Source organism: Panthera onca, chromosome B3 (genome assembly GCF_046562875.1).
Source record: "Panthera onca isolate mPanOnc1 chromosome B3, mPanOnc1 haplotype 2, whole genome shotgun sequence".
Lineage (NCBI taxonomy): Eukaryota > Metazoa > Chordata > Mammalia > Carnivora > Felidae > Panthera > Panthera onca.
Window position 1 is genome coordinate 23146390 of NC_138344.1, and position 72089 is coordinate 23218478.

The 72089-nt window shown below is 39.0% G+C and overlaps 1 protein-coding gene across 1 annotated transcript; it reads right to left on the minus strand.

Annotated features, from left to right (window-relative positions):
* Positions 1-19799: 19799 nt before the first annotated feature.
* On the minus strand, positions 19800-59831 carry LOC145715554 (uncharacterized). The gene is made up of 5 exons (XM_081795844.1): positions 59510-59831; positions 57771-57880; positions 56962-57182; positions 20525-20634; positions 19800-19936 (listed from the first exon to the last, which is right to left on the minus strand). The coding sequence occupies exons 1-5, from the start codon at positions 59715-59717 to the stop codon at positions 19836-19838; spliced, it is 750 nt and encodes a 249-aa protein (XP_081651970.1). The 5' UTR covers positions 59718-59831; the 3' UTR covers positions 19800-19835.
* Between the last annotated feature and the right edge of the window lie 12258 nt (positions 59832-72089).

Here is a 72089-nt window from a genome sequence, read left to right on the forward strand (position 1 = left end):
TGTGGATACCGTTCTTTTTGTTGTCTGATTGCTGTGGCTAGAACTTCCACTACTATATTAAATAACAGTAGTGAAGGTGGTCATCCATGTTTTGTTCCTGACCACAGATAAAAAGCTCTTAGTATTTTTTTCCTGTTGAGGGTAATATTAGCTGTAGGTTTTTCATATATTATCTTTAGGATGTTGAGATATGTTCTCTCTATCCCCACTTTGTTGAGAGTTTTTATTATGAATTGATGTTATACATTGTGAAATAATTTTTCTGTATATATTAGAGGATCATATTATTCTTATCCTTTCTTTTATTAATGCGTTGTATCAGGTTGATTGATTTGTGGATATTGAGCCCACTTAATCATGCTGAATGATTCTTTTAATGTGCTGTTAAATTTGATTTGCTAGTATTTTATTGAGAATTTCTCCATTCATGTTCATCCAGGCATTGGCCAATAGTTACTTTTTTTAAGTGGCGTCTTTGTCTGCTTTTGAAATCAGGGTACCACTAGCCTCATAGAATATTTTAGAAGTTTCTTCCATTGATATTTTGGGGGATACTTTGAGAAGTACAGACATTACTTCATCTTTAAATGTTTGGTATAATTTGTCTACGAAGCCATTTGCCCTGCACTTTTGTTTTTTGGGAGATTTTTGATTACTGATTTAGTTTCTATGCTGATTATCAGTCTGTTCAAGTTTTCTATTTCTTCTTGTTACAGTGTTGGAAGTTTATGTTTCTGCAAATTTACCCATTTCTTCCAGAATGTGGAATTTGCTGGCATACAGTTTTTCATAATATACTCATAATGTTTTTGTACTTCTGGGGCATTGTTATTTCTCCTGTCTCATTTGTGATTTCATTTATTTTGGTCCTTTCTCTGTTCTCTGATAAGCCTGGCTAAAGGTTTATCAATTTTATTATATTATAAATTTTATATATTTTATTATAGAACCAGCTCCTGGATTCATTGATCTCTTATATTTTTTTAATTCTATATATTTTATTTCTGCTATAATCTTTATTATGTCCCTTCTTCTCCTGGCTTTGTTGTTCTTTTTCTAGCTACTATATGTATAACATTAAGTTGTTTATTTGAGATTTTTTTTTACTTTTTTTTTTTAATTTAGGTTTAAATTAGTTCACATATAGTGTAGTATTGTTTTCAGGACTAGAATTTAGTGATTCATCACTTACATATAACACCCAGTACTCATCCCAACAAGTGCTCTCCTTAATGCTCATCATCCATTTAGCCCATCTTCCCACCCACCTCCCCTCCAGCACTCCCTCTTACGGTTTGCCTCCCTCTCTGTTTTTTTTTTTTCTTTTCCTTCCCTTGTTTATCTATTTTGTTTCTTAAATTCCACATATTTGTGAAATCATATGATATTTGTCTTTCTCTGACTGACTTATTTCGTTTTGCATAACACACTGTAGTCCCATCTATGTTGTTGCAAATGGCAAGATTTCATTCTTTTTATTGCTGAGTAATATTACATTGTGTGTGTGTGTGTGTGTGTGTGTGTGTGTGTGTGTGTATCTTATCAATTCATCAGTTGATGGACATTTGGGCTCTTTCCATAACTTGGCTATTGTTGATAGTACAATAAATCAGTGATATAGAAGATAAAATTATGGAAAATAATGCAGCTGAGAAAAGAGGGAAACAAAGGCAAAGTGTCATGATACAAAACTTAGAGAACTTGATGACTTATTAAAGAGGAATAACATTCATATTATAGGAGTCACATAAGATTTAGAGAGAAAATAGGGGCAGGTTTATGTGAACAAATTATAGCTGAAAACTTCACTACCCAAGGAAGGTTGCAGACATCAGAATCCAAGAAACACAGAGAACTCCCATTAAATTCAGCAAAAATCAACCATCATCAGGGCATAGCATAGTCAAATTCACAAAATACACAGAGAAGGTAAGAATCATGAAAGCAGCAAGGGAAAAAAAAGTCATTAACCTACAAGGAAAGATAGAACAGGTTAACAGAAGATTTGTCCACAGAAACTTGGGAGGCCAGAAAAGAGTAGCAGGATATATTCAACATGCTGAATGGGAAAAATATGCAGCCAAGAATTTTTTATCCAGCAAAGCTGTCATTCAGAATAGAAGGAGAGATAGTTTTTTAGACAAACAAAAACTAAAGGAGTACATGACCACTAAACCAGCCCTGTAAGAAATTTTAAGGGGGACTCTTTGAGTGGAAAAACCAAACCAAACCAACACAAAACAAAACAAAGAGACCACAAGTGACAAAGACTAGAAAGGACCAGAGAACATAACCAGAACAACTATGGCACTAAATTAATATCTTTCAATAAAAACTCTGAATGTAAACGGACTAAGTGTTCCAGTCAAAGGACATAGGGTATAAGAAATGGTGAAAGAAATAAGATCCATCTCTATACTGCCTACAAGAGACTAATTTTAGACCTAAAGACACCTGCAGATTGAAAGTGAGGGGATGGAGAACAATATGCCATGTTAATGGATGTTAAAAGATAGTCCAGAGTAGCTGTACTTACATAAGACAAACTAGATTTTAAACCAAAGACTATAATAAGAGATTAAGAAGGGCATTATATCATCATTAAGGGGTCTGTCCACCTAGAAGTTCTAACAATTATAAATATTTATGTCCCCAACTTGGAAAAACCCAAACATGCAAGTAAATTAATTAAAAACATAAAGAAACTGGGGCACCTGAGTGGCTCAGTTGGTTGAGCATCATAATCTTTGGCTCAGGTCATAATCTTGCAGCTTGTGGGCTCAAGTCTCACGTCAGGCTCTGTGCTGACAGCTCAGAGCCTGGAACCTGCTTCAGATTCTGTGTCTCCCTGCCTCTCTGTTCCTCACCTGCTCAGGCTCTGTCTCTCTCTCAAATATAAAATAAAACATAAAAACTTAAAAAAAACATAAACTAATTCATAATAATACCATAATAGTAGGGAACTTTAACACCCCACTTACAACAATAGATAGAGCATCTAGGCAGAAAATCAACAAGGAAATAATGGGTTTGACTGCCACACTGGACCAGATGGACTTAACAGATATATTCAGAACATACAATCCTAAATAAACATTTCTTCTTGAGCACACATGGAACATTCTCCAGAATAGATCACATACTGGGTAACAAATCAGAAGTACAAAAAATCAAGATCATACCATGTGTATGTTCAGCAACACTATGAAAGTTGAATTTTTAAAATTTTTTAATGTTTTATCTATTTTTGAGACAAAGAGAGATAGAGCATGAGTGGGGGAGGGGCAGAGAGAGAAGAGACACAGAATCCTTAGCAGACTCCAGGCTCTGGGCTGCAGCACAGAGCCTGACGTGGGGCTCAAATCCATGAACCGTGAGATCAAGACCTGAGCCAAATTTGGACGCTTAACTGACTGAACCACCCAGGCACCCCAACACTATGAAATTTGAAATCAACCACAAGAATAAAATTGGAAATACCACCAATACTTGCAGACTAAAGAACATCCTACTAAGGAAAGTATGGGTTAAACAAGAAATTGAAGAGGAAATTAAAAATTACATGGAAGCCAATGAAAATGAAAACATATATTAAAAAAATCTTTGGGATGCAGCATAGGCAGTCATAAGAGGAAAGTATAACACAATCCAGTCCTTCCTAAATCCTTCCTAAAGAAGGAAAAAATGTCACAAATATTTGAGATTTGTCTTGCTTCCAAGGTAGCCCTGTATTCCTATATACTTTATCCTCTTAAGACCAATTTTGCTGGATCCCAAAGGTTTGATTGCCATGTTTTCATTTTTATTTTTCCATGTATTTTTGTATTTCTTCTTTAATTTCTTGGTCAACCCATTGATTCTTCAGTAGAATATTATTTAACATCCATATGTTTGTGGTCTTTCCAAATTTTTTTTGTGGTTGACCTCAAATTTCATAGGGTTGTGGTCACAAAATATGCATTGTATGATCTCATTTTTTTGTACTAATTGAGGTCTGACTTTTGACCTATTCTGTGATATATTTTGAAGAATGTCCCATGTGCAGTTGAAAGGAATTTGTATTCTGCTGCTTAGGGTGAAATGTTTTGAACATATCTTTTGAGTTCATCTGATCCAGTGTGTCATTCAAAGGCATTGTTTCTTTGCTGATTTTCTGCTTAGATGAACTGTCCATTGTTGTAAATGGAGTGTTAAATTCCCTACTGAAAGAGCAGACCTATGCCGGCCGACTCCATCTTGTTCTGTGTCCTCCACCTTGAGTGACTATGTCCTCGACTTGCCCCCTTTCTGGGAAAATCGCAGAAACCTCAGACCATGCCTCCTCCCCTTGAGTAACCTCCCGCTCACCCGTTCAAACTTCCCGATCAAAACACACCCAGCAACCTGCGTATCAGGACTCCAACCCTTCCCCAGCCAATCGGCTGAGGCCACGACCCTTCCCCAGCCAATCGGCTGAGGCCACAGCCATTACCTCACCAACTGCCCCTAGACCCCTATAAAACCTCTGTGCTTTTGAAACTTGCTCTCTCTCCTCGGCATCTCACCGATGCATCGGTGCAGGTAGGTGATTGAGCTCGAGTTAGCTCGAATAAAGGCTCTTTGCTTTTGCATTGGACTCGGCTCCCTGGTGGTCTTTGGGGATCACGAATTCTGGGCATAACACCTACTATTATTGTATTATTATTATTAATGAGTTTCTTTATGTTTTTGATTAATTATTTTATACATTTGTGAGTTTCAAGTTGGAGGCATAAATATTTACAATTGTTAGACTTTCTTGTTGGGTAATCCACTTATTATGTACAGTGTCCTTCTTCATCTCTTATTACAGTCTTTGGTTTAAAATCTAGTTTGTCTGATGTAAATTTTGCTACTCTGGCTTCATTTTTGACATCCATTTGCATGATATATGTTTTTCCATCACCTCACATTTATTTATTTATTTATTTATTTATTTATTTATTTATTTGGAATTTATTGTCATATTGGTTTCCATACAACACCCAGTGCTCATCCCAACAGGTGACCTCCTCAATGCCCATCACCCACTTTCTCCTCCCTCCCACCCTCCATCAATCTTCAGTTTATTATCAGTCTTTAAGAGTCTTATAGTTTGCTTCCCTCCCTCTCTAACTTTTTTTCCCCTTCCCCTCCCCCATGGTCTTCTATCAAGTTTCTCAGGATCCACATAAGAGTGAAAACATATAGTATCTGTCTTTCTTTGTATGACTTATTTCATTTAGCATAACACTCTCCAGTAATCATCACCTCACTTTTAATATGCAGGTGTCTTTAGCTCTAAAATGAGTCTTTTGTAGGCATGATAGAGATGGATCTTGTTTTTTCTTTCCTTAATCCATTCTGACACCTTATGTCTTTTTACTGGAGCATTTAGTACATTTAAAGTCAGAATAATTATTGATAGGTGTGTATTTAGTGCTATTTTATTTTTTTTGTTGTTGTTCTTTTCTTGGAGACTTTTTCTGCTCCTTTCTAGCCTTTGTTACTTTTGTTCTTTCCTTCCTACTCAGAGTCTCCTTTAGTATTTCCTGCAAGTCTTGTTTAGTGATCACAAATTCCCTTATTTTTTGTTTGTTTAGGAAACTCTTTATCTCTCCTTCTATTCTGATTGATAGCCTTGATGGATAGAGTATTCTTAGCTGCATGTTTTTCCCATTCAGCATGTTAAATATATCATGCCACTCCTTTCTGGCTTGCTAAGATTCTGTGGAGATATCTTCAGCTAGTCTTATGGGTCTTCACTTGTAAGTTAATGACTTATTTTGTTTTGCTGCCTTTAGGATTTTTTCTATTTTGCAAATTTAAATACAATATGTTTTGGTGTTACCCTGCTTTTGTTGATTTTGATGGGAGTTCTCAGTGTCTCCTGGGTTTGGATGTCTGTTTCTTTCCCCACATTAAGCAAGTATTCAGCTATTATTTCTTCAAATATGCCTTCTGTTGTTCCCCCCCCCTTTTTTTTTGTTTTTGTTTTTCTTCTGGGACTCCTATTATATGAATGTTATTACATTTGATGGAGTCACTGAGTTCCCTAAGTCTATTTTCATGATCCATAATTCTTCTTTCTCTTTTGTTCAGCTCTATTATTTTCGATAATTTTCTCTTCTATATGGCTTATTTGTTTCTCTGTTTCTTCTATCCCTGTGGCCATTAACTCCATTGGTTTTGAATTTCAGTTATTGCATTGTTCATTTCTGCCTGATGATTTTTTTAACTCTTTATTCTCTGTGGTAGGGTCTCCCTGATGTCTTCCATGCTTTTCTCAAGCCCAGCGAGTATCCTTATTATTTCTGTTTCAATTCTCAGGCATATTACTTATATCTATTTTGATTAGTTCTCTGGCTGTGACCTTTTCTTCTTTATTTGGGGGTGAATTCCTTCACCTTTGCATTTTGTCTAGGTCTCTCTTTCTTCTATTTGTTAGAAAAGCCTGATATATTTCCTACTCCTGAGAGTAATAGCCTTATGAATAGGTTGTATACTGTCCATGGCCTTGTGCTTCAGGGAGTGTCTGTGTTGTGTGATGCATGCACTCGTTGCTGTTTTGGCCACTCTGTCCCTCAGGTCTGTCATATGTGGAGGCTCTTCTTGCTTGCCCTGTGAAGTGTTTGGACTTTGGCAAGAATGTGGTAAGTCTTAACTAGGAGAACTCTGATATGCTTGTTAACTGAGATATCATGCTATTTTCTCTAGAACTGAAGCCTTGCAGAACTCAATGGTCAGTAGATGTGCGTGTGGAGTTTCTGCTGGCCTTCAGAAGAATAGGCCCACTGGTCTGGCCTTTAGGCACACTTGCCCATGAAAAACAGTACCAGCAGAGTACAGGGGGGCAGGACTTGGTGTAAACAGGTTAGGCAACCAGTTTTGATGCCATGCTGCTTACTGAATTTGGTTTAAGCAGAGCGGCAAGGGAGGGAAATGGCATGCAGCAAATGCAATCCTAAGGGGAAAATACACTGAAATCCAGGCCTATCTAAAGAAACAGAAAAATCCCACTTCTCCAAAGAAGACATCCAGATGGCCAACTGACACATGAAAAAATGCTCAATATCACTCATCATCAGGGAAATACAAATCAAAACCACAATGAGATACCACCTGACACCTGTCAGAATGGCTAACATTAACAACTCAGGCAACAACAGATGTTGGTGAGGATGCGGAGAAAGAGGATCTCTTTTGCATCGTTGGTGAAAATGCAAGCTGGTGCAGCCACTCTGGAAAACAGTATGGAGGTTTCTCAAAGAACTAAAAATAGAACTACCCTATGACCCAGCAATTGCACTACTAGGCATTTATCCAAGGGATACAGGTGTGCTGTTTCAAAGGGACACATGCACCTCCATGTTTATAGCAGCACTATCAACAATAGCCAAAGTATGGAAAGAACCCAAAAGTCCATTGATGGATTAATGGATAAAGAAAATGTGATACACACACACACACACACACACACACACACACACAATGGATTATTACTCAGCAATCAAAAAGAATGAAATCTTGCCATTTGCGACTACATGGATGGAACTGGAGGGTATTATGCTAAGTGAAATTAGTCAGAGAAAGACAAATATCATATGACTTCACTCATATGAGGACTTTAAGAGACAAAACAGATGAACATAAGTGAAGGTTTAGGAAACAAAAATAAATAAAAACAAGGAGGGGTACAAAACAAAAGAGACACATAAATATGGAGAACAAACTGAGGGTTGCTGGAGGGGTTGTGGGAGGGGGAATGGGCTAAATGGGTAAGGGGCATTAAGGAATCTACTGAAATCATTGCTTCACTATATACTAATTTGGATCTAAATTTTAAAAAATAAAAAATAAAGTTAAATTATAAAAAAAAAAAAAAACTAGACCGAGAAAAAAAGAGAGAAAGAAAGAAAGAAAGAAAAATCCCAAACACAAAACCTAACCTCACACCTAAATGAACTAGAAGCAGAACAGAAAATAAACCCCCAGGCTAGCAGAAGAAGAGAAATAATAAAGATTAGAGCAGTTATAAACAATATAGAATTTAAAAAAAAAAAAACAGATCAATGAATCTAAGAGCTCATTTTTTTTATAAAAAATAAACAAAATTGATAAACCCCTAGTCAGACTTCTCAGAGACAGAGAGAGACAGAGAGACAGAGAGAGGACCCAAATAGATAAAATCATGAGTGAAAAAGGACAGATCACAACCAACACCACAGGAATACAAAGAATTATTAGAGAATGCTATCATAAATTATATGCCAACAAACTGGAAAACCTGGAAGAAATTAACAAATTCCTCAACACCCACACACTACCAAAACTCACATGGGAAGAAATAGAAAATTTTAATAAACCCATTACCACCTAAGAAATTGAATCAGTTACCCAAAATCTCCAAACAAATAAGAGTCCTGGGCCAGATGACTTCCCAGGGGAACTCTACCAGTCATTTAAAGCAGAGTTAATACCTATCTTTCTCAAGCTGTTGCAAAAAATATAAATGGAAGGAAGGCTTTCAGACTCATTCCTTGATTCCCAAACCAGACAGCAATCCCACAGAAGAGGATAATTATAGACCAATACCCCTGATGAACATGAATGCAAAAATTCTCAACTAGATACTAGCAAATCGAATTCAATCGTATATTGAAAGAATTTTTCACCATGATCAAGTGGGATTCATTCCTGAGGTACAGGTTCAATATTTGCAAATCAATCAATGTGATATATCACATTAATTGAAGAAAGGATAAGAACCATATGATCCTGTCAATAGATGCAGAAAAAACATTTTACAAAATCCAGCACCCATTCTTAATAAAAACCCTCAAAAAAGTCGGGATAGAATGAACGTACCTTAACATCATAAAAGCCATATATGAAAAGCCCACGGTTAACATCATCCTCAATGAGGAAAGACTGAGATCTTTCCTCCTGAGATCAGAAACATGATGGGGACATCCACTCTCACCACTGTTGTTTAACATAGTGTTGGAAGTCCTAGCCTCAGAAATCAGACAACAAAATGAAAGCATCCAAATTGGAAAGAAGTCAAACTTTCCCTTTTTGCAGGTAACATGATTCTCTACATGAAAACCCAAATGGCTACACCAAAAAGCTGCTAGAACTGACACGTGAAATCAGCAAAGTTGCAGGATACAAAATCAATGCACAGAAATAAGTTACATTTCTATACACCAAGAATGATGAAACAAAAACAGAAATCAAGAAATTGATCCCATTGACAATTGCACCAAGAACCATAAAATACATATGAGTAAACCTAACCAAAGATGTAAAAGGTTTGTATACTAAAAACTATAGAAAAATTACAAAAGGAACTGAAGTAGACACATAGAAATGGGAAAAAAATCCATACTCATGGATTGGAAGAATGGATATTGTTAAAATGTCAATGCTATCCAAAGCACATTCAATTCAATCACAATCAAAATTGCACTGACATTCTTCTCAAAGCTAGAACAATCTTAAAATTTGTATGAAACCATAAAAGACCCCGAATAGCTAAAGTAATTTGAGAAAGAAAAAACAAAGCAGATCACAATCCTGGACTTTAGCCTCTACTACAAAGCTGTAATCATCAAGACAGTATGTTATTGGCACAAAAACAGACACGTAGACCAATGGAATAGAATAGAGAACCAGAATTGGACCCACAGTTGTATGGCCAACTAATCTTTGACAAAGCAAGAAAGAGTATCCAATGGAAAAAAAGACAGCCTCTTTAGCAAATGATGTTGGGAGAACTGGAAAGCAACATGCAGAAGAATGAAACTGGACCACATTATTACCCCACACACAAAAATAAACTCAAAATTAAAGACCTAATTGTGAGACAGGAAACCATTAAAATCCTGGAGGAGAAAACACGCAACAACCTCTTTGACATTAGATGCAGTCATTTCTGGCTCAACACGTCTCTGAAGGCAAGGTAATTAAAAGAAAAAAAAATGAACTGTTGGGACCTAATCAAGATAAAAACCTTCTGCACTGCAAAGGAAACAATCAATAAAACTAAAAGGCAACTGAAAGAATAGAAGAAGATATTTGCAAGTGACATATCGGATAAAGGGTTAGTATCCAAAATCTATAAAACACTTACCAAATTCAACACCTGAAAAACAAATATTCCAATGAATAAATGAGCAGAAGACATTAATAGACACTTTTCCAAAGAATACATTATGAAGACCAACAGACACATGAAAATGTGCTCAACATCACTCACCATCAGAAAAATACAAATCAAAACTACATTGAGATACCACCTCACACCAGAGTGGCTAAAATTAAAAAAATCAGGCAACAACAGATGCTGGAGAGGATGTGGATAAATGGGAACCCTCTTGCACTGTTGTTGAGAATGCAAACTTGTGCAGCTGCTCTTTAAAACACTGTGGAGGTTCCTCAAAAAATTAAAAATAGAATTACCCAATGACCCAGCAATAGCCCTACTAGGAATTTATCCAAAGAATACAGGAGTGCTGAATCATAGGGACACATGTACCCCAATGTTTATAGCAGCGCTTTCAACAAGAGCCAAATTATGGAAAGAGCCTAAATGTCCATCAACTGATGAATGGTAAAGAAGATGTGGTTTATAAATACAATGGATTACTACTTGGCAATGAGAAATAATGAAATCCTGCCATTTGTAACAATGTGGATGGAACTGGAGGGTATTATGCTAAGTGAAATAAGTTAGTCAAAGAAAGGTATCATATTTTTTCACTCTATGTGAAATGTGAGAAACTTAACAGAAGACCGTGGGGGAAGAGAAGGGGAAAAATAGTTTCAAACAGAGAGGAAGACAAACAATAAGAGACTCTTAAATGCAGAGAACAGACTGAGGGTTGATGAGGGTGGGACAGGGGCGAGGGAATAATGAGTGAAGGACATTGTTGGGATGAGCACTGGGTGTAGTATGTAAACGAATAATCATGGGAACCTACCCCCAAAACCAAGAGCACACTGCAAACACTGTATGTTAGCCAAATTGACAATACGTTATATTTTTAAAAAAGAAAAAAATTGTGTGTCTGCATTCTATGTGATGATGGCAACTCTAAAGATACACAATTTTATTGAAAATGTTGCCCAAAATTAGAAACAGCCCAGATACCTGTAGATAGAAGAATGGATAAACCAACTGTAGTATATTTAGACAGTGGAAACTTTCTTAACAATAGAAAGGGACAAAGTACTTATACATAACACAATATGGCTGCATCTTGAAAGCCTCATTCTTACTAAAAGAATCTAGACATACAAGAGCACAGATTATATGGTTCCCATTTATATGAAGTTCTAAAACAGGCAAAACCAATCTATGGCCAAAGACCACCAGAACAGTGGTTGCCTCTGGAGGGGATTTGGGGCAGGGGCCAGCAAGGAAATGATATCAGGGAACTTTCTGGGTGATTGTAATGTTCTGTATCATTTTGTTAAATTAATTAATTTATTTACTTATTAATTTACATCCAAGTTAGTTAGGATATAGTGCAACAATGATTTCAGGGGTAGATTCCTTAATGCCCTTTATCAGTTTAGCCCATCCCCCTTCCCACAACCCCTCCAGCAACCCTCTGTTTGTTCTCTATATTTAAGAGTTTGCCCCAGTCCCTGTTTTCATATTATTTTTGTTTCCCTTCCCTTATGTTAATCTGTTTTCTATCTTAAATTCCTCATATGAGTGAAGTCATATGATATTTGTCTTTCTCTGACTAATTCGCTTAGCGTAATACCCTCTAGTTCCATCCACATGGTTACAAATCGCAAGATTTAATTTGTTTTTTGTTTGCTGAGTAATCCTCCATTGTGTGTGTGTGTTTGTGTGTGTGTGTGTGTGTGTGTGTGCGTACGTGTGTATACCACCTTTATCCATTCATCTGTTGATGGACATCCAGGATCTTTCCATACTTTGGCTATTTTGATAATGCAGCTGTAAACATTGGGGTGCATGTACCCCTTTGAAATAGCACAGCTGTATACCTTGGATAACTACTTAGTAGTGCAATTGCTGGGTTGAAGGGAGTTCTGTTTTTAATTTTTTGAGGAACCTCCAAACTGTTTTCCAGAGCAGCTGCACCAGTTCACATTCCCACAAGCAGTGCAAAAGAGATCCTCTTCTCTGCCTCCGCACCAACATCTGTTGTTGCCTGAGTTGTTAATGTTAGCCATTCTGATGGGTGTGAGGTGGTTAAAGATATTCCTTCTTATATTTGATGATGACAACTCTAAAGGTATGCCTTATTTATTTTGCCAACAATTTTTATTTTTTTATTTTTATTTTTTTTAATTTTTTAACGTTTTATTTATTTTTGAGACAGAGAGAGACAGAGCATGAACGGGGGAGGGGCAGAGAGAGAGGGAGACACAGAATCGGAAGCAGGCTCCAGGCTCTGAGCCATCTGCCCAGAGCCCGACGCGGGGCTCGAACTCACAGACTTTGAGATCGTGACCTGAGCTGAAGTCGGACGCTTAACCGACTGAGCCACCCAGGCGCCCCTTGCCAACAATTTTTAAATCCAGTTTTATTTACCAAAGATTATGCCAGGCCATAGGAACTTAAGAAAAATTGGATTTGTGTTAAAATTTCATATAGATTTAGGATACTTACTTAATTAATTTTTTGATATGAAATTTATTGTCAAGTTGTTTTCCATACAGCACCCAGTGCTCATCCCAACAGGTGCCCTCCTCAATACCCATCACCGACCCTCCCCTCCCTCTCACCCTCTATCAACCCTCAGATTGTTCTCAGTTTTTAAGAGTGTCTTATGGTTTGGCTCCCTCCCTAACTTTTTTTTTCCTTCCCTTCCCCCATGGTCTTCTGTTAAGTTTCTCAGCATCCACATAAGAGTGAAAACATATGGTATCTGTCTTTTTCTGTATGACTTATTTCACTTAGTATAACACTCTCCAGTTCCATCCACTTTGCTACAAAAGGCCATATTTCATTCTTTCTCATTGCCACGTAGTACTCCATTGTATATATAAGCCACAATTTCTTTATTCATTCATCAGTTGATGAACATTTAGGCTGTTTTCATAATTTGGCTCTTGTTGAAAGTGCTGCTATAAACATTGGGGTACAAATGCCCCCATGCACCAGCACTCCTGTATCCATTGGGTAAATTCCTAGCAGTGCTATTGCTGGGTCATAGGGTATATCTCTTTTTAATTTTTTGAGGAACCTCCACACTGTTTTCCAGAGTGGCTGCACCAGCAAAAATGAACTATTGGGACCTCATGAAGATAAAAAGCTTCTGCACTGAAAAGGAAACAATCAACAAAACTAAAAGGCAACCAGTGGAATGGGAAAAGATATTTGCAAATGACATATAGGACAAAGGACTAGTATCCAAAATCTATAAGGAACTCACCAAACTCCACACCTGAAAAACAAATAATCCAGTGAAGAAATGGGCAGAAAACATGAATAGACACTTCTCTAAAGAAGACATCCAGATGGCCAACAGGCACATGAAAAGATGCTCAACGTCACTCCTCATCAGGGAAATACAAATCAAAACCACACTCAGATACCACCTTATGCCAGTCAGAGTGGCTAAAATGAACAAATCAGGAGACTATAGATGCTGGAGAGGATGTGGAGAAACAGGAACCCTCTTGCACTGTTGGAGTGATACTTAATTTAAAGAAATGATTTATCTCTAAGTTTATGTGAATAGAACTTCTTTATAGGGTTTATAAATTAATTTGGTAATATCATCCATAGGTAGGAATATGTCACCTAGGCATAAACATATGCATTCATGTGTACATAAATGTATATAAACATACAGACATTCCAACAGAGATCTTACAGCTTTTATTTTAAAATATGAGGTGAGGGGTGTCCGGATGGTTCAGTGGATTAAGCATCAAACTTTTGATTTTGGCTCAGGTCATGATATCACACTTGGTTAGTTCACGCCCCTCGTAGGGGTCTACTCTGGAAGCATGGAGCCTGCTTGGAATTCTCTCTCCCCCTCTCCCTAGCCCTCCCCCATTCATATGCTCATGCACGTTTTCTCTCTCTCAAAATAAAAAAAAATAAATTAAAAAAAGACTAAAAATAAATAAATAAATAAATAAATAAATAAATAAATAAAATTTGGGATCAATAAAACATAGTAATACAGTTGACCCTGCTTGCACTTTATATTTTTATCTAAATTGTTCTGACATGACACAAAGTGTGGTTACCTGTTTATCAATATTTATGGAGAAGCCCTTTAAAACGTTCTTTTGCCCTGACAAAAAATCCTATACAGTTTCTGGATTCAACTTAATCAGTGCCTGAAAGGATATTTAGCTGCTCTCTGGGTGTCTCCAAAATGTATCATAGACAAAACATCCAGTTCTCTTCCAAATAGCATTTTGTTCTTTTTTTCAGCCTCAGATGATTGCTTTTGGGGATCCATAACCCCTTGAGAGCCCTCAAGGAATGGCAGTAGGCTTAAAGCTCAAGTGAATAGGGGCTAACATGAGAAGGGAAAACTCTGGCAAGCTGAACAGAGAGAGATGTTGTGGTAAGGGTTATAAAGAGGACATATCAAAGGATTCAAGAACAATTGGAGTAAGATTCAAAGCAGTAAAAGGAGAAAGCAGAAAAAAAACTGATGTGAAGGGAGAAGTTTTAGAAAAGCTAGTTTGAATAGACATTAAATTTCTCCTACAGTTGATTAAAGTTCCAAATTATCCTTAGTAAAATCATAATAACAGCATGGAATCAGAATTAGTGAGGAATATTTTCAGTGAGAGTTCAAGAAAGAGGCTTTCAATACACTGACAAGCTACTAGGTTCTTAACTATGAATATCTTTACATGTAAGGAAAGAGAAATTTGGGACTTTTAACTTAGTTTCTTTTAGCCTGGCACTTAAACCTGTTTCTTACACAGGTGCTTGCTGTGTACTCTTATCCAGAGTTTAACAAAGAAACCTAGCATTCTGTACTGCCTCTCTTTGGGACCCTAACATATCTTCTAATTAGAACCCAAAGTTTTAGTAGCAAACTTTATCCATACCAGCTTTAAGAATATTTCTGAAGCAATTGTTTAGGAGTCAGTCACTAATGGATCTCAAATAGGAGTGAAGATAAATGTTTCAAAAGTGCACACTCAGGGTCCTGGGGGATGGTCTGGAGGTCCAAAAATGTACCTGACCTTATCTGAGTCTCATATCATCATCATCATCATCATCATCATCATCATCAAAACAGATCCAGACATTAGTTAAAGTAAGAAAAACATACATTATCCAGGACTATGACAATAGAGGGAGAGAAACCTCTTTACAGAATTGGGCTCAATTATAAATACATCAGGAGCAAGTGGTAGTTTTTAGCCAGGAAGCCTGGTGGGTGTCTGTAAATGAAAAATTACTAAAAGGAAACATCAAGGCTAAAGGAGTAGTTGACTAATCTACCCACAAGAGTCTTGATGAATACAGGGAAGGCTTATTTTACACACCCTGATAGATGGTGGAGGATAAGGAACTTGTTCAGACAATGACAATGCTCAGATATGGAGGAAGAAAGACTTTTGCTAAACTGACTTAGCTAAGGATTTTACAGTGGATAGGTGGGCCTATGGGAAGGCTTAGGAGCCTAATGTCTGGTGAATAAAAGAATCTGCATTATTAGCAAATGAAAATAAAACAACTGATCCACAGTGGAAGTGAGAAAGAATATGTCTAGAATACAGAACATCACTTAGACATTCTCTTAGTATTAACTGATATGCCCCGATTTGAGAGACCCCCCGAAAACAATCCACCAGAGTCCAGAGTCAAAGCCAAGCGGCAAGGGTCATTTATTGCGGGTTCGAACCTGGTCCTCCGCACACTCGTTGCTGGTGATGCTAAGAGGCCCCGAGCGAGGATCTTACAGCTTCTTTTATAGACAGGCACAAACAAGTTAGGGAATTTTTTGCGGTTACAGAGCTGTTATTGGTTGACATTTAAATTTGAACACTCAGCAGAACTTGATTGGTTCCCGCCTTTTTTCAAACCACTCAGGAAACTTGATTCGTTCCCGCCTTTAGGTCAGACCACAACTGGGCACGCCCTGGCTGGTCGCGGGAACAGCGGGGAGGGGAGGGAGGGGGAGGTCTTTTCTTTGCAGTTGTGAGTACACCTGGTAATTTTTCTCTTAGTCTCTCATTCCCCCCTCTCTTTGGTGCCTTAAGAGCCAATCTTGGATCTTATGTGTCTGACTCAAATGTTTCGGTAATGATGGGTTGGTATTGGGTCCTAAGGACCATCAGTTGGATTGTGTTAACTCAGTCTTTGATAAAGGCAACTAGTTTAATAATATAAGGCCCGAAGGTGAGGAGGAGAAGGAGGATTAAAAGGGGCCCAGCTAGAGCAGAAAGCAGGGTAGCTAGGCATGGGGACTGATTGAACCAAGACTCAAACCAGCCTTGTTGTTGTTCTTGTTCACGCCTCCATTTGGCCAGGCCTTCTCTAACTTTAGCCATGGACTCTGGGACTACTCTGGTGTGGTCAGCATAAAAACAACATTCTTCTCTTAAGGCTGCACATAAACCTCCCTGTTGGAGGAAGACTAGATCTAGCCCCCTTCGGTTCTGTAGGACTACTTCAGAAAGGGAGGTCAGAGATTTTTCGTGGTGCGAGATTGAGTCCTCAAGTCTGGCTATATCCTCATCAATGGCTGCCCTTAGGCTATTGAACCCTCGGTGCTGTATGGCTAGTGATGAGATCCCAGTTCCTGCCTCTATGGTACCGAGGCCAAATAAGGTGGCCAAGGTTATGGCCGTAAAGTTTTCCCATTTTGTTCTTATTGACTCTCTTGCTTCTGTCCCTTCTGTCCACAGATCATATACAACATTTTCTTGGTGGTAAATAACCTTTGGAAATATTAATACCATGATAACAATATTCGGGTGATGAATTAAAAACATCTCTGCTAACACATGGGGTGAGCTCTGTCTTAGAACAAATCCACCAACTGTCAGGAGCTGGAATTATCCATTTAGATTCATCTATAGAGTAATTAGTTGGGGCACAGAGCTGGATATGGCTAGAGGGGACCTTTCCTATACAAGTCCCATTGCCAGTGACCGCTTGCAGTGTGAGGCCGGGGCCCTTTTGATTCCACTTGCAAGCTGCTGGCGACTCTTCTCCTGATTGTGAAAAAGGGGCAGCTAGACCTATGGCTTCATAGAAGGGGGGTTTTATATCATAACATAGCCAGCAGGCCCTTGTTGCCTCAGGGTCCGATCGGTTTAAGGCCTCATATGCTGCTGTTAGCAATTTCCATAGGGAGTCTATGCCTTCTGGGTTCTGATTTTCTTGGACAGCTTGTGCTTTTACTCCTGGGGTAAGGACAGGGGTCCTGCTGGAGGGAGTAGTGGGGATCTGCCTGGGGATAGGCTCGTCTCTTTTTTTTTTTTTTTTCCTAATATCTGATTTGGCCCCACCGGTTGTACAAGAGGGGTGACTTTTAATTTCATTTGAATGGCAGTCCCAAAGAGGGGATATTGATATAAGTAGAGTCCCCAAGTGAGTCCTGAGACCCACCGCCTGTCCTTTTTCCCCTCCTCTGTAAATCTTACACAAATAAGGTTACAGTTTTCATCATACCTGGTGCAGGTACATGGTCAGACATAGGACATTTCAATAAATTGGGGTTTTACTTCCCCCTTCCATTCCCCATCATTGGAGGTGACACAACTCCAGGCTGTGCAATAGAGGGTTTCAAACCCTCCACATGTGTGCCTCATCGCCCCCGTCCTAAATCCCGGACATGCATAAAATCCATTTCTATTTACTGATACCCTCCTTTGCAGTTGCCTCCATTTACCTCCTTCCATTTCTTCTAATGGACTAATTTTTTTCTAAATTAAAATATAAATCTGGCCACCAGGTATTTAATGGGGCAGTTCCTAGGGTTTTGTTGTAGACTTCATGAGTCTCTAAATTAGTAATTTCCCATGTCAAATTATAGGGGTTGTGGGGGTTTGGATTTACAGACAGAATTTGCAGAACAATCAAGAGGAGGGCAAGTACCATAGATACGGCTCAGTCCATTGGCGGCGTAGGGTCAATTTTAAAGGATTGTCCTTAGTCTGATCAACAGTCCAGATTGTCTTTGAAGGTCCAATGAGGTCTGAGAACGGGTCCACTGGTTTGGTGTGGGCAAAATGGATCCAGGTGGCGATTCCGTCTACTTTGATGGCAGAAGCATTGCCAGGATGACCTGGAAGGGTCCTTTCCACCTGGGCTCCAGAGTTCCCTGCCGATGACGTTTGATGAGGACCCAATCCCCTGGCCGGAATTGATGTGGAATAGGCGGGGGTCCAGTCTCATGGAGTTCCTTTAATTTGGGCCATACATCTTCATGGACCCTCTGCAAGGCTTGTAGGGAGAACAAGAATTCAAGACTATTATCGTTCTCAACTTTGACAAGGTTATCTGTTAGGTTAGGGATGATGGGGGGTCGTCTACCATGTATTATTTCATTGGGTGTGAGTCCCAGTTTGTATGGGGAATTATGCACCCTGAACAGAGCGTAGGGGAGAAGGACCACCCAATTAGCGCCAGTCTCCATGGTCGATTTGGTTAGGGTCTCCTTTAATGTTCTGTTCATTCTCTCTACCTGTCCTGAGCTTAGGGGTCGGTATGCACAATGTAATTTCCAATCAGCCCCAAGTATGGAAGCCAGTCCCTGACTTACCTTAGAGATGAATGCAGGTCCATTGTCTGACCCTATCATTACTGGAAAACCATGCCTGGGCAGGATTTCTTCCAGGATCTTTTTGGCTACAATCTGCGCTGTTTCATTCTTGATTGGAAAGGCTTCAGTCCATCCTGAAAAGGTATCTACAAAAACTAGCAAATACTTATATCCATATTTTCCTGGTTTTACCTCAGTGAAATCTACTTCCCGATAGGTCCCCGGTCTGCTCCCTCTTTGTCTTACCCCAGTTGTCTGAGGATTGCTACTCGCATTGTTGAGTTGGCACACTGTACATTTAGTGACTACTTGATCGACCTTATCAGAGACATTTCTGATTTTTAGTCCAGTCTGTCTCAGTAAGTCCAACATTCGCCGGGAACCTAAGTGGGTGCTGCGATGGATCCGCTCTAGAACTTGCCATCCTAGTTTATCTGGGAGTATAATGCTGCTTTTGGAGTCTCTCCACCAGCCATATTTGATTCGGGCCATAGGAAGTTTACTCATCCATTGAATGTCGCTTTCTGAATACTCAGGGCTGGGGGGCAATTCCCGGGGTCCAGGGTCTGGCAGCTGTACAATCAGCAATTGCGCTGGGGGCCGAGCTATGTTTTATGCAGTCTGATTGGCCGAATTGTTGCCCCGGGAAACTGGGTCGGCTGTCTTCTGGTGTCCTGGGCAATGCACAATCGCTAGCTTTTTGGGTTCCCATAAGGCTGCTAGCAGGGCTAGAATCTCTTCTTTATTTTTGATGTCTTTCCCTTCAGCTGTGAGGAGCCCCCGTTCTCTGTATATCACCCCATGTACATGAGCGGTGGCAAAGGCATATCGACTATCAGTGTACACGGTTAGCTTGCAGTCTCTCCCTAATTTTAGGGCCTGGGTTAAGCCTATTAGTTCAGCTTTCTGGGCCAAGGTTCCAGGGGGTAGGGCTTCTGCCCAAATCACCTCGGTTTCTGAAGTTACGGCCACCCCCGCATACCTTTGTCCTTGGTGAACGAAGCTGCTTCCGTCGGTAAAACAGATGGCGTCCGCATCCAATAATGGTGGTCCTGCAAGTCCTCCCAGACCCCATAAACTTGAGTCAGTATGTCGGCGCAGTCATGAAGTGGGGTTCCCATGTCTGAGTCTGGCAGCAGTGATGCTGGGTTCAGGGCCGTTGGGGGGGTGAAGATGACCCTGAGGGGGTTCAACAGCAGTCCCTGGTAATGAGTGAGTCGGGCATTGCTCAGCCATCGGTCAGGCGGCTACTTGAGGATGCCCTCGATGGCATGCGGGGTGGTGACTTGTAGCTCTTGGCCCATGGTCAGCTTATCAGCGTCCTTTACCATTAGGGCAGTGGCTGCAACCATCCGGAGACAGGGTGGCCATCCGGCGGCCACTGGATCTAGCTTTTTAGACAGATAGGCTACTGGCCTGCGCCAAGGGCCCAAATGCTGGGTTAGCACCGCCTTGGCTATGCCCCGGTTTTCATCTACATATAGGTGGAAGGGTTTGGAGACATCGGGGAGTCCCAGGGCAGGTGCTGATAGCAGAGCAGTTTTGCTTCGTTGGAAGGCCTGTTCAGCTTCTTCCATCCAACTAAAGGGCTGTTGATCTTTTGTTGCCTGGTATAAAGGTTTTGCTAATTCAGCAAACCCTGGTATCCATCATCTGCAGAACCCAGCCGACCCTAGGAATTCCCTCACCTGTCGGGGTGTCTGCGGTCTGGGAATATGAAGGACAGTCTCTTTCCCGGCATCCGTTAGCCAACGTTGTCCCCCTCTCAGTAAGTAACCCAGGTAAGTTACCTCTGACTTGCAGATCTGAGCCTTCTTTGCTGAGGCGCGGTAGCCTAAGGTTCCCAGAGTTCACAGGAGACCTTCGGTTCCCTGGATGCAGGCTTCGGGTGTCTCGGCAGCTATTAAGAGATCATCAACATACTGTAGGAGAATTATATTAGGGTGTTGTTGTCTGTACTCACTTAAATCTTCGTGTAGAACCTCGTCGAGCAGGGTCGGAGAGTTCTTGAATCCTTGTGGCAGTCTGGTCCAAGTGAGCTGGCCATTTATGCCCCTGTCTGGATCTGTCCACTCGAATGCAAATAGCTCTTGACTTTTAGGCGCTAGTGGTAGGCTGACAAAAGCATCTTTTAGATCCAGAACAGTATACCATTGTTTTTGTGGGCTGAGGGCGCTCAGGAGAGTATACGGGTTAGGAACGGTTGGATGTATGCCCATCACCCGCTTATTGACTTCTCTCAGGTCCTGCACTGGTCTGTATTCCCTGCTGTTGGGTTTGCGCACGGGCAGCAGGGGTGTATTCCATGCTGAGTGGCAGGTGTGTAGGACCCCGAAGTCAAGGAGGCGGCGGATATGCGGTGTGATGCCATTTTTGGCTTCCGCGGGCATAGGGTATTGGCGCATGCGGACGCGGTCCGTCCCGGGCTTGACCTCTATAAATAGGGCTGGGCGATGTTTTGCTAACCCCATACCACCCGTTTCTGCTCACGTGTCTGGGAAGCATTGAAGCCAGGGCTCGATGCCCTGAACCAGAGGAGTGGGTTCCTGATGGAGCCTATATTCATCTTCTAGTTTCACAGTGAGTACAGATATGGGTTGGTTGTGGACGTCAGTCACTGTGGGTCCCCCCGGTTGGAAATGAATTTGGGCACCCATTTTGGTAAGCAAATCCCTCCCCAACAGGGGCAGGGGCTGTCGGGAATGACCAGGAAGGAGTGGGTTACCTTTCCAGTTCCTAAGTCCACAGTCCTCTGAGTTGTCCAGGGGTACTTCTTTATTCTGGTGGCACCATGTACCCAGGATGATTTTTCAGATACTTTTCCATGGGGCTTGACCAGAACTGAGTGCTGTGCCCTGGTATCAACTAGGAACTGGACCGGGGTCCCCTCCACTTGCAATGTTACCCTAGGTTTGGGGAGGGGATCCGAACCCCGTCCTCCCTATTCTGTATCTTGGGTAAACAGTATGGGGGCTATTTTAGGCTGCCATTGTCCTTGGCTGGGGCGGGGTTGTTTCTTCCTGGGGCATTCTCATATCCAATGGCCTTTTTCTATACAATAGGCACATTGATCTTTATCTAAGTGCCGCCTGGGAGGGCGTGTTGTTTGAGTGCCTTCTGGGGGTGGCTGTTCTTTCTGGACTCTAGCGGGCAGGACTTTAGTCATTTTCTCTGTGACCTTGATCTGTCTGTCTTCTGGGGCATCCCTGTTGTTGTAGACCCGTTGTGCTATACGGAGCAGATCCTGGATCTGTTTACCTTCTAAATCCTCTAGCCTTTGGAGTTTTTTCTTAATGTCAGGAGTTGCTTGATTTACAAAGGACATAACGACAGCAGCTTGGTTCTCAGGGACTTCTGGATCCATGGGTGTAAACTGCCTAAAGGCTTTCATTAATCTCTCTAAGTAAGCAGCTGGACTCTCTGCCTTTCCCTGTAAGACCGAATATACCTTAGCCAAATTGGTGGGCTTGCAAGCTGCAGCCCAGAGACCAGCCATCAGAGTTTGGCGATAAATGAGTAGCCTTCCCCTACCTTCTGTCGTGTTGTAGTCCCATTCGTCCTGTGGAGGTCTGGTTAGGGGGAAAGCCTCATTAATGAGGTCAGGGTTAGATGTCTGCCGACCGCCGTCTCCGGGAACCAGCTTTCTTGCTTCTAATTGGATCCTCTCTCGCTCCTCTGTAGTGAACAGGATGCGGAGGAGCTGCTGACAGTAGTCCCAGGTGGGCTGGTGGGTGAACATGAGACTGTCTAAAAGAGCTATTAGGTCTTTAGGGTTATCAGGGAATCGAGCGTTCTGTGTTTTCCAGTTGTAAAGGTCACTGGTGGAAAAGGGCCAATACTGGAGTCAGGGTTGCCTGTTTCATCGGGGGGTCCTATTTCCCGCAGGGGTAGGGCCACAGTGGAGTCGGGGAGGCGAGGGTTTGGCTCACGCTGGGTGCGCCCGCGGGTTCGGCCGGCTGGCCCCTCGCGGTTGGTTTCATTTTCAATGGGGCCCAGCACGGCTGCTGCCTCCTGTCCTCCTGGTTCCAGCGCAGCTGCTGCTTCCCGTCCTCCCGGTTCTGCTGGGGGGGCAACTAGCGGGGCGACTGGTGGGGTGGCTGCTGCAGGCAGGGCCTGGGGTACGAGGGGAGGGGAATGATAGGGTGGAGGGTCTAAGGATAGTAGGTCCTATCGGGCAATATGGGATACAAGGGCATGGCTGGCATCCTTGATTTTGGGGGATCTGCAGGCCGCATGGCAAGGACCTTACACGTTCCCGAGGATAGGAAGGGGGCCAACCAAGGGGGTGGATTTTCCACTAAATTCCACCATACAAGAATGTAGGGGATCTGATCCGGGTGTCCCTCACGACCCGGTAGAAAAATCTTTGCTTTCACCTTAGCAATTATAGGGAGGCAGAAAGTTCCTTCGGTTGGCCATCCAACGCCGAAGGTTGGCTATTCAGAGTGGCAGAGCGTTATTAATTTTCCCCGCCAGATATCTAAACTCAAATTCTGTCCTCTGGTTCTAACATCCCTGAAGTTAGCAAGAGGAGAGAAAGGGGAGTGCTTTGAGATTGGCCCATCTATATCCTGGAGGTGGAGGAAAAGATTAAAAGGAGAAACAGTAAAGTTATGAGGATTTCTGGCTGGGCCAGGCCAGGTCACCTGTGAAAGAGAAGGAGTTTAACACTTAAAGGTTATAGAATAGAGAACACAACACTTAGATCGCTAGCGCGTTTCAGGTGTCTGCCACCCGAACAGAAAAATTCTGATGGGCCCAAAAAGGTGCCCCAGATGGGTGCCAGTGGACATCTCCTACTGGACCCGACCGACTGCCCTATAGCGCGTCCGCCAGGGTTGTGTGAGTCACCGATACAGATCCCGCGCGGGAGAGCCAGAAACGAACAGACAAACAGAAACGGACAGAGCCGGCTCACTTACCGATCGGTCTCAGGGATGACCCGTTGACTTGGGGTCTGGTGGGTTTGGGGGGATCCCGGACGATCCCCCAAATGATACGCCCGGATTCGAGAGACCCCCCGAAAACAATCCACCAGAGTCCAGAGTCAAAGCCAAGCGGCAAGGGTCGTTTATTGCAGGTTTGAACCTGGTCCTCCGCGCACTCATTGCCGGTGACGCTAAGAGGCCCCGAGCGAGGATCTTACAGCTTCTTTTATAGACAGGCACAAACAAGTTAGGGAATTTTTTGCGGTTACAGAGCTGTTATTGGTTGACATTTAAATTTGAACACTCAGCAGAACTTGATTGGTTCCCGCCCTTAGGTCAGACCACAACTGGGCACGCCCTGGCTGGTTCCGGGAACGGTGGCGGCGGGGGAGGGGGGGGGTCTTTTCTTTGCAGTTGTGAGTACACCTGGTAATTTTTCTCTTAGTCTCTCATAACATGTTCTAAGATTAAGGGCAATGTAAAACTGATAACATAATCCAAGCAGGACAAGTATACTATAGTCCAGATGCTTCAGGAATAAAAATTTGGGTTAACCCATCAGCTAAAGGACCATCCTGAATCATTCCTTCCAGTTCAAGAATGCATAATTAGAGTAGCATACTTAATAGATGTAACAATTAACATTTATTTCCTGACCTGCAGAATGAGGCTATTATCATGGGAAAGGCCACATGGAAGCCATAATAATTACCTTTACCTAGGAAGATAGTAAATCAAAAGCAATACCTAACATTCCTTTAGGGATTGCAGAGATACTTGCCAACATCAAAGATGCAAGATGCAAGATGCAAGAGTGGTGATTTCCATCACATCCACATTCAATATTTCTATTTGGCTTTGAGGTACAGAGGTTGATCTGTGTAAGAAAAAGAATGGATTATTACTAGCTTAACCAAGTAGTGATCCTATGGTAGTTGCTATGCCAGTTGTAATTTCATTTCTTGAGCAAATTCACATACCTTCTCGTACCCAGTATGAAGCTATATCTTTTTCTCTATCTTTCCATAAAGCCCACCAGTAACAATTTCTTTAATTATTCAAGGACAAAAAATATATTCATGGTCATACTTTAGAAGTATATTAACTCTCCAGCCTTATCACAGTTTAGTTCTTCAGGGATCTTGGTTTCCTCTTTCTTACAAAGATACTACATTGATATATTGCACTGATGACTTTATATTGATTGGACCTACTGAGCAAGCAGGAATATAAACTTCTTGATAAAACATTTGGATTTTAGCTGGTATAGAATATAGCAAATAAAATGAAAGCATGTACTAACTCAGTGATATTTTTAGGAGTCCTGTGGTATAGGGATTGCCCAGATCTCCTATGTAAAGTGAAGGGTAAGTTTTTTCAACGTGTGTGTGTGTGTGTGTGTGTGTGTGTGCATGTGTGTATATGTATTTAAATTCCAGTGTAGTTAATACACAGTGTTGTATTAGTTTCAAGTCTACAATATAATGACTCAACAATTCTATATATTACTAAATGGTCACCAAGAGAAGTGTTCTCCTATTCCCCTTCACCTATTTTGCACATTTCTCCTACTCACTTCCCCCATAGTAACCACTGTTTGTTATTTACAGTTAACAGTCTGCTTTTTTTTCATTTTTCCCCTTTGTTTGTGTTTTTTTTTCCTACATTCCACATATGAATGAAATTATATGGTACTTGTGTCTCAGACTACTTCATTTTGCTTAGAACTATACTCTCAAACTGAGAACAAACTGAGGGTTGATGGGGGTGGGAGGGAGAGGAGGGTGGAGGATGGGTATTAAAGAGGGCACCTTTTGGGATGGGCACTGGGTGTTGTATGGAAACCAATTTGATAATAAACTTCATATTAAGAAAAAAAAGAACTATACTCTAGATCCACCTATTTTGTTTCAAATGGTAAGATTTAATTCTTTTTTATGGAGAAACAATACTCTCCTCTGTGTGTGTGTGTGTGTGTGTGTGTGTGTGTGTGTGTGGTGTAACATCTTCCTTATACAGTCATCTATTGATGGACATTTGGGCTTCTTCTAAAACTTAGCTATTGTAAGCAATGCCACAGTAGTCAGGGTTGTGGATATTCCCTCAACTTAGTGTTTTTGTATACTTTGGGTAAAAAACCAGGAGTGCAATTACAGGATCATATGTAGTTCTACTTTTAATTTTCATTTTCTTCCTTTTTATATTGTTATTTAATTCCACTATAGTTGACATACAGTGTTAATTAGATTCAGGTATACAATAAAGAAATTCAACAATTCCATACATCACCCAACAGGTATTGTCCTTAATACCTGTCACATATTTAATACATATGCCCACCCCACCCCCCTAGAAACCATCAGTTCTCTATAGTAAAGGTCTGTTTCCTAGTTTCTCTCTCTCTCTTTCTCTCTCTCTTTTTTTTATTTTGTATTTTTTAAATTCTAAATATGAGTGAAATCATATGGTATTTGTCTTTCTCTGCCTTATTGCACTTAACATTATATTCTATAGTTCCATCCATGTGGTTGCAAATGGCAATATTTCATTCCTTTTTAATAACTGAATAATATTTCACTATACCTGCATCCAAGAGGCTAATTTTAGACCTAAAGACACCTGCAGATTGAAAGTAAGGGTATGGAGATCCACTATCATGCTAATGGATATCAAAAGAAAGCAAGAATAGCCACAGTTATATCAGACAAACTAGATTTTAAAACAAAGAGTGAAATAAGAGATTAAGAAAGGCATTATATCATAATTAATGGGTCTATCCACCAAGAAGACCTAGCAATTATAAATATTTATGCCTCCGACTTTGAAGCACCCAGATATATAAATCAATTAATCACAAACTTAAAGAAAGTCATTGATAATAATACAATAATGCCATGGGACTTTAGCACCCCACTTACAGCAATGGACAGATCATCTAAGCAGAAAATCAACAAGGACACAATCGCTATGAATGACACAATGGACCAGATGGATTTAATAGATATATTCAGAACATTTCATGCTAAAGCAGCAGAATACACATTCTTCTTGAGTGCACAAGAAACATTCTCCAGAATAGATCACAAATCAGCCATAAGAAGTACAAAAAAATTAAGATTATACCATGCATATTTTCACACCACAATGCTATGAAACTTGAAGTCAACTACAAGAAAAAAAATTGGAAAGACCACAAATACTTGGAGATTAAAGAACATACTACTAAGAATGAATGGGTTAATGAAGAAATTAAATAGTAAATAAAGAAGTACATGGAAGCCAGTAAAAATGACAAAGTGGCAGTCCAAAACTTTGATGCTAGGTGGTCATAAAGAGAGAAGTACATAGAAATCCAGGTCTTTCTCAAGAAAGAGGAAAGGTCTCAAATATACAACCTAACCTTACACCCAAAGGAGCTGGGAAAAGAACAGCAAATAAAGGACAAAAGCAGCAGAAGAAGGGAAATAATAAAGATTAGAGCAGAAGTCAATGGTACCAAAACCAACAACAACACCAACACCAACAACAAAACAATAAACAAAAACAGTAGAACAGATCAATGAAGCTAGGAGTTGGTTCATTGAAAGAATTAACAAAATTGATAAATCCCTACCAATATTTATCAAAAAGATAAAGGAAAGGACCCAAATAAACACAGTCACGAATGAAGGAGGAGAGATCACAACCACCACCACAGAAATAGAAACAGTAATAAGAGAATATATAAGCAACTATATGCCAACAATATGGGCAAACTGAAAGAAATTGGTAAATTCCTAAAAACATATAAACTATAAAAACTGAAGCAAGAAGAAATAGAAAATTGGAACAGACCCATAACCAGGAAAGAAATGGAATCAGTAATCAAAAATCTCCAAACAAACAAGAATCCAGGGCTGGATGGCTTTCCTAGGGAATTCTACCAAACCTTTAAAGAAGAAGTAATACCTATTCTTTTGAAGTTGTTACAAAAAATAAAAAAGAAAGGCAAACTTTAAACTCATTCTATGAGGCCAGTATTACCTTGATTCTAAAACCAAAGACCCCACTAATAAAGATAATTACAGACCAATTTCCCTCATGAATATGGGTTCAAAAATTATCAATAAGATACTAGCAAACCAGATCCAACAATACATTAAAAGAATTATTCACCATGATCAAGTGGGATTTATTCTTGGGCTGCAGGAGTGGTTCAATATCTACAAATTAATCTCACATGATACATCACCTTAATAAAAGAAAGGATAAGAAGAACATGATCTGCTCAATAGATGCAGAAAAAGCTTTTGACAAAGTACAGCAACTTTTATTGATAAAAGCCCTCAAGAAAGTGGGGGTAGAAGTAACATACATGAACATCATAAAGGCCATGTATATAAAGACCCACAGCTAATATATCCTCAATGGGGAAAAATTGAGAGGTTTCCCCCTAAGGTCACAAACATGAAAGGGATGTCTCCTCTGTCACCACTGTTTTTCAACATAGTAATGGAAGACCTGGCTTCAGCTATCAGACAACAACAAGAAATAAAAGGCATCCAAGCTTAGAAGGAAGAAGTCAAACTTTTACTCTTCACAGATGACATAATACTCTATGTGGAAAACCCAAAAGACCACAAAAAAAACTGCTAGAACTGATACATGAATTCATCAAAGTCATAGGATATAAAATCAACTTACAGAAATCAGTTGTATTTCTATCCACCATTAATGAAGCAGCAGAAAGAGAAATAAAAAATTGATCCCATTTACAATTGCACAAAAAAAGATGAAATACCTAGAAATAAACCTAACCAAAAAGGGAAAACATCTGTCTTTTGGAAACTATAGAAAGCTTGTGAAAGAAATTGAAGGCACACAAAAAATGGGAAAACATTCCATACTCATGGATTGGATGAACAAATATTGTTAATATGTCTATATTACACAAAGCAATCTACACATTCAGTGCAACCCCTATCAAAATAATATCATTATTCTTCCCAGAGCTAGAACAAACAATTCTCAAATTTGTATGGAATCAGAAAAGACCCTGAATAGCCCTGAATAGCCAAAGTAATATTGAAAAAGAAAATCAAAGCTGGAGGCATCACAATTCCACACTTCAAGCTGTATTAAAAAGCTGTAATCATCAAGACAGTATGGTACTGGCATAAAAACAGACACATAGATCAATGGAACGGAATAAAGAACCCAGAAATGGACCCATAAAGTATGGCCAACAATCTTCAACTAAGCAGAAAAGAGTGTCTAATGAAAAAGTGAGAGTCTCTTCAGCAAATGGTGCTGGGAAAACTGGACAGTGACATGCAAAATGAAACTAAACCACTTTCTTACATCATACACAAAAAGAAATTCAAAATGGATACTGTATGTGTGTACACACACACACACACACACACACACACATACACATTCATACACTGGAATATTACTCGGTGGTCAAAAAGAATGAAATTTTGCCATTTGCAACAATGTGAATGGGACATGAATGTATTATGCTAAGTGGAACAAGTCAGTCAGATAAAGAAACATATCATACGATTTCACTCATACGTATAATTTAAGAAACAAAACTGATGAACAGAAGGGAATCAAAAATAAGATAAAAACAAAGAGGGAGGCAAATCATAAGATATTCTTAAATACGGAGAACAAACTGAGGGTTGCTGGAGGGAGGTGGATGGGAGGATGGGCTAAAAGGGTGATGGGCATTAAGGAGGGCTCTTCCTGATGAGCACTGGGTGTTATATGTAAATAATGGGTCACTAAATTCTACTCCTGATACCATTATTACACTATATGTTAACTGACTTGGATTTAAATTTTATTTTTTTCTATTTTATATGTATACATATATACTACCTCCTCTTTATCTCTTAATCTATCAATGGACACTTGGGCTGCTTCCATAATATGGCTGTTGTAAATAATGCTTCTATAACAATGCAAGAGCCTGTATCCTTTTGAATTTGTTTTTTTCCTATTTTTTTGGATAAATACCCACTATTGGCAATTACTAAATCATATGGTAGTTCTATTTTTAATTCTTCTAGTAACATTCATACTGTTTTCCACAGTGGCTACACATAGTTGAATTTACACAAGAGTGAAAGAGGGTTCCTTTTTCTTCACATCCTCACCAACATTTGGTGTCTCATGGGATTTTGATTTTAGCGATTCTAGCAGGTGTGAGGTGAAAATGCATTGCAGTTTTGATTTGCATTTTCATAATGAGTGACGTTAAGAATCTTTTCATGTGTCTGTTGACCATCTGTAGGTCTTATTTAGATAAATGTCTGTGCCTGTCTTCTGCTCATTTTAAAATTGTATTATATGATTTTTGGGTGTTGAGTTATATTAATTCTTTATGAATTTTGGATAATAAGATTTTATCATATATTTATCAGATATCAGAAGCTCATACATAATATACTATTTTTCAAGTTTTTACTTAAATTCCAGTTAGTTAACATATAGAATAATAATAGTTTCAGGTATAGAATTTGGTGGTTCATCACTGAAATGGTTTATCACAGCACCCAGTGCTCAACTCAACAGGTGAACTCCTTAATCCTAATCATTCATTTAACCCACCCCTGACCACTTCCCTTCCAGTAACCCTCACTTTATTTTGTGTAGTTAAGAGTCTGTTTTCTGGTTTTCCTTTGTTTTATGTTGCCCCTATGTTCTTCTGTTTTATTTTTTTTGTTTTTTAATTTAACATATAAGTGAAATAATATGTTATTTGTCTTTCTGTGACTTATTGCACTTAACATAATACTCTCTGGTCCCTTCCATATCGTTGCAAAGGCAAGATTTCATTATTTTTATGGCTAAGAAATATTCTATCTATATTTATATCTATATCATCTATATCCATATATCTATATCTATTCATCAGTCAATGGACACGTGGGCTGTTTGCATCATTTGGCTATAGTTGGTAATGCTGCTATAAACATTGAGGTGCATGTATCTCACTGAATCGTTTTTTTTTCAATCCTTGGGGTAAATACCTACTAGTGCAATTGCTGGGCAGTAGGGTATTAGGTTTTCTATTTTTAACTTTTTGAGAAACCTCCATACTGTTCAGAGTGGCTGCATCAGTTTACATTCCCATCAACAGTGTAAGAGGGTTTCCTTTTCCACTTTCTTGACAACACCTGTTGCTTCCTGTTTTGTTAATTTTAGTCATTCTGACTGATGTGAGTTTGTATCTCATTTAGTTTTGATTTGTATTTCTCTGATGACGAATGATGTTGAACATCTTTTCATGTCTCTCTTAGCCATTTGTATGCTTTCTTTGGAAAAATGTTCATTGATATCTTCTTCACACTTTTTAACTGGATTATTAATTTTTGTGGGTGTTAAGCCTTATACATTCTTTATATATTTTGGATAGTAACCTTTTATCAGATATGTCATTTGCAGATATATTTTCCCATTCCGTTGATTGTCTTTTAGTTATGTTGACTGTTTCCTTCACTGTGCAGAAGTTTTTATCTTGATGAAGTCTCTCTATACTTTATGTGTGCTCTTTCTCCTCTCTCATTTACGATTTTATCTGAGTCTTCTTTTGTGTGACAAGCCAGGCTAGAGAGTTATCAATTTTATTTTCAAAGAACCAGCTCCTGCTTTTATTGATGTAGTCTATTGGGATTTTTTGTTTGTTTGTTTCTATATTATTTATTTTTGCTCTGATCTGTACTATTTCCTTCCTTCTCATGTTTTTAAGTTCTGTATGTTGTTGATTTTCGAAGTGTTTTATGTCTAATGTTAGGTTATTTGATATTTTTCTCGCTTCTTGATGTAGGTCTGTATTGCTATAAACATTATTTTCAGGAACACTTTTGCTGCATCCCAAAGGCTTTGGAACATTGTGTTTTCATTTTCTTTTGTTTCCATGTAATTTTTCTTTCTTCTTTTATTTACTGGGTGACCCACTCATTGTTAAGTAGCATGTTATGTGATCTCCATGTTTCTGTGTCATTCCGGTTTTTTTTTTTTTTTATTTTACTTGTGGTTGATTTTTGGTTTCATAGTGTTGTGGTCAGAAAATATGTGTGGTATGATTTCACAATTTCTGTACTTGTCTGAGCCCTGTTTTGAGACATAGTAGTGATCTATTCTGGAGAATGTTCCATGTGCACTTGAATGGAATCTGTATTCTGCTGTTTTAGGGTAGAATATTCTGAATGTATCTGTTCAACCCATCTGTTCCACTATGTCACTCAAAGCCATTGTTTCCTTGTTGATTTTATGCTTAATCTTTTCATTGATGTATATGGGATATTAAAGTCCCTCACTATTATTGTATCATGCTCCATCATTTCCTTTATGTTATGAACTGTTTTTGTATTTTGGGTTCTTCTATGTTGAGTGCATAAATATTTACAATTGTTACATCTTCTTGTTAGATTGTCTCATTATTGTATAACATTCTTCCTTGTTTATTGTTACAATTTTTGTTTTAAAGTAAATTTTGTCTGATATTAGTATTGCTACTCCATCATTCTTTTCACGTCCATTTGTATGATGGATGTTTTTCCATCCTTTCACTTTCAATCTGCAGATGTTTTAGGTCGAGATGAGTCTCTCATAGGCTTCATATATGGGTATCTTGTCCTTTGTTATTGTTTTTTTGTTTGTTTATTTGTTTGTTTTAACCAATTATGTCACCCTATGTCTTTTGATTGGAGCATTTAGTCCATTCACATTCAAAGTAATTATTGATAGATAGTAATTATTTATTGTCATTTTATTATTTGTTTTATGGTTGTTTCTGAAGATATTCTCTCACTCTCTTTTGCCTTTATGTCTCTCATATTTTTTCTGATTTTCTTTAGTGATATATTTGAATTCCTTCTCTTTATTCTTTGCATATTTTTAGTGTTTTTTGTATATATGGTTACCAATTGGTTTGTATAAAACCTCTTCTGCCTGTATCTGTCTATATTAATTTGATGATTATTTAAGTTTGAACCCATTCTTTACTGCTCTCCTCCCCATGTTTTGGATATATGTTGTTATATTTTACCACCTTTTATTTTGTGAGTTCCTTGCTTTTTTTACAGAAATATTTATTTTTTTACTGTTTTTACTGTAACAGTCTTTGTATACTGTTACTTCTGGTCTCTCCTTTCCACTCAAAGATTCCCCTTTAATATTTCTTGCAGGGCTGGTATACTGGTCATGAACTTCTTTAGTTTTTGTTTGTCTGGGAAACTCTTTACCACTCTATTCTGAATTATAGCCTTGTAAGAGAGAATTCTTTGTTGCAGGCTTTTCCCATTCAGTACTCTGAATATATCAAGCCACTCTCTCTGGCTTGCAAAGTTTCTGACAAAAAGTCTGATATCTATATGTGTTTTCTTTTATAACTTTCTTCTCCTCTTATCTTGTTGCTCTTAATATTTCTCCTATATATACATTTTTCAATTTTAATTACAATATGTCTCAGTGTGGGTGTGCTTTTGTTGATTTTGATGAGAGTTATCTGTGCCTCTTAGATATAGATATTTGTTTCCTTCCCCAGATTAGGGAAGTTTTCAGTTATTATGTCTTCAAATAATGTTCTGCCCCCTTTTCTCTGTTCTTTTTCTTCTGGGACCCCTATAATTTGAATGTTATTATGTTTTATGGAACCACTGAGCTCCCTAAGGCTATTCTTTTGTTCCATAATCCTTCTTTCTCTCTTTTGCTCAGCTTGATTATTTTCCATCACTGTCTTCTTGGTCATTATTTGTTCCTGTGCTTTTTCCACTCTGCTGATCATTTCATCCAGTGTGTTTCTCATTTTGTTTATTGAGCCCTTTATCTCTGCTGTGTTATTCCTTATCTCTGTGTTAAGGGCTTCACTTATGTCTTGACTTTTCTCAAGTCCAGTGAATGCACTTATGATCTGGACTCTGAAAACTATAAAATAATGGTGAAAAAAATTAAGATTGCATAAACAAACAGAAAGATAATCCATAGAAATCCACAGATTCAATGCAATCTTTATCAAAATATAAACAGTATCTTTCACAAAAGTAGAACAAATAATACTAAATTTGTATGGAACCATGAAAGAACATGAAAAGCCAATGCAATCTTGAAAAAGAACAAAACTGGAAGTATAACAATCCCAGATTTCAAGATATACAACAAAGTTCTAATAATCAAAACAGTGTGGTACTGTCATGTAAATAGATACTTAGATCAATGGAACATATTAGAGAACCCAGAAATAAACCCATGCTTGTGTGGTCAGAAATCTATGACAAAGGAGGGAAGAATATACAATCAAGAAAAAGTCTCTTCAATAAATGATGCTGGAAAAACTGGACAACTACAAGTAAAAGAAAGAAACTGGACCATTTTTTAACACCATACACAAAAATAAACTCAGATGGATTAAAGGCCTAAAGTTGAGACCTGAAACCTTAAAAATCCTAGAAGAGAGTAGAAGCAGAAATTTCTCTATCAGCCATAGAAAAATTTTCCTAGATATGTCTTCTAAGGTAAGAGAAACAAAAGCAAAAATAAACTGTTGGGACTACATTAAAAAAAGAAAGAACAGATTCTCACTGAATTTGTACAATAACCATATTACCATAAAAATAAAAATACTTGCCAAGTTTTCAAATTCTGGGGGGGATCTTCTATGGAGAGAAAGTAATTGTTTGATCTTAGGTCACAAAGATAAACCTTACAAATTTCTACAAGGTATACATAGCTTAAGAGAGAAGTGTTTATTTAATTCTGGAAGGCAAAACATTTTTTAAAAGACAAAGCTTCAAACAGAAAGTCATAAACAAGCATAATCATTCTTATTAGTTCATTCATCCCCATGGATTTAATTATTGTTCTGTTATCTTAGATTAGCAGTTTTATAAATCCATCAGCTTCTTCAGTAATTTTTTTTTAATATTTAGGGTACAAAGTTTTATAAAGGAAGCAAAGACCTGATAAAGACAATCTGAAGCATAATAAATTATTTTTAGACAAAAATCTTGGTTTCACAGGCATAAAAGAAAAATTAAAGAAAATTTTGATCCTTTCCACTAACAAAATATCAATAATCTAAGAAAACTATGTTGTTTTTGTTGAGATAACCAAATTGTGATTTTGTGTCAAAGCATAATATTGATCCTAAGTCAATAAATCCAATCATTGTTAGTTTTGACTGTATGAGGCAAGATAGCTTTTCAAAGATTCCTTTCCCACAAGCATTCTACAACTTTTTGTTTGTTTTTGTTTGTTTGTTTTTAATGTTCATTTGGTTTTTATATTACTCTTTTCATCTCTCTTCTTCTGGAATAACCAATTATTCTGCCTTAGGACAAAGTTATTCTCTTTTGTCTTAAAAAAAAAAAAAACACTCTTCATGTCTTTCATTATCAACAAGAAATCTTATATTCCTTGCACACAGACTTTTTCTTTACTATTGTTAGTCCTAGCAATGCCATTTACAAATATTGAGTCAATTTTTAAATTACTAGTCACCTTTTACATAGAATCCCCAAAAGTAACAGTTTGAAACTGTCTGCCATATACTATCATTTTGTAGCAAATTTATGAACATATCATTTCATTATTTCCTAGAGACATATGCCTTTTTCCTTGTACAAATTACATGCTTATTAACAGACACAAATACATTTAGCTTCTCTGTATTGTATAACATAAGATGCCAAAAGTAGAGAAACTTATATTCAATTAGTAATGTTTAAATAGTTTAGGGGCACCTGGGTGTCTCAGTCAGTTAAATGTCCGACTGTTGGTTTTAGATCAGGTCATTATCTCATGGTTCATGTGAATGAGCCCCACATTGGGCTCTGCACTGACAACTCAAAGCCTACATGGGATTCTTTCTCTTCCTCTCTCTCTGCCCCTCTCCTGTTCTCTCTCTCTAAAAAAAACTAAAATAAATAAACATTAAATATTTTATCTTATTTGGAAATCATCTAGATATTTATTACTATCCATCATTTACCTTAACTTAAGATGATTTCAGGTTTTAAGTCACCAACTTGTGCTGTGAAAATACTGTAAGCATATTTTGAAACATAGTAATTGCAGAAATGTTCATTTATAAGCTTTTGTCCCATTTGCATCTATTTAATCCAATTAGCAATTTAATTGGCAATTTAATTGCCAATTTAATTGGCAATTGTTTTTGCCAATTATTTTCAAATAGTGATGAAAATTTCATGAGCTAAACAAATGAATGTAGCTGTTATCTTGAGTTATTGTTCATGTTGACAAATTATGAAGTATTAAAAGAAAACACAAAAGCAAAGACCCTAAAAAGTTAAACATGATGCTTTTTTTCTTTATAATTTATTACTACATTTGACATCCATCAAGCACCTTATTTAATGTACATTTTTTTCTTATGTTAGATTTATATTTTTATAATATTAAAACATCTAGTAGAGATAACATAAGCTTGTTTGATTACTAAACATAGAAAGAAATTTTTATGTGCATTATATTTAATGCTGACAACTCTAAGGCGTACTTATTTTTATTTTACCAACAAATTTGAAACTTACGTTTTATTAGCAATGTTTATCCCAGGTAAAGTTTACTTAAATATATTCAATTTTTTGTATATTTCTGAGGGTTGTAAGAACACTTATAGAAGCAATCATTACCCTAAGCCAATTTGAATAGAAACACTTTAAGAGATTTTATAAATTAATTTAGTAATATTATTAAGAAATAGAAAGTGTAACATATATGCAGCAACATACTTAAACTTAGAGACAGATAAAGAGATCTTATAGCTTTCATTATAAAAATATATCCTGACTCATATAAAATATAATAATACAATCTCACTGGTGTATCAACACTTTCTATTTTTATCTGAATAGTGTTTCTGGAAAGTGGACAATTTAAGGTTACCTGTTTGCCAATTTTTGTGGGAGAGATTGTTACAATTTTCTTTTGCCCTGAAATATAACCTGATAATGCTATGGACTAAATTCTAGGCCAATGACTGAAAAGACATCTAGCAGCCCTCTGGATGTTTCCAAAAACCGTCTGCATGGACAAAATATGCAGTTCTGATTTCAAATAGCTTTTTGGTCTTTTTTTTAATCATCAGGTGGTAACTTTGTTTGGGGGAGTGTGTCCCATAGTCTGTTAAGAGCCATCACTAGAGGAAATGGGATCTAAAGTTCACATGACTCTAGTGAATGGAGGGGCTGAAGTGGGAATGGAAGAGTGACCAGAGTGGACAGAGAGATAAAGAAGATAAGGTTTTGAAGGTGGATATATCAAAGGACTCATGGGAACTGAATTAAAGTTCCAAAGCAGTGAAGGAAGGAAGCAGGAGCACCTGTGATGAGAAGGGAGCAGCTAAGGAAGAAGTTTAGGAAGATTTTAAGTTTAGTGAAGAGTTCCTTGAAGTTCCCAATTACCTTTAGTAAAATCTTGGCAGCAGAAGGTAAGCAAACTGAGCTGGCAGTGCATCTAATAAACAGTGATTCAAGAATGGGTTTTGTAATGCACTAAGAAGCTCCCACATTCTTAGCTAATGATAATTTTATACTTAGTAAGAGAAACTTGGGACTCTAACATAGGTTGTGCTTGCCTGTGACTATTTTGTGCTGGTCTCAGCCTATTGAGAATGATGTGACCAACTCAAAATGCCTGTGGGTGCTCACTTGGACCCAGATTCCTCTTTCAGAACCAGTGCTGTAGCTGGACTTGCCCCTATGATTCTTGTTATGATTGCAAGATGCCTACAGCAATGAAAATCAGGGAACTTTTAAAGAAACAAGATTACTCACAAGTCCTGGATGGTACACCGTATGCTTGGGGCCACACAATGAAGTTGCAGGTAGAGAGACAGAGACACAGAGAGGTGTTCTCCTTTTATTTGGGTTAGGGAGGGAACCTAGAGTTGCATGGGTTTACTCGTTATTGGTGAATTTAAAACTTGGTGGTTCTTTTAAAAAAATAAAGTTTACTTATTTTTGAGAGAGAGAGAGAGAGAGAGAGAGAGAGCATAAACAGGGGAGAGGCACAGAGGGATGGAGACACAGAATCTGAAGCAGGATCCAGGATCAGAGCTATCAGCACAGAGCCCAACATGGGGCTTGAATTCATGAACCATGAGATCATGACCTGAGTGTAAGTTGGATGCTTAACTGACTGAACCACCTAGGCACCCCAAAACATGGTGGTTCCTAAAGCATGAGAAGAAGAATAAAGGAAAATAAAACAAAACTCAAACAAGCAGATAGATATATAAGCCAAGTTAACATCTCTAAACAAAGGAACCTCATATGGGGCATCCTACCTCTTTGTCTATTCCTATGCCTGGCAATGTGGTTAATGGAGATAGCTGCCTTTGAAGTGGATGCCTTAAAATACAAAGCTTAAGTGAGGCACTTGCATTAAGTGAGTTTTAAAAATTGGCAAGTTCTTACATGATATGGACTCTTAACCAGCTTCTTACAGAAAAATCTAGTACTCTAATCTACCTCTGTTTTTCTGTGACTCTAGAGCATATTTACAATCTCATGAATCAAAATATATCCTTAATATTACAAGTAATTTTTGCATGGAACAATTATACAGGGACTGGACTCACTCATTGGTAATTAGGTGATCCTTAATCAGACAGTCAGAAGTGAAGACAAATACTTCAAAGGTGAATATGTAGGGTTCTGGGTGAAGTTTCTGCAGCTCCATGATGAATTTGCACTATCTGACTTGTGGCATTATAACTGTCAAAGAAAAACTAGATGTATAAAAGGGTAAAAATAGATTTAATTCAGGGCTTTTGCAATAGAGGAAAAGAGATATCTGCAGAGAAACAAAATTAAATTCAAATACAGCATGGGCAAGTGGAGACTGATATGGGTCTGTGGGTAGAAAATTAACAACAGCAAAATTAATAACAGTAAGGAAGATTCTGTCTAAACTGACCTAACAGGATTCTTGCTGAAGACAGGGCAGGTTGATCAGTCATCACCTGGTGGATGGTAGAGGATGAAAAAGCTGATTAGATTTTGATGATAATCATACATGGAGGATGTGAGCCTCTTGACAACTGAGTTAGCGAGGTTCACACTAAGGATTTTACAAGGAAGTGCACAGAGGGTTCTAGAAGTTTCATGAGCCTGACTGACTAATGTTTGGCAAGCAAAAAAATGTATGTTATGACCAAAAAGAATTGAACAACTATTCCAGATAGTTGTATTCTGTCTGGAATACAGAATGGCCCTTAGGGTTTCTTATAGTATTAATGTGCAAGTGATTAAGGCCAAAGGGAAATTGTAAAAAATCAATCCAAGCAGGACTAGTAATGATCCAGATCTTTCTGGAATAAAGGTTTGGGTCACTCCACCAGGTAAAAAGCCACCACTGGCTGACGTGCTTGCTAATGGAAAGGGGATACAAGAAAGGTATTAGAAGAAGGTAGCTTTAAATAACACGTACCACTACATGACTGGATATGTAAATGAGAGATGTAATTATCATGAATATTTCCTTCTTTTTTTGATGTTGATATGTGACACTTATTGATACATTTGTTGTGTGTGCCAATATCTTTTTCTTCTATCCTTTCTTATTCCCTTATAATGAGACATATGACATATAATATGAGATATAATGGCTTTGTAACATAATATTTGAGTATTGTTAGTTTTGCATCATACTATTTTTATGAGATATCTGGGAGAAGAGTAAACTTTCACGGAATTTACCTTCTTTTCTGGGGAAAATGTTACTGTATTTTCAGTATTATACAGGATACCTCTATCATGTTAAGGTTTGCAATCTTGTCATTGTCTTTATTTGAAGATTGAGTATGGTTGAAGGCATTGGGTACAGGTGTCACATTGAAAAGGGTGGGCTTGCGATGTTATGTGTTAACTTGTTTGGGATATGGGAAGTCAGTTAAATTGTAAAACATTGTTTCTTAGTGTATCTGTGAGAATGTTTCTGGAAAGAACTAGAGTAAAGAGATCAAGTAAAGAGATCTTCTCTCACCAATGTGGGAAAGCAACATGTAATCTGAATAGAGAGTCACAATAGAGTAAAAAGACAAAGAAAGGGTGAATTCCTTCTCCTCTCATTGAGCTGGGATGTCTGTCACTTCCTACCCTAAGAGAAATGAGATCCTGATTATTAGACCTTTGGCCTCTAGGACATTACACCAAGGGCCCCTTCATTCTCAGGGCTTTTCCTTGGGACTAGGAGTTTTGCCATATGCTCCCAATGTTTCTCAGAATGTCAGACTGAGAATTATATCACTGGCTTTGTTCTCCACTTAGCAGATGGCCTATTATAGGACTTCTATTCTCCATAACTGCCTGAAACAATTCCTGTAATTAATTAATCTCATATTATAGCTATCTATCTATCTATCTATCATCATTATCATCATCATCATCATCTATCATCATCTATTCTATAAGTTCAGTTTTTGTTGTTCTTTTTGGAGAAACATGAAAATTTTAGATTGGGTATAGAGAGTAGTTCTAAAGGATATAATTTTAAAATCGGTTTTCTGGATTGGTTCTAGGGTCATTGAAATTTCTCTCTAATTTTACTGGATTTGATGATGTTAATGATTATTTTCATTAATAAAGGTAGCACTGTGTAAAGTGTGAACTGTATATTAAAATATGCAGAATATCTGGATTAGCTATATGTTCTATATTAGAAATGTATTTAATTTATTTCCTTTTTTAGTTTTTAAGTAATAGTTAATATACAGTAAAATATTAGTTTCAGGTGTACAATTTAGTGATTCAGCATTTTCATACAGCAATAGTTGCTCATTATAACAACTTCACTTCCTAATCCATATCATCTATTTAACCGCCCCCCCCCCCCCACCACCATCAGTTTGTTCTCTGCACTTAAGAGTCTATATCAGGCTGGATAGCTCAGTTGATTAACCATCTCACATTTGATTTCAGCTTAGATCATGATCTCATAGTTCATGGGATTGTGCCCCACTTTAGACTCTGCACTGACAGTGTGGAGACTGGTTAGTATTCTCTTTCTCCCTCTCTCTCTCTACTCCTTCCCAGCTCATGCATGTGCACACACACTCTCTCTCATTAAGTAAATATATATTTTTAAAATATTTTTAAAAAGAGACTGCTTCATGGTATGCATCTTTTTCCCACTATGTTTGCTTTCTTTCCAAATCCCACATATGAGTGAAACCATATGGTATTTGTCGTTCTCTGACTGGCTTATTTCACTTAGAATTATACTCTCTATCTCTATTCACATTGTTGCATATGGCAAGATTTCATTGTTTTTTATATACACACACCATATTTATGGCTGACTAATGTTCCATGGTGTGTGTGTGTGTGTGTGTGTGTGTGTGTGTGTGTATTTTTTTTTCTTTATTTCTTTATCCATTTTCTTTATTTCTTTATCCATTCATCAGTGGATGGACATTTGGGCTATTTACATATTTTAGCTATTGATAATACTGCTATAAACACAGGAGTGCATGTACCCCTTTGAATCTGTATTTTTGTATTCTTTGGGTAAATAGTAGTGCAATTGCTGGATCATAGGGTAGTTCTATTTTTAACTTTTTAACTTTTTGAGGAACTTCCATACTGTTCTCCAGAGTGGCTGCACAAGTTTGCATTTCTACCAATGAAAGGGCGGGCCTACGCCAGAGACTCCATCTTATTCTGTGTCCTTCACCTTGACCACCCCTCCTCCCCTTGAGTAACACCCCCCCCCCTTCACCTGCCTAACAGGACTCGGACCCTTCCCCAGCCAATCGTCTGAGGCCACAGCCATTACCTCACCAACTGCCCCTAGGCCCCAATAAAACCTTTGTCCTTTTGAAAGTCGCTCTCTCTCCGGTATCTCACCGCTGCGTCGGTGCAGGTAGGGGATTGAGCTCGAGCTAGCTCGAATAAAGGCTCTTTTGCTTTTACATCGGAATTGGCTCCCTGGCAATCTTTGGGGATCATGAATTCTGGACATAACACCAACAGTGTAAGAAGGTCCCCCCTTCTCTGAACACTCGCCAAAACCAGTTGTTTACTGTGCTGTTAATTTTACCCACTCTAACTGGCGTAAGGTTGTGGGAGATGCTAGAGAGGAGCATCAAAAGAAAAGACTTCAAAAGGAAGGGCTGGAGAAGGTGCAAGGCCTTAGGACATGTTTACACAACTGAACTCGGCTGCAGCACATAAGGAACGCCTAGAGTCATTAACATTGTCCAGGGCCAGATCCTCCTTCACACCTGACCGTTCCTAGTGTTATAGAAACCAATTAACTAAAAATTCAACCTTGAAAAGTTAACCAGTAGATTGATTAACACACTTGCTTAGCTGACTTTATGCACATAGTCTTTAGCAATTATCCTAATAAAAAGAAGCTTTATTCTGGAGTTGGGGACTCCTTCTGATTTGAGTATGAGGACCTTCACTTAACTGCACTTTGTTTGTGGACTCATCTTTTGTGACTCTGGCCATACTCCCTGCAACTGAGTTTTTCGGTTTTGTTTTGTTTTGTTTTGTTTTGTTTTGCAAACAGCATATGGAGCTCAAACTCTGGGATTTGGGAAGTGCATGGACTTTCCCTAGAGTGGAGCTGTGGTGCAAGTTCCTGGGGAGAAGGAGGGTCCTGGCCCTGAGAATGGTATAGGGACCTCCTGAGTTGCACTGGGAGAGAAAATTCCCCTTCCTGGAGTACATTTGGAAAAGAGTATATTGCCTCTCCAAGGACGAAAGACCTACAGGCACCAGTAAAATGTTGTTCATTGGTAGGGGACAGAGGGGCACACAGAGGGCAGATAACCTGATTGCTACTTTTTGTGGTGCTAAACCAGATTCCACACGTGAACAGGCATGGGGCTGTTTTTTTGGGGGGGTGGGGGACAAATGACATCAGACACAGCATGCTGTGTACATGATGTGTACACATACTCTGTAGGAGAGGGGCAGGGCCATGTGGTGCTGGGCACTTTAAGTTTCCCGGTTTTGAATCCTAGCCCTGTGCCAAAGAAAAAAATGCAGGAGAGTTGTGGTGTGGAACATGCTGACTGCCCAGACTTCAGAGAGCAACACAGTGGCTCATAGTGGAAGCAGGACCTACTTACACCAAACCCTATCCCCTTATACCTGGCAACTACTTATTTACTGGGGCAAGACTGATGCTGAACCAATGCAGTGGGCCACTTCTACAGACCAGCACAGCCACCATCCCCAAGATTTTTTTTCTTTCTCCGCAGCACCCAACATTCACCAAGTATACAGAAAATAAAGTGCTTCAAAGCATCAACTGCAGTTCTGGTGGAAATTGAAACTTTTTTTTTCTTCTTCTTTTTAATTTTCCTTTTGAAATCAGACTTATAGTTTCTTTGTGTGTTTGGTTTTGTTTTTAATTTAGTTTCCTTCTCTCTCTCTCTCTCTCTCTCTCTCTCTCTCTCTCTCTCTCTCTCTCCCCCTCTCTCGTTTTGTTTTCTTTGGAATCAGGGTTACAGTTTTTAATTTTAAGTTATTTTTCATTCCTTTTCCTTACTCTTTTTTTTGGATCAGACTTTTTTCTGTTCTTTTTTTTTCCAAGACTTATTTTTCAAGATAATTTATTGTCAAGTTAGCTAACATACAATGTATACAGTGTCCTCTTGATTTCATGGGTAGATTCCTATGATTCATCTCTTGCATACAACACCCAGTTCTCATCCCAACAAGTGCCCTCCTCAATGCCCATCACCCATTCTCCTCTCTCCCATGCCCCTCCATCAACCTTCAGTTTTTTCTCTGTCTTTAATAGTTTCTTCTGGTTTGCCTCCCTCTCTGTTTGAAACTATTTTTTCCCTTCTCTTCCCCCATGGTCTTTTGTTAAGTTTCTGAAGTTCCACATATGAGTGAAAACATATGATATCTGTCTTTCCCTGACTGACTTATTTCACTTAGCATAATACCTTCCAGTTCCATCCATGTTCTTGCAAATGGCAGGATTTCATTTTTTCTCACTGCCAAGTAATATTCCATTGCATATATAAACCACATCTTTTTTATCCATTAATCAGTTGGTGAACGTTTGGACTCTTTCCATAATTTGACTATTGTTGAAATCACTGGTTTCCTGTGCCCCTGTGAATCAACACTCCTGTATCTTTTGTATAAATTCCTAGTAGGGTTATTTCTGGGTCATAGGGTAGTTCTATTTTTTAATTTTTTGAGGAACCTCCAAACTTCTTTCTAAAACAGCTATACCAGTTTGCATTCCCACCAATAGTGCAAGAGAGTTCCCATTTCTCCCTATCCTTGCCAACATCTGTTGTTGCCTGAGTTGTTAATTTTAGCCTCTCTGAGCAGTGTGAGGGGGTATCTCAATGTGGTTTTGATTTGTATTTCCCTGATGATGAGTGATGTTGAGGATCTTTTCATATGTCTGTTGGATGACATCTGGATACCTTCTTTGGAAGGTATTCATGTCTTCTGCCCATTTCTTCACTGGGTTATTTTTTTCAGGTGTTGAGTTTGGTAAGTTCTTTGTAGATTTTGGATACTAACCCTTTATCCATTATTTCATTTGCAAATATCTTCTCCCATTCTGTTAGTTGCCTTTTATATTAGTTGATTGCTTCCTTTGCAGTGCAGAATATTTTTATCATAAGGAGGTACCAATAGTTCATTTTTGCTTTTATTTCCCTTGCCTTCAGAGGTGTGTCAAGCAAGAAATTGGTCAAATAGATTGTTGCCTATTTTCTCCTCTAGGGTTTTGATGATTTCCTGTCTCACATTTTCGTCTTTAATCCATTTTGAGTTTATTTTTGTGTATTATTAAGATATTGGTCCAGTTTCATTATATTGAATGTTGCTGTCCAGGTCTCCCAGCACCATTTGCTAAAGAGACTGTCTTTTTTCCATTGGATACCCTTTCCTGCTTTGTTACTGAAAATACAGTGCTTCAAAGCTCTTTCTTTCTTTCCTTTTCTTCTTCTTCCTCTTCTTTTTCATTTTCATTTTGAAATCAGGCTTATAGTTTTTTTTTGTGTTTGTTAGTTTATTTTTTTCATTGCCTTTTCTTTTTTGGAACAGCCTTCCTTTTTTCTTTTATTTTTCTTTCTTTTTTTTTTAATTTCTTTTTCTTTGGAATCAGGCCTATAGTTTTTTTTTTTTTTTTCATTCTTTTTCCTTTACTTTTGTTTTGGGCCAGACTTTTTTGTTCTTTTTTTTCCTCTGGACTTAGTTTTAACAGACAAATCATAGCACAACTAGTTAAAGGTTCAAACGATCCCCACTGTATACACCAGAAACACTTCCTGAAATGCTGTACCTTTGGCAGTGTATGACCCCTTTTCAGTACAGCATTGCTTTCAGGTGCAGGAAACATAAAAATATTTCAAAGATTCAAAAGACAGAAACAGCCAAAATGACAAGATGGAGGAATTTTCTTCAAAAGAAAGGTCAAGAAAAAATCACAGCCAGGGACTTGCTCAAAACAGATGTAAACAGTATATCTGAAAAATAATTTAGAACAATAATAATAAGACTACTATCTGAGCTTGAAAAAATCATAGAATACACCAGAGAAAGCATTGCTATGAGGCATAAAAAGTAGTCAGGCTTAAATAAAAAGTACTATAACTGAGATGCAACACCAACTGGATATAGTCACTATAAGAATTGAAGAAGTAGAGGAGAGAATAGGAGATATAGGAGATAAAATTGTGGAAAATAATGAAGCTGAAAAGAGAATGGAAAGAAGATCACTAAGAAAGACTGAGGGAACTCAGTGATTCCAAAAAGCAAAACAATATCCATATCACCGGAGTCCCAAAAGAAGAAGAGTGGGAAAAAGGTAAAGAAGGTTTATTTGAACAGATTTTTGATGAGAACTTCCCTAGTCTGAAGAAAGAAATGGGCATCCAAGTCCAAGAGGCACAGAGAATTCCCCTAAGAATCAATGAAAACAGGTAAATACCATGACATATCATAATGAAACTTGAAAAATACAAAGTTAAAGAGGTAATCCTGAAAGCAACTAGGGACAAAGGGTTTTAAATTACAAGGGTAGACACATAAGGTTAGCAGAAGACCAGTCCACTGAAACCTGGCAGATTAGAAGGGAATGGCAAGAAATATTTAATATGCTGATTGGTAAAAAAAATATGCAGCCAAGAATTCTTTATCTAGCAGGACTGTCATTCAGAATAGGAGAGATAAAGAATTTCCCAGACAGAATGCAAACTGGTGCAGCCACTCTAGAAAACAGCCACTCTGGGAAACACTCTGGAAATTTTTTTTTTAAAAAAAATAGAACTACCCTATGACTCAGCAATTGTAATACTAGGTATTTATCCAAAGGATACAGGAATGCTGTTTTGAAGGGGCATATGCACCCCAATGTTTATAGCAGCACTATCTACAATGGCCAGATTATGGAAAGAGGCCAAATGTCCATCAACTGATGAATGGATAGAGAAGATGGAAAGGAATATTATTTGGTGATCAAAATGAATGAATCTTGCCATCTGTAACAACGTGGACTGAATTAGAGTGTATTAGGCTAAGTGAAATAAATCAGTCAGAGAAAGACAAATATCATGTGCCATCACTGATATGTAGACTTTAATATACAAAACAGATAAACATAAGAGAAGGGAAGCAAAAGTAATATAAAAACAGACCAGGAGATAAACCATAAGAAACTCTTAAATACAGAGAAAAACTGAGGGTTGCTGGAGGGGTGTTGGGTGAGGGGATGGGATAAATAGGCAAGGGGCATTAATGAGGACACTTGTTGAGATAAGCAATGGGTTTTATATGTAAGTGATGAATCACTAAATTCTATTCCTGAAATCAGTATTATGTTAACTCACTTGGATTTAAATTTTTAAAAAGTTAAAAATTAAAAAAAAGTATTTCCCAGACCAAAAAAAAAAAAAAAAGGACTTTGTAACCAGTAAACAAGCCCTGCAAGAAATTTTAAAAGAGACTTTTTGAGTAGAGAACAACAAAAAACAAACACAAAGCAACAAAGACTAGAAAGGACCAGATGTATCACCATAAACACCAACACTATATGTAACACAAAGACAATAAATTCATATCTTTCAACAATCACTCTGAATGCAAATGGACTAAATCCTCCAGTTGAAAGACAAAGGGTGTCAGAATGGATAAAAAACAAGGTCCATCTATATGCTGCCTACAGGAAACTTATTTTAGATCTAAAAACATCTGCTGATTGCATGTGAAAGGATGGAGGGGTATCTGGTGGCTCAGTTAAAAGGCCAACTCTTGATTTTGGTTCATGCCAAAATCTCATGGTTGTGGAATTGAGCCCCACATGGGGGTCCATGCTGATCATGTAACCTGCTTGGATTCTCCCTCTCTCTCTGTCTCTCCCCCACTGGTGTACACACTCTCTTTCTCAAAGCAAATAAATAAACTTAAAAAAAAAGAAATAAGAGAATGTAGAAACATCTATCAGGGTAATGGATGTCAAAAGAAAGTGAGAGAAGCCATACTTACATCAGACAAAATGAATTTTGAAACAAAGACAGTAACAAGAAATGAAGAAAGGCATTACACCATAATTAAGGGTCTATCTATAAAGAAGATCTAACAATTGTAAACATTTATGCCCCCAAATTGGAGAACCCAAATATATAAACCAATTAACAACATACATAATAAACTCATTGATAATAATTTAGTAATAGTAGGGGACTTTAACGTCCCACTTACAACTATGGTAGAGTATTTAAGCAGAAAATCAACAAGTAAACCATGGTTTTAATTGATACACTGAACCGAGTAAACTTAACAAATATATTCAGAAAACTTCATCCTAAAGCAGCAGAATACACATTTTTTTCTCGAGTGCACATGGAGCACTCTCCATTCTAGATACATACTGGATCACAAATCAGTCCTCAACAGGTACAAAAAGATCAAGATCTTATTTTCATGTTACAACATTATGAAACTTGAAGTGAATCACAAGAAAAAAAATTGGAAACACCACGAATACATGGAGGTTAAAGAATATCCTGTTAAAGAAGGAATGGGTTAATCAGGTAATTAAGTGAGAAACAAAAAATATATGAAACCAAATGAAAACAAAAACAGTCTTAACACTCAGTCCTAACATTCTGGGATGCAGCAAAGACAGTCTGACAGGAAAGTATATTGCAATTCAGGTCTACCTCAAGCATCAAGAAATTTCCCAAATGCACAATCTAATCTTATGCCTAAAGGAGCTATAAAATAAACAGCAAATAAAGCCTAAAGCCAGCAGAAGAAGGGAAATAATAAAAATAAGAGCAGAAATAACTGATACCAAAACAAAAAGAAAACAGTGGAACAGATCAACAAAATTCATAGCTGGTTCTTTGAAAGAATTAACAAAATTGATAAACCCCTAACCAGACATATCAAAAAGAAAAGAAAAAAACTCAAATTGACAGAATTATGAATGAAAGAAGAGAGATCACAACCAACACCACGAAAATGCAAACAATTATGAGAATACTAGGAGAAATTATATGCCACAAATTGGGTAATCTGGAGGAAATGGACAAATTCCTAGAAACTGACAAACTACAAAACTGAAATGGGAAGAAATAGAAAATTTGAACAGACACATAACCACCAAAGAAATTGAATCAATAATAGAAAATCTCCTAGCAAACAAGAGTCCTGGGCCAGATAGTTTCCCAGGGAATTCTACCAGACATATTAAAGAGTTAATACCCATTCTTTTCAAACTGTTCCCCCCATACACACAAAAAAAAGGAAGGATAATTTCCAAACTCATTCTACTAGGCCAGAATTACCTTGATTTGAAAACAAGACAAATATCCCACTAAAAAGGAGAATTACAGGCCAATTTCCCTGATGAAGATGGATGTAAAATTTCTCAACAATATACTAGCAAAGTGAATTCCACTCTACACTAAAATAATTAATCATCATTATCAAGTGGAATTTATTCCTGGGCTGCAGGGCTGGTTTAATATCTGTCCATTCATCAATGCAATACACCATATTAAAACAGAAAGTATAAGAATCATATAATATTCACAATAGATACAGAAACAACATTTGAAAAAAATACAGCATCCATTCTTGATTAAAAAAAAACCTCAACAAAGTATGGATAGAGGGAACATGCCTCAAGATCATTAAGGCCATATATGAAAGACCCAAAGCTAACATCATCTTCAAATATATATATATTTGAAATATATATATATATATGTATATATATATATATATATATACACGTGTGTGTGTATATATATATATATAAAGGAAATTTATTCATTCATCAAAAAATGAAATTTTGCTATTTGCAATGATGTGGATGGAGCTAGAAGATATTATGCTAAATAAAATAAGTCAACCAGAGAATGACAACCATATGATTTCACTCATGTGGAATTTAAGAAACAAAACAGATGAACATATGGAAGCAGCTGGAAGAGAACAGAGGCAATCAAACCACAAGAGACTTAGTGATAAAGAAGAAACTGAGGATTAATGGAGAGAGGCAGGTGGGAGCTGGGCTAGATAGATGACATTAATGAGGGCATTTGTTGTGGTGAGCACTGGGTGTTGTATGTAAGTGATGAATCACTGATTCCTACTCTTCAAACCAATAGTGCACTGTATGTTAACTAACTAAAATTTAAATAAATAAAAAAAGTTTGAAGTATATAGCAATATAGGCCTACCTCAAGAAGCAAGAAACATCTTTTTTTTTAATTTTTAAAAATGTTTTAATTTATTTTTGAGACAGAGACACAGAGCCTGAGCAGGGGAGTGTTAGAGAGAGAGGGAGACACAGAATCTGAAGCAGGATCCAGGCTCTGAGCTGTCAGCACAGAGCCCAATGCAGGGCTTGAACTCACAGACTGTGAGATCATGACCCGAGCTGAATCAGACACCCAACCTACTGACCCACCCAGGCACCCCTAAGAAAATTCTTAAATAAACAACCCAACCTTATACCTAAAGAAGCTAGAAAAAGAACAACTAATGAAACCTAAAGCCAGTAGAAGGAAGTAAACAATAAAGATTAGACTAGAAATAAGTGATAAAGAAACTAATAAAACAATAGAAGAGATCAATGAATCCAGGAGATGGTTCTTTAAAAAAAAAATGAAATTGATAAATTCCTAGGCATAATTATCAAAAAGGACAGAGAAAGTACTCAAATAAATGAAATCACAAATGAGAGAGAAGAAATAACCAACACCACAGAAATACAAACAATTAGAGAAAAGTATGAAAAACTATATGCCAACAAATTGGACAACCTGGAAGAAATGATACATTCCTAGAAACATACAAACCACTAAAACTGAAGCAGGAAGAAACAGAAAACATTAACTGATAACCAGCAATGAAATTGTATCAGTAATAAAAAATCTCCCAACAAACAAAAGTGTGAGGCCAAATAGATTCACAGATTAATTCTACCAAACATTTGAAGAAGAATTAATACGTATTTTTTCTCAAACTACTCCAAAAAATAAAAATTGAAGTAAAATTTCCAAATTCATTCTACAAGGCCACCATTACCCTCATACCAAAGTCAAAGACTCCACTGAAAAAGAGAACTTGATGCCAATATCCCTGATGAACATGGATGCAAAGTTCTCAATAAAATACTAGCAAAGTGGTTCCAAGAGTACATTAAAAGAATCATTCTCCACAATCAAGTTGGATTTATTCTTGGTCTGCAAGTGTGATTCAATATTTGGAAATCAAACAGTGTGATACATCACATTAATAAAATAAAGAATAAGAACAATATGAGCCTTTAAATAGATACAGAAAAAAAGTTCTGACAAAGTATCCACTCATGATAAAAACTCTCAACACCTCAACATCATCCCACAGCTGATATCATCCTCAATGGGGGAAAAGTGAGAGCATTTTCTCTGTGGTCAGGAAGAAGACAGGGATGTCCAGCCTCACCATTGTCATTTAACATAGTACTGGAAGTCATAGCCTCAGAAATTAGACAACAAAAATGAATAAAAGGATCTAAATCAGCAAGGAAGAAATCAAACTTTCACTAGTTGCAGATTACATGGTATCATATACATAATCCCTGAAAGACTCCATGAAAAATTTGCTAAAAGTGATGCACAAATTCAGGAAAGTCACAGGATACAAAATCAATGTACAGGGATTTGTTGCATTTTTATACTCCAGCAATGAAGCAGCAGAAAAAGAAATCAAGGAATCAACTCCATTTACAATTGCACCAAAAATCATAAGATATCTAGAAATAAACCTAACCAAAGAGGTAAAAGGTCTATAGTCTGGAAACTATAAAACCCTGATATAGGAAATTGAAGATGACAAAAAGAAATGGAAAAACATTCCATTCTTATGTACTGGAAGAAAAATAATATTGTTAAACTGTCAATACTATCTAAAGCAATCTACACACTTAATGCAATCCCTATCAAAATAACAAGAACATTTTTCACAGAGCTAGGACAAACAATCCTAAAATTTGTATGGAACCACAAAAGACCCCAAATACCCAAAGAAAATTTGAAAAAGAAAAGTAAAGCTGGAGGCATCACCATTCCTTACTTGAAAATATATTACTAAGTGATATAAAACTTTGGGTGACCAAAACAGTATAGTACAAAAATAAACACATAGATTAATAATAGAACAGAATAGAAAGCCCAGAACTGAACCCACAACTATATGGCCAATTAATCTTTGATAAAGCAGGAAATAATATCCAATGGAGAATAGACAGTCTATTCAACAAATAGCATTGGGAAAACTGGACAGCAACATGCAAAGAATGAAACTGGTCCACTTTCTTATACCATACAGAAAAATAAATTATAAATGGATTAAAGATATAAAGGTGAGACAGGATACCATTAAAATCCTGGAAGAGAACACAGGCAGTAACTTCTTTTACATTAGCTATAGCAACTTCTTACTATGTATGACTTCTGAGGCAAGGGAAACAAAAGCAAACATAAAGTATTGAGACTTCATCAAGATAAAAAACAAAACAAAACAAAACAAAAATTCTAAACAGTGAGGGAAGTCCTCAACAAAACTAAAAGGAAAGTTTTGGAATAGGAAAGGTTTTTGCAAATGACATATCCAACAAAGTGTTAGTATCCAAAATAGAGAAATAACTTATAAAACTCAACACCCAAAAAACAAATAATCCAGTTAAAAAATGGGAAACCATGAATAGACAATACATATGGTTAACAGACACATGAGTAGATTCTCAATATCATTCATCATCAATGTAATGCAAATTAAAACTACAATGAAATATCACCTTATGTTGCAAGGAATATGGTCTGAGTCACAAAAGATGAGTCTGCAAACAAAGTAAAGTGAAAGTCCTCCTACTCAAGTTGGAATGAGGCCCCAACTCCAGAATGAAGCTTCTTTTTATTAGGATAATTGCTAAAGACTATGTGCATAAAGTCAGCTAAGCAAGTGTGTTAATCAATCTAATGGTTTAGCTTTTCAAGGTTGAATTTCGAATTAAGTGGTTTCTATAACACTAGGAAGGGTCAGGTGTGAAGGAGGATCTGGCCCTGGACAATGTTAATGGCTCTAGGAATTTCTTAGGAGCCCAGCTGCGTTCAGCTGTGTAAACATGTCCTAAGGCCTTGCACCTTCTCCAGCCCTTCCCTTTTGAAGTCTTTTTTCTTTGATGCTTCTCTCCTGAATCTCCCCCTTTTTCTTTCATTTGGCAAAGCTAGAGGGCAAAGACAGAGACTCATGAGGCATATTCTCAGATTCTCAGATTCATTGCTGTCTTCTTCTCCAGACTAGGTATATGCAAAGTAATAAGACAAAGATTAATATAAAAATGCCAATCACAGAAAACCTTAAGTATTTTATATAATTCATTGGATTCAATTCTGAGATTGGATTAGTTATCTCAGTTAGAAAAGGAGCAACAGAAATCATCTCAAGTTTATTTTTGAACATTTCATAAATGTCCTTTTGCAATTGAGCTGTATCAACGGAGGTATTGCCTTGATTAAGAAGGTGTCAGTGCACCAGGTCCCATGATATCTTAGATTGATTACATACCTGGTGGGTGACACAAAATGTGGTTATGTTCCAATCACATTGAAGCTTTATCTGTTGTTGTAAATTAATCAATTGATCTCCGAGAAAAAGAACAGCTTGTTGCAAGTCAGATAATTGGCTCTCTATTCAGCTATCAATCAGCCGTTGGCTGTTCCACAGCCTTTCTGAATCTTGATGCCAGTTTTGTACAAAGCGGGGTAGTTTGCACAGTCTGATGCAGTGCAAAACCAGCTGTTGCTGCTGTAGCTGTAATAGTTATAATCCCAAATACAGCAGTTACCAGTAAAGCTAAAAACTGTCAGGTGCAGTGTAAGACACTGATATGCCCCAATTCGAGAGACCCCCCGAAAACAAACCACAAGAGTCCAGAGTCAAAGCCAAGCGGCAAGGGTCGTTTATTGCAGGTTCGAACCCGGTCGTCCGCGCACTGGTTGCCGGTGACGCTAAGAGGCCGCGAGCGAGGATCTTACAGCTTCTTTTATAGACAGGCACAAACAAGTTAGGGATTTTTTTGCGGTTACAGAGCTGTTATTGGTTGACATTTAAATTTGAACACTCAGCAGAACTTGATTGGTTCCTGCCTTTATGTCAGACCACAACTGGGCATGCCCTGGCTGGTTCCGGGAATGGCGGGGGGGGGGGGGGGGAGGTCTTTTCTTTGCAGTTGTGAGTACACCTGGTAATTTTTCTCTTAGTCTCTCATTCCCCCCTCTCTTTGGTGCCTTAAGAGCCAATCTTGGATCTTATGTGTCTGACTCAAATGTTTTGGTAATGACGGGTTGGTATTGGGTCCTAAGGACCATCAGTTGGATTGTGTTAACTCGGTCTTTGATAAAGGCAACTAGTTTATTAATAATATAAGGCCCGAAGGTGAGGAGGAGAAGGAGGAGTATAAGGGGCCCAGCTAGAGCAGAAAGCAGGGTAGCTAGCCATGGGGACTGATTGAACCAAGACTCAAACCAGCCTTGTTGTTGTTCTCGTTCACGCCTCCTTTTGGCCAGGCCTTCTCTAACTTTAGCCATGGACTCTCGGACTACTCCGGTGTGGTCAGCATAAAAACAACATTCTTCTCTTAAGGCTGCACATAAACCTCCCTGTTGGAGGAAGACTAGATCTAGCCCCCTTCGGTTCTGTAGGACTACTTCAGAAAGGGAGGTCAGAGATTTTTCGAGGTGCGAGATTGAGTCCTCAAGTCTGGCTATATCCTCATCAATGGCTGCCCTTAGGCTATTGAACCCTCGGTGCTGTATGGCTAGTGATGAGATCCCAGTTCCTGTCCCTATGGTACCGAGGCCAAATAAGGTGGCCAAGGTTATGGCCGCAAAGGATTCCTGTTTTGTTCTTATTGACTCTCTTGCTTCTGTCCCTTCTGTCCACAGATCATATACAACATTTTCTTGGTGGTAAATAACCTTTGGAAATACTAATACCATGATACAATATTCGGTTGACGAATTAAAAACATCTCTGCTAACACATGGGGTGAGCCCTGTCTTAGAAGAACAAATCCACCAACTGTCAGGAGCTGGAATTATCCATTTAGATTCATCTATAGAGTAATTAGTCGGGGCACAGAGCTGGATATGGCTAGAGGGGACTTTTCCTATACAAGTCCCATTGCCAGTGACCGCTTGCAGTGTGAGGCCAGGGCCCTTTTGATTCCACTTGCAAGCTGCTGGCGACTCTTCTCCTGATAGTGAAAAAGGGGCAGCTAGACCTATGGCTTCGTAGAAGGGGGGTTTTATATCATAACATAGCCAGCAGGCCCTTGTTGCCTCAGGGTCCGATCGGTTTAAGGCCTCATATGCTGCTGTTAGCAATTTCCATAGGGAGTCTATGCCTTCTGGGTTCTGATTTTCTTGGACAGCTTGTGCTTTTACTCTTGGGGTAAGGACAGGGGTCCTGCTGGAGGGAGTAGTGGGGATCTGCCTGAGGATAGGCTCGTCTCTTTTTTTTTTTTCTTCTTTTTTCTAATACCTGATTTGGCCCCACTGGTTGTACAAGAGGGGTGACTTTTAATTTCATTTGAATGGCAGTCCCAAAGAGGGGATATTGATATAAGTAGAGTCCCCAAGTGAGTCCTGAGACCCACCGCCTGTCCTTTTTCCCCTCCTCTGTAAATCTTACACAAATAAGGTTACAGTTTTCATCATACCTGATACGGGTACATGGTTGGACATAGGACATTTCAATAAATTGGGGTTTTACTTCCCACTTCCATCCCCCATCATTGGAGGTGACGCAACTCCAGGCTGCGCAATAGAGGGTTTCAAACCCTCCACATGTGCGCCTCATCACCCCCGTCCTAAATCCCGGACATGCATAAAATCCATTTCTACTTATTGATACCCTTCTTGGCAGTTGCCTCCATTTACCTCCTTCCATTTCTCCTAATGGACTAATTTTTTCTAAATTAAAATATAAATCTGGCCACCAGGTATTTAATGGGGCAGTTCCTAGGGTTTTGTTGTAGACTTCATGAGTCTCTAAATTAGTAATTTCCCATGTCAAATTATAGGGGTTGTGGGCGTTTGGATTTACAGACAGAATTTGCAGAACAATCAAGAGGAGGGCAAGTACCATAGTTACGGCTCAGTCCGTTGGCGGCGTAGGGTCAATTTTAAAGGATTGTCCTTAGTCCGATCAACAGTCCAGGTTGACTTTGAAGGTCCGATGAGGTCTGAGAACGGGTCCACTGGTTTGGCGTGGGCGAAATGGATCCAGGTGGCGATTCCGTCTACTTTGATGGCAGTAGGCATTGTCAGGATGACCTGGAAGGGTCCTTTCCACCTGGGCTCCAGAGTTCCCTGCCGATGACGTTTGATGAGGACCCAATCCCCTGGCCGGAATTGATGTGGAATAGGCGGGGGTCCAGTCTCATGGAGTTCCTTTAATTTGGGCCATACATCTTCATGGACCCTCTGCAAGGCTTGTAGGGAGAACAAGAATTCAAGACTATTATCGTTCTCAACTTTGACAAGGTTATCTGTTAGGTTAGGGATGATGGGGGGTCGTCTACCATGTATTATTTCATTGGGTGTGAGTCCCAGTTTGTATGGGTAATTATGCACCCTGAACAGAGCATAGGGGAGAAGGACCACCCAATTAGCGCCAGTCTCCATGGTCGATTTGGTTAGGGTCTCCTTTAATGTTCTGTTCATTCTCTCTAACTGTCCTGAGCTTTGGGGTTGGTATGCACAATGTAATTTCCAATCAGCCCCAAGTATGGAAGCCAGTCCCTGACTTACTTTAGAGACGAATGCAGGTCCATTGTCTGACCCTATCATTACTGGAAAACCATGCCTGGGCAGGATTTCTTCAAGGATCTTTTTGGCTACAATCTGCGCTGTTTCATTCTTGATTGGAAAGGCTTCAGTCCATCCTGAAAAGGTACCTACAAAAACTAGCAAATACTTATATCCATATTTTCCTGGTTTTACCTCAGTGAAATCTACTTCCCAATAGGTCCCCGGTCTGCTCCCTCTTTGTCTTACCCCAGTTGTCTGAGGATTGCTACTCGCATTGTTGAGTTGGCACACTGTACATTTAGTGACTACTTGATCGACCTTATCAGAGACATTTCTGATTTTTAGTCCAGTCTGTCTCAGTAAGTCCAACATTCGCCGGGAACCTAAGTGGGTGCTGCGATGGATCCGCTCTAGAACTTGCCATCCTAGTTTATCTGGGAGTATAATGCTGCTTTTGGAGTCTCTCCACCAGCCATCTTTGATTCGGGTCATAGGAAGTTTACTCATCCATTGAATGTCGCTTTCTGAATACTCAGGGCTGGGGGGCAATTCCCGGGGTCCGGGGTCTGGCAGCTGTAGGGTCAGCAATTGCGCTGGGGGCCGAGCTATGTTTTTTGCAGTCTGATCGGACAAATTGTTGCCCCGGGAAACTGGGTCGGTTGTCTTCTGGTGTCCTGGGCAATGCACAATCGCTAGCTTTTTGGGTTCCCATAAGGCTGCTAGCAGGGCTAGAATCTCTTCTTTATTTTTGATGTCTTTCCCTTCAGCTGTGAGGAGCCCCCGTTCTCTGTATATCACCCCATGTACATGAGTGGTGGCAAAGGCATATCGACTATCAGTGTACACGGTTAGCTTTCGGTCTCTCCCTAATTTTAGGGCCTGGGTTAAGGCTATTAGTTCAGCCTTCTGGGCCGAGGTTCCGGGGGGTAGGGCTTCTGCCCAAATCGCCTCGGTTTCTGAAGTTACGGCCACCCCCGCATACCTTTGTCCTTGGTGAACGAAGCTGCTTCCGTCGGTAAAACAGATGGCGTCCGCATCCAATAATGGTTGGTCCTGCAAGTCCTCCCGGACCCCATAAACTTGAGCCAGTATGTCGGCACAGTCATGAAGTGGGGTTCCCATGTCTGGGTCAGGCAGCAGTGATGCTGGGTTCAGGGCCGTTGGGGGGGTGAAGATGACCCTGAGGGGGTTCAACAGCAGTCCCTGGTAATGAGTGAGTCGGGCATTGCTCAGCCACCAGTCAGGCGGCTGCTTGAGGATGCCCTCGATGGCATGCGGGGTGGTGACTTGTAGCTCTTGGCCCATGGTCAGCTTATCAGCGTCCTTTACCATTAGGGCAGTGGCTGCAATCATCCGGAGACAAGGTGGCCATCCGGCGGCCACTGGATCTAGCTTTTTAGACAGATAGGCTACTGGCCTGCGCCAAGGGCCCAAATGCTGGGTTAGCACCGCCTTGGCTATGCCCCGGTTTTCATCTATATATAGGTGGAAGGGTTTGGAGACATCGGGGAGTCCCAGGGCAAGTGCTGATAGCAGAGCAGTTTTGATTCGTTGGAAGGTCTGTTCGGCTTCTTCCGTCCAACTAAAGGGCTGTTGATCTTTTGTTGCCTGGTATAAAGGTTTTGCTAATTCAGCAAACCCTGGTATCCATCGTCTGCAGAACCCAGCCGACCCTAGGAATTCCCTCACCTGTCGGGTTGTCTGCAGTCTGGGAATACGAAGGACAGTCTCCTTCCCGGCATCCGTTAGCCAGCGTTGCCCCCCTCTCAGTAAGTAACCCAGGTAAGTTACCTCTGACTTGCAGATCTGAGCCTTCTTTGCTGAGGCGCGGTAGCCTAAGGTTCCCAGAGTTCGCAGGAGACCTTCGGTTCCCTGGATGCAGGCTTCGGGTGTCTCGGCAGCTATTAAGAGATCATCAACATACTGTAGGAGAATTATATTAGGGTGTTGTTGTCTGTACTCACTTAAATCTTCATGTAGAGCCTCGTCGAGCAGGGTCGGAGAGTTCTTGAATCCTTGTGGCAGTCTGGTCCAAGTGAGCTGGCCATTTATGCCCCTGTCTGGATCTGTCCACTCGAATGCAAATAGCTCTTGACTTTTAGGCACTCGTGGTAGGCTGAAAAAAGCATCTTTTAGATCCAGAACAGTATACCATTGTTTTTGTGGGCTGAGGGCGCTCAGGAGAGTACAGGGGTTACGAACGGTTGGATGTATGTCCATCACCTGCTTATTGACTTCTCTCAGGTCCTGCACTGGTCTGTATTCCCCGCTGTTGGGTATGCGCATGGGCAGCAGGGGTGTATTCCATGCTGAGTGGCAGGTGTGTAGGACCCCGAAGTCAAGGAGGCGGCGGATATGCGGTGTGATGCCATTTTTGGCTTCCGCGGGCATAGGGTATTGGCACACGAGGACGGGGTCCATCCCAGGCTTGACCTCTATAAATAAGGCTGGGCGATGTTTTGCTAACCCCATACCACCTGTTTCTGCCCACGCGTCTGGGAAGCGTTGAAGCCAGGGCTCGATGCCCTGAACCAGAGGAGTGGGTTCCTGATGGAGCCTATATTCATCTTCTAGTTTCACAGTGAGTACAGATATGGGTTGGTTGTGGAAGTCAGTCACTGTGGGTCCCCCCGATTGGAAATGAATTTGGGCACCCATTTTGGTAAGCAAATCCCTCCCCAACAGGGGTCAGGGGCTGTCAGGAATGACCAGGAAGGAGTGGGTTACCTTCCCAGTTCCTAAGTCCACAGTCCTCTGAGTTGTCCAGGGGTACTTCTTTATTCCGGTGGCACCTTGTACCCAGGATGATTTTTCAGATACTTTTCCATGGGGCTTGATCAGAACTGAGTGCTGTGCCCTGGTATCAACTAGGAACTGGACCGGGGTCCCCTCCACTTGCAATGTTACCCTAGGTTCGGGGAGGGGATCCGAACCCCGTCTTCCCTATTCTGTATCTTGGGTAAACAGTATGGGGGCTATTTTAGGCTGCCATTGTCCTAGCTGGGGCGGTGTTGTTTCTTCTTGGGGCATTCTCGTATCCAATGGCCTTTTTCTTTACAATAGGTGCATTGATCTTTATCTAAGTGCCGCCTGGGAGGGCGTGTTGTTTGAGTGCCTTCTGGGGGTGGCTGTTCTTTCTGGACTCTAGAGGGCAGGACTTTAGTCATTTTCTCTGTGACCTTGATCTGTCTGTCTTCTGGGGCATCCCTGTTGTTGTAGACCCATTGTGCTACACGGAGCAGATCCTGGATCTGTTTACCTTCTAAATCCTCTAGCCTTTGAAGTTTTTTCTTAATGTCAGGAGTTGCTTGATTTACAAAGGACATAACGACAGCAGCCTGGTTCAGGGACTTCTGGATCCATGGGGGTAAACTGCCTAAAGGCTTCCATTAATCTCTCTAAGTAAGCAGCTGGACTCTCTGCCTTTCCCTGTAAGACCGAATATACATTAGCCAAATTGGTGGGCTTGCAAGCTGCATCCCGGAGACCTGCCATCAGAGTCTGGCGATTAATGAGTAGCCTTCCCCTACCTTCTGCCGTGTTGTAGTCCCATTCGTCCTGTGGAGGTCTGGTTAGGGGGAAAGCCGCATTAATGAGGTCAGGGTTAGATGTCGGCCGACCGTCATCTCCGGGAACCAGCTTTCTTGCTTCTAATTGGATCCTGTCTTGCTCCTCTGTAGTGAACAGGATGCGGAGGAGCTGCTGACAGTCGTCCCAGGTGGGCTGGTGGGTGAACATGACACTGTCTAAAAGAGCTATTAGGTCTTTAGGGTTATCAGAGAATCGAGCGTTCTGTGTTTTCCAGTTGTAAAGGTCACTGGTGGAAAAGTGCCAATACTGGAGTCGGGGGTTGCCTGTTTCATCGGGGGGTCCTATTTCCACAGGGGTAGGGTCACAGTGGAGTCAGGGAGGCGAGGGTTTGGCTCACGCTGGGTGCGCCCGCGGGTTCGGCCGGCTGGCCCCTTGTGGTTGGTTTCATTTTCAGTGGGGCCTGGCGGGGCTGCTGCCTCCCGTCCTTCTGGTTCCCCTGCGGGGGCAACTAGCGGGGCGATTGGTGCGGCGGCTGCTGTGGGCAGGGCCTGGGGTACAAGGGGAGGGGGATGATAGGGTGGAGGGTCTAGGGATAGTAGGTCCTGACTATCGGGCAATATGGGATACAAGGGCACGGCTGGCGTCCTTGATTTTGGGGGATCTGCAGGCCGCATGGTAAGGACCTTACATGTTCCCGAGGATAGGAAGGGGGCCAACCAAGGGGGTGGATTTTCTACTAAATTCCACCATACAAGAATGTAGGGAATCTGATCCGGGTGTCCCTCGCCACCCGGTAGAAAAATCTTTGCTTTCACCTTAGCAATTATAGGGAGGCAGAAAGTTCCTTCGGTTGGCCATCCAACGCCAAAGGTTGGCCAAACGGAGTGGCAGAGGAGGCTCTTTTTTCCATTGGATATTCTTTCCTGCTTTGTCAAAGATTAGTTGGCCATACTTTTGTGGGTCTAGTTCTGGGGTTTCTATTCTATTCCATTGGTCTGTGTCTGTTTTTGTGCCAATACCATGCTGTGTTGATGATTACAGCTTTGTAGTAGAGGCTAAAGTCTAGTATTGTGATGTCTCCTGCTTTAGTCTTCTTCTTCAATATTACTTTGGCTATTCGGGGCCTTTTGTGGTTCCATATGAATTTTACGATTGCTTGTTCTAGCTTCAAGAAGAATGCTGGTGCAATTTTGATTAGGATTGCATTGAATGTGTAGATAACTTTGGATAGTATTGACATTTTGACAATATTTATTCTTCCAATGCATGAGCATGGAATGTTTTTCCATTTCTTTATATCTTCTTCAATTTCCTTCATAAGCTTTCTATAGTTTTCAGCATACAGATCTTTTACATCTTTTTTTAGGTTTATTCCTAGGTATTTTATGCTTCTTGGTGCAATTGTCAATGGGATCAGTTTCTTTATTTGTCTTTCTGTTGCTTCATTGTTAGTGTATACAAATGCAACTGATTTCTGTACATGGATTTTGTATCCTGCTACTTTGCTGAATTCATGTATCAGTTCTAGTAGACTTTTGGTGGAGTCTATAGGGTTTTCCTTTTATAGTATCATGCAATATGGAAAAAGTGAAAGCTTGACTTCATCTTTGCAGTTTTGATGCCTTTGATTTCTTTTGTCTGATTGCTGATGCCAGAACTTCCAACACTATGTTAAACAACAACGGTGAGAGTGGACATCCCTGTTGTGTTCCTGATCTCAGGGAAAAAGCTCTCAGTTTTTCCCCATTGAGGATGATGTTAGCTGTGGGCTTTTCATAAATGGCTTTTATGATCTTTAAGGATGTTCCTTCTATCCTGACTTTCTTGAGAGTTTTTATTAAGAAAGGATGCTGAATTTTGTCAACTGCTTTTTCTGCATCAATTGACAGGATCATATGGTTCTTATATTTTCTTTTATTCATGTGATGTATCAGGTTGATTGATTTGCGAATGTTGAACCAGCCCTGCATCCCAGCAATGAATCCCACTTGATCATGGTGAATAATTCTTTTTATATGCTGTTGAATTCGATTTGCTAGTATCTTATTGAGAATTTTTGCATCCATATTCATCAGAGATTTTGGTCTGTAGTTCTCTTTTTTTTACTGCGTCTCCGTCTGGTTTAGGAATCAAAGTAATACTGGCTTCATAGAATGAGTCTGGAAGTTTTCCTTCCCTTTCTATTTTTTGGAATAGCTCGAGAAGGATAGGTATTACCTCTGCTTTAAACGTCTGGTAGAACTCCCCTGGGAAGCCATCTGTTCCTGGACTCTTATGTGTTGGGAGATTTTTGATGACTGATTCAATTTCTTCGCTGATTATGGGTCTGTTCAAGCTTTCTATTTCTTCCTGTTTGAGTTTTGGAAGTGTGTGGGTGTTTAGGAATTTGTCCATTTCTTCCAGGTTGTCCAGTTTGTTGGTATATAATTTTTCATAGTATTCCCTGATAATTGTTTGTATCTCTGAGGTATTGGTTGTAATAATTCCATTTTCATTCATGATTTTATCTATTTGGGTCATCTCCCTTTTCTTTTTGAGAAGCTTGGCTAGAGCTTTATCAATTTTTTTTTTATTTTTTCAAAAAACCAACTCTTGGTTTCATTGATCTGCTCTACAGATTTTTTAGATTCTATATAGTTTATGCTCTGATCTTTATTATTTCTCTTCTTCTGCTGGGTTTGGGGTGTCTTTTCTGTTCTGCTTCTATTTCCTTTAGGTGTGCTGTTAGATTTTGTATTGGGATTTTTTTTTTTTTGAGATAGGCCTGGAGTGCAATATATTTTCCTCTCAGGACTCCCTTTGCTGCATCCCAAAGCGTTTGGATTGTTGTATTTTCATTTTCGTTTGTTTCCATACATTTTTTAATTTCTTCTCTAATTGCCTGGTTGACCCATTCATTCTTTAGTAGGGTGTTCTTTAACCTCCATGCTTTTGGAGGTTTTCCAGACTTTTTCCTGTGGTTGATTTCAAGCTTCATAGCATTGTGGTCTGAAAGTATGCATGGTATAATTTCAATTCTTGTATACTTTTGAAGGGCTGTTTTGTGACCCAGTATGTGATCTATCTTGGAGAATGTTCCATGTGCCCTCAAGAAGAAAGTATATTCTGTTGCTTTGTGATGCAGGGTTCTAAATATATCTGTCAAGTCCATCTGATCCAATGTATCATTCAGGGCCCTTGTTTCTTTATTGACCGTGTGTCTAGATGATCTATCCATTGTTGTAAGTGGGGTGTTATATTCCCCTGCAATTACCACATTCTTATCAGTAAGTTTGCTTATGTTTGTGAGTAATTGTTTATATATGGGGGCTCCCGTATTTGGTGCATGGACATTTATAATTGTTAGCTCTTCCTGGTGGATAGACCCTGTAATATTATATAATGCCCTTCTTCATCTCTTGTTACAGCCTTTAATTTAAAGGCTAGTTTGTCTGATATAAGTATGGCTACTCCAGCTTTCTTTTGGCTTCCAGTAGCATGATAAATAGTTCTCCATCCCCTCACTCTGAATCTAAAGGTGTCCTCAGATCTAAAATGAGTCTCTTGTAGACAGCAAATAGATGGGTCTTGTTTTTTTACCCATTCTGATACCCTATGGCTTTTGGTTGGCACATTTAGTCCATTTACATTCAGTATTATAGAAAGATATGGGTTGAGAGTCATTGTGATGTCTGTAGGTTTCATGCTTGTAGCGATGTCTCTGGTACTTTGTCTCACAGGATGCCCCTTAGGATCTCTTGTAGGGCTGGTTTAGTGGTGATGAATGCTTTCAGTTTTTGTTTGTTTGGGAAGACCTTTATCTCTCCTTCTATTCTAAATGACAGACTTGCTGGATAAAGGATTCTTGGCTGCATATTTTTTTCTGTTCATCACATAAAATATTTCCTGCCATTCCTTTCTGACCTGCCAAATTTTAGTACAGAGATCCATCACGAGTCTTATTGGTCTTCCTTTATATGTTAGATCACGTTTATCCCTTGCTGCTTTCAGAATTTTCTCTTTATCCTTGTAATTTGCCAGTTTCACTATGGTATGTCATGCAGAAGATCAATTCAATTACGTCTGAAGGGAGTTCTCTGTGTCTCTTGGATTTCAATGCCTTTTTCCTTCCCCAATCAGGGAAGTTCTCAGCTATGATTTCTTCAAATACACCTTCAGCACCTTTCCCTCTCTCTTCCTCCTCTGGAATACCAATTATGTGTAGATTATTTCTCTTTAGTGCATCACTTAGTTCTCTAATTTTCCCCTCATACTCCTGGATTTTTTTATCTCTCTTTTTCTCAGCTTCTTCTTTTTCCATAATTTTATCTTCTAGTTCACCTATTCTCTCCTCTGCCTCTTCAATCTGAGCTGTGGTCATCTCCATTTTATTTTGCAGCTCGTTAATAGCCTTTTTTAGCTCCTGGCTCTTCCTTTGTCCCTTGATCTCCATAACAATAGATTCTCTGCTGCACTTTATAATATTTTCAAGCCCAGTGATTAATTTTATGACTATTATTCTAAATTCACTTTCTGTTATATTGTTTAAATCATTTTTGATCACTTCATTAGCTGTCGTTATTTCCTGGAGGTTTTTTTTGAGGGGAATTTTTCCGTTTTGTGTTTTGGATATTCCCTGCAGTCGTGTGGAACTGTGGGGCACTTCCCCTGTGCTGTGTTGAATAACTTGTGTTGGTGGGTGGGCCGCAGTCAGACCTGATGTCTGCCCCCAGCCCACCGCTGGGGCCACAGTCAGACTGGTGTGTAATTTCTCTTCCCTTCTCCTAGGGGTGGGATTCACTGTGGGGTGGTGTGGCCCATCAGGGCCACTTTCATTTTGCCAGGCTTGTGGTGGGGGGATCTGGCATATTAGCTGGGGTGGATCGGCAAGGTGTAAGAGGGCAGGAGGGACAGGCTTAGCTCACTTATCCTTTGGTGATCTGCTTTGGGAGGGGCCCTGCTCCACCAGGAAGGGGTCAGACCTGCCAGAGGGATGGATCCACAGAAGCACAGCGTTGGGTGTTTGCCTGGTGCAAGCCAGTTCCCTGGCAGGAACCAGTTCCCTTGGGATTTTGGCTAGGGGATGTGTGAGGGAGTTGGTGCTGATGAGTGTCTTTGTTCCCCACCTAGCTGTGCTCTGTCGTCTGGGGTTAAACAACTCTCCCTCCTGTTGTCCTCCAGCCCTCCCGCTCTCTGAGCAGAGCTGTTAACTTATAACCTTTCAGGTGTTAAGTCCTGCTTGCTGTCTGAACACACTCTGTCCAGCCCTTCCGCTTTTGCAAGCCAGACTTGGGGGCTCTGCTTGGCCGTCTGGCTATCCCTCCACTTCAGCTCCCTCCCACCAGTCTGTGTAGCGTGCACCGCCTCTCCGCCCTTCCTACACTCTTTCGTGGACCTCTCATCTATGCTTGGCTCTGGAGAATCTGTTCTGCCAGGCTTCTGGTGATTTTCTGGGTTATTTAGGCAGGTGTGGGTGGAATCTAAGTGATCCGCAGGACGCGGTGAGCTCAGCGTCTTCCTACACAGCCATGTTCCCAGAAGTACCCAACACCATACTTTTAAAGAAATGATATCTCCATTTTGATAAGCATGTCTAAGCATTTTCATAATTAATCTCCATTGTTTAAGGTTTAAAAGATATTTTTCCTGGAAGGGTTAAAACAATAGCAATATTTTTAAATTAAATACCAGAGCTCATCAAAAGTTCCCCTTTTCACTTTTACTCCTGAACTTCCAATAAATTATGAAGTAATTTAGAGTAAGCTTCATGATCATGAGACTGGGAATTTCCCATACTTCACTATCCAAAGCTGGGACTTACCTGTCCTACCACTCTGCTTTGGTCCTATGTGTTTGGAAACTGAAGTAGTCTCGAAAACTGTTTGCCATGCCATATCCTGCCAACTAGGCCAAATGTTGCAGGGATTATGGCCAGAGTCGCAAAAGATGAGTCTGCAAACAAAGTGCAGTTAAGTGAAGGTCCTCATACTCAAGTCGAAAGAGGCCCCAACTCCAGAATGAAGCTTCTTTTTATTAGGATAATTGCTAAAGATTATGTGCATAAAGTCAGCTAAGCAAATGTGTTAATCAATCTAATGGTTAACTTTTCAAGTTTGAATTTTGAGTTAATTGGTTTCTATAACACTAGGAAGGGTCAGGTGTGAAGGAGGATCTGGTCATGTACAATGTTAATGGCTCTAGCCATTCCTTAGGAGTCCAGCTGCGTTCAGCTGTTTAAACATGTCCTCCTTTCACCTTCTCCAGCCCTTCCCTTTTGAAGTCTTTTCCTTTGATACTTATCTCCTGCATCTCCCATAACACTCAGTACCTCTAGCTTCCCATTCCTTGGTCCAGAGATGTTTTCCTCTTGTGCAATCCAGACTCTGTGGTCTCTAAACCCATGTTTCTTTCTCTCCCTTTTGTCTCTCCACATTTCTGTGGGTTCCCTTACCTCTGCAACACTGCTGTTTTTCTCTCCCCCAATTCACTTCCATGCACCTTGAACACACTGTCTCCAACCATGGAGATTATTCTGCCAGTCCACAGATTGATTTCCTATGTGTTCCAAGTGATCTTATCTCAATACAGGTGTGTTTGAGGGGCACGGAAAGCCCAGAGTCCCCCCACTTCTCTGCCATCTTAACTATTTATCCTATATTTCACTATTATTACTGTTTTTGTTGTATCTGAAAAGTTTTGGACAATTGTGTTTTCATTTTCATTTTGTACAAGATTTTTTTGTGTCTTCTTTATTTTTTGAAGTTAATTATTTATTTTGAGGGGGATAGAGAGAAAGGGAGAGAGGGAAAGAGAGAAAATCCCAAGCAGGCTCTGCACCAACAGCATGGAGCCCAATGCAGGGCTCAATCCAACAGCCCTGGGATGATGACCTGAGCTGAAATCAAGAGTCACACCTCAACTGACTGAGCTACACAATAGCCCCTGGTTACTCCATTCCTTATTTACTAGCATGTTGTTTAACCTCCCCATATTTTTGGTCTTTAATTTTTTTCTTGTGGTTGATTTCACGTTTCATTATATTGTGGTCAGAAAATATGCATGGTATGATCTCAGTCATTTTGTGCTTGTTGAGGCCTGATTTATGACCTAGTATGTGATCTATTCTTGTGAATGTCTCATGTGCACTTGAAAAGAATGAGTATTCTGCTGCTTTAGCATGAGATGTTCTGAATTTATCTGTTAAGGCCATCTGGCCTAGTGTGTCATTCAAAATCATTGTTTCTTTTTTTATTTTCTGTTTAGATGATCTTCCCATGGCTATAAGATGGGTGTTAAAGCCCCTAGTATTATTGTACTATTATCAATGAGTTTCTTTATGTTTGTTATCATTTTATATATTTGGGTGCCTCCATGTTGGGTAAATAAAAATTTACAACTGTTAGATCTTCTTGTTGGAAAGTCCTCCTTTTTATGATATTGTGTCCCCCTTCATCTCTTCTTCATTCTTTGGCTTAAAATCTAGTTTGCGTGATGTAAGTATTGCTACTCCAGCTTTATTTTGATGTCCGTTTGCATAATAAATATTTATCCAGCCTCTTACTTTCAATCTTCAGGTATCTTTAGGTCTAAAATGAGTCTCTTGTAAGCAGCATTGACATTATTTCTGGAAATATCTCCCCCCATAGAGTCCCCTTTAATATTTCTTTCAGGGTTGGTTTAGGGTCACAAACTCCTTTAGGTTTTTTTTTGTTTGTTTGTTTTGTTTTGTTTTGTTTTTTTTCTGGCAATTCTTTATCTCACCTTCAATTCTGAATGATAGCCTTTCTGGATACAGTATTAATGACTGCAGATTTTTTCCATTCGGTACATTGAATATATCAGGTCACTCCCTTCTGACTTGCCACATTTCTGTTGAGAGATCTACAGCTAGCCTTATGGTTCTTCCCTTATAAGTTAATGACTGCTTTTTTCTTGATTCCTTTAGGATTTTTTGTTTATCTCTATATTTTGCAAATTCAATTACAGTATGCCTGGATGTTGGCCTGCTTTTATTGGTTTTGATGGGAATTCTCTGTGCCTCCTGGATCTGGATGTCTGTTTCCTTCTCCAGATTAGGGAAATTTTTAGTTATTATTTTCTCAAAATATTTTGTGCCCCTTTTCTCTCTCTTCTTCTCAGACTCCTATAATACAAATATTATTACATTTGATGGAGTCACTGAGTTTCTTAATTCTATTCTTGTGTTCTATAATCCTTCTTTCTCTCTTTTGTTCAGGTTCATTATTTTCCATTACGTTAGCTTGTATATCACTTACTCATTCCTCTGCTTCTTTCATCCTTCATTCAGTTTAGAATCTCAATTACTGCATTTTTCATTTCTGACTGTTTTGTAACTCTTTTATCTCTGTGGTAAGGGACTCTCTGAAGCCTTCCCTTCTTTTCTGAATCCCAGCAAGTATCCTTATGATTACTGCTTTAAATTCTCCAGCAGGCATATTACTTATGTTTGTTTTATTTAGATTTCTGGTCATGGTATTATATTTTTCTTTCATTTGGGATGAATTTCTCTTTCTTGTCTCTGTCGTCTTGTTTGTGGTAAAAGTCTGTCATGTTTCTGGCTTCTGAGAGTAATGACATTATGTAGAAAAGTTTGTATAGGGTCCAGGACCTGGTGCTTCTTGGAGTGTCTCTGTTTTGTTTTGTGTGTGCTCTGCTGTGTTTTGCCTGCTCTGTCCTTCAGGTCAGTTGTCTGCAGAGGCTCTCCTTGCCTGCAGTGTTTGGTTCTTGGCCAGAGTGTGGTGAATTTTAACTAGATGTGCTCTGGTCTGCTTATTAAATGAGACCTGATACTATTTCCCCTGCAGTACTCTCTGGTTAGGAGACATGGGCAGGGGTTTCTGCTTCTACAGAAGGTGTCTGCTCTGTGGGGACTGATGCAAGTTTGACCAGAAATGACAGTATTGCTGGTGCACAGGGATGTGGAACATGGTGTAAGCAGTGTCAGAACTGTGCTACTTACTGCAGGTGGCTCTGTGTTTATATTAGGGGGTAGGAGGGAAATGACACCAATAAACTTCTTTGTCCTAAGAGAGGAGTGAGTGTCTGTGCATGCTGCTTCTCAGGAAAACAGTTCAAAAAGAGCAAATAATCTCCCCACCATGTGTCCCAGGCATTTTTCAGATAACTGTTTCCACAATGTCTGCCTCCAAGTTGTTTGACTCCTTCCTTCCAGTAGCTGTGCAGTGCCCTTGGGTATCTATCCCAACCAAGGCTTCTGACTTTTAAAATTACTGGATTTAGGTATGTGGTGTTTTCAGAGTCCTTCCCTGGTCTTCTGGGGAAGGTTATTGCCATGCTAGGACTATGGCTGACTTGACAGATCAGATAATTTGTGCCAGAGCACAGCAGTGTGGGGTTTTATATAAATGGGTTAAGTGGCCAATGTTGGGGCTGACCCACTTCCCATATTTGGTCTGTGATTATGCTGAGGGGAAGAGGAGGGAAATGGCACCATTTCCTTTGTCCCCTGAGAGGCATCTCCATGAACACTACCTCTCTGGGACAAGCTACAAGAAGATAATTATTTAATAATTAATACAATAATAATATTAGTTAACAATAATTATTTAACAATTATTTAAACAATTATTTAATAAATATTTAATTAATATATGATATAATTACATTATATTATATAACAAAAATTATATATATTTTTTTCTTTATTAGTTAACTATTGATAACAACATAGGTTGTTTCTATGTCTTGCTATTATAAATAATGCTGCAGTAAAAATGAGGTTGCAGATATCTGTTTGAGGTACAATTTTGTTTCATTGGTATATACACAGAAGTGGAATTACTGGGTTATATACTATTTCTAATTTTTTGAAGAGCCTTAATACAGTTTTCCATAGTGACTGCACAAAGTTACATCCCACTGCCAACAGTGCACAAGGTTTTCTTTTACTCCACATCCTTACTAGCATTTTTTATCTTTTACTTTTTGATACTAGCCATTCTAACAGATTTGAGGTCACATCTCACTGTTTTCTTTTCTCTTTAGAAAAAATAATACTAGTATAGTAAATAAACAGTGTAATGTTAGTATAGAGTACAACATAGTCATTCAAAAATTCCATAGGTTAGTTATTGCTCATCATGTTCAGTGTACTATTCACTTATTTCACCCATCCCCCACACCCACCTCCTCTCTGGTAACCGTCAGTTTCTTCTTTATAGCTAAGAGTCTTTTTCTTGGTTTCTCTCTTTTTTCTTTGTTTTCTTTCTTAAATTCCACATATGAGTCAAATTGTATGATATTGTCTTTCTCTGACTGACATCACCTAACATTATACTGTGGACCTGTTCATGTTGTTGAAAATGGCAAGATGGCATTCTTTTTTATGGGTAAATAATATTCTGTTGTGTATGTATAGCACATCTTCTTTACTCATTCATCAGTCAGTTGATGGATACTTGGGCTGTTTCCTAATGTAGTTATTATAAATAATGTTTATATAAACATTGGGGCGCACCTTCAAATTTTTGTGTTCTTTAGGTAAATACCCAGCAGTGCAATTCCTAGATCATAAGGCAGTTTTAATTTTAATTTTTTTGAAGAACTTCCAAACTGTCCTCCAAAGTGGTTTCACCAGTTTGCATTCCCACCAACAGTGAATGAGAGCTCCTTTTTCTCCACATCCTCACCAACACTTGTTGGTTCTTGAGGTTTTGATTTTAGCCATTATAACAGGTATCAAGCGATATGGAATTGTGGTTTTGATTTGCATTTCCTTGATGATGAGTACTGTTGAGTATCTTTTCATGTATCTTTTGGCTATCTGTATGTCTTCTTTAATGAAGTGTCTTCTCTTCTGCCCATTTTTTAATTGGATTATTTGTTTTTGGGGTGTAGAGTTTTATCAGCTCTTTATATATTTTGGATACTAATGCTTTATCAGATATGTCATTTTCAAATATCTTCTCTCATTCAGTGTGTTGTCTTTTAGCTTTGTTGAAAGTTTTCTTTCCTGTGCTGAAGCTTTTTGTTTTGATATAGTCTCAATTGTTTATTTTTGCTTTAGGTTCACTTGCCTCAGGAGACATATCTAGAAAGACCTTGCTAAGGTTGATGTCAGAGAAATTACTGCCTTTGCTCTCTACTAGGATTTTCATGGTTTCAGGTTTCACATTTAGGTACTTAATTCATTTCAAGTTTATTTTTGTTTATGGTGAAAGGAAGTGGTTCAGTTTCATACTTTTGCATGTTGCTGTCCAGTTTTCTCAGCACCATCTGTTGAAGAGACTGTCTTTTTCCCATTGTATATTCTTGCCCACTTCATTATAGATAAATTGACCATAAAATTGTGGATTTATTTTGGGGCTCTCTGTTATGTTCTATTGATCTATATATCTGTTTTGTGCCCAAACCCTATGCTTTTGATTACTACAGCTTTGTAGTATATCCTGAAATCTTGATTTTGATACCTCCAGTTTTGTTTTACTTTTTCAAGATTGCTTTGGCTTTATGAGGACTTGTGCGGCTCCATACAAATTTTAGAATTATTAGTTGTTCTAGTTCTGTGAAAAAGGCTGTTTTGATAGGGATTGAATTAAATCTGTAGATTGCTTTAGGTAGTAAAGGCATTTTAACAATATTTTTTCTTCCAATCGATGAGCATGGAATATCTTTCCATTAGTTTGTGCTCTCTACAAGGTTTTCCATCAATATTTTATAGTTTTGGAGTACAGGTCTTTCACCTCCTTGGTTAAGTTTATTCCTAGATTTTGGTGCAAATGTAAATGAGATTATTTTCTTAATTTCTCTTTCTGCTACTTTATTATAGTGTATAAAAATACAACTGACTTCTGTATATGGATTTGTATCCTGCATCCTTACTGAATTCATTTTTCAGTTGTGGTAGTTTTATGATTGAGTTTTAAGTCTTTCTATATATAGTATCATGCCACTACAAATACTCAAATAGTGAAAATTGTACTTCTTCATTACCAATGTGGATGCTTTTTTGTTTCTTTTCTGCTTGCTGTGTCTAGGACTTTCAGTAGTGTGTTGAGTAGATGTGATGAGGGCAAACATCTGTGTCTTGTTCTTAATCTTAGAGGAAAAGCTTTTAGTATTTTTTAAAATTTGGTATGATATTAGCTGTGGGTTTTTCATATATGGCTTTTACTATGTCAATGTATGTTCCCTTTAACCCTAATTTGTTAAGAGTTTTTATCATGAATTGATGCTGTAGTTTGTCAAAAACTTTTTCTGCATCCTATGGTTTTTATACTTTCTCTTGTTAATGTGATATATCACATTGACTGATTTGTAAATATTGAACCACTCTTGCATCCCAGGAATAAATCCCACTTCATCATGTTGAATGCTTTTTAGTACATAGTTGGATTTGGTTTGCTAAAATTTTGTTCAAGATTTTTTATCTATTTTCATCAGAGATATTACCTTGTAGTTTTTTTGTTGTTGTTTCTTTGTTTTTGTAGTTTCTTTATCTGGTTTAATGTCAGGGTAAAGCTAGCACCATAGAATTAATTTGGAAACTACCCTCTTCTATTTTTAATAGTTTAAGAAGAATACATATTAACTCTTCTTTAAATACTTGATAGAATTTAC

Coding starts and splice junctions, on each gene's coding strand:
- LOC145715554 (XM_081795844.1), bottom strand. CDS start 59,717: ATGTTCACCCACCAGCCCACCTGGGACGACTGTCAGCAGCTCCTCCGC. Junction 57,881..59,509: donor GGACTACAACACGGCAGAAG/GTAGGGGAAGGC, acceptor ATCTCTTAATAG/CTGCCGAGACACCCGAAGCC. Junction 20,635..56,961: donor TTCGTTCACCAAGGACAAAG/GTATGCGGGGGT, acceptor ATCTCTTAATAG/CTGCCGAGACACCCGAAGCC.